The 66,256-nt window shown below is 43.6% G+C and overlaps 1 protein-coding gene across 1 annotated transcript; it reads left to right on the forward strand.

The window, feature by feature from the left end:
• Positions 1-17,076: 17,076 nt before the first annotated feature.
• On the forward strand, positions 17,077-57,146 carry SYDE1 (synapse defective Rho GTPase homolog 1; the record flags this gene model as incomplete). The annotated part of the gene is made up of 8 exons (XM_081318456.1): positions 17,077-17,173; positions 21,299-21,991; positions 22,792-23,496; positions 23,934-24,151; positions 24,959-25,085; positions 54,585-54,739; positions 54,996-55,224; positions 56,520-57,146. 8 exons carry the CDS (start codon positions 17,077-17,079, stop codon positions 56,963-56,965), a joined length of 2,670 nt encoding a protein of 889 aa, XP_081174582.1. The 3' UTR covers positions 56,966-57,146.
• Positions 57,147-66,256: the final 9,110 nt, after the last annotated feature.

The following is a 66,256-nucleotide window of genomic DNA, read 5'->3' on the forward strand; positions in this document are numbered from 1 at the left end:
AGTGCGTGGCTTTTCAACCTTTGCCCCCATTGTACTGCTTTTTGGATACAATATCAGTTACAATATTTGAGAATATACCCCCAAAGCTCTTATGCAAACACAATGCATCATGTCACTTGTAGGACAAATAACATGAGCAAGCATTTTATTTCCTCCCTGGATACAATTCCTGCAGCTGCAGAAAAAGAAGCAAATGTGGAAAAAAGAGGATGTGCATTTCCCTGCTGTAGACAGTGCTTATTTTGTAAAAAAACAACCCAAAAAGGTACCGGAACTCACATCACATAACCCGCCTTGCCTACCCTACAAGGTTCCATCCAAAAAAAAGTGCCAGGACTCCATTCTGGGCGTTCTATGACAAAAAAAGCCCTGCCTGTAGAACAAGGGGACAGTGAGTAACTTAGACTTAAGAGGAAAAAGTAAGCTAAAGATAAATAAGTTTGGAAGAAGTTTGTTCTTAATTTCCTAGCTTGGTTTTCCCTCCCCCACTTTCAGTAGGATTGATTACTCTTATCGCCCAGGGATGGGAATAAATTGTTGATGCAGTTTTTGTCTTGTCTTTGTCTCTGTTTTGTCATGGGTCCTGGTGTGTTTGGGTTTGATACTGTTGGTTTTTCTGTGTGTGTGGGGCAGACCTGTCAGCTTTCTGTTGATTTGTTCATGGGTAACGCTTATCTTTTCCTTCGTGTTTCTTGGCTGTCTGCCTGGGACTATTAACTATGTCGAGCGGGGTAGGACGAGAGAGGGGAGAGAGAAAAAAAACCCTCTTTCCTGGTGTTTTTATTTTTTGGCTTGCCTTTCCTGAGAGAAGAGGGGGCGGCAGCAGCCTTTCGTATTGTAATAGTTGGTTTCTGGGGCTAGGTTTTCTACTTTTTCATCCATGCTGGCTCAGGGATTCTGGGAACTGAAGTCCACAAGTCACAAGAGGGCCAAGGTTCCCTGCCCACCAAGCCCTGCCCTAGTGGAAGGGGGAGGAAGTGGGACTTGTGGAAAAGGATAGTGAGGAGTGGTAGGGACCCCTTCAAGAGATAAATGGGATGTTGTCACCCAGATTCCAGGTACCCCCAGAGCACCCACTGCGGTCTTTTGCCCTGGGACAGGACCAGTGTTGTATATGCATGACATTTGGCCACTGGAGCAGGGAATGTCTTTTATGTTCCTTCTTAATTGTCCTATAGGGTACTGTTCTTCACCAATGCTCCGGATAGAAAGGGGGTGGTGAGGGGCTGGGGCCTTTATCTTCCTGCCTTTATGGATGATTCTTCCTCTTCACCCCTGATACAAGTCAAAGTAAGAGAAGAACAATACCCTTTTTGGTTGGTACAGGAACATCACATTCAGTATTAAATAAGCCCCTTGGAGACCCTTCCTCGCAAACGTTTCCGGTCTTTGGGGCCAATGGCCCTTCTGTGTCAGCTGCAATACTCGGCCCTTTGGAATGCTTTATGGGTGGTATTGGCCTTACTCATCTTTCTTTTCCTTTCAGACTGCCCTGTGCTCTTTTAGGATGTATTTGCTTGCTATGTTACAAGCCACCATCTTTGCTCTAATGGCTAAGCTCCTATATCAGGCTACTACAGGCACGGATAAAGAACCCTTTGTGTGGTCCAAGAATTGTCAGGTGGCATTTAATAACATTCAAACTGCTTTAGTCAATGCTCCGGCCCTTGACATTCCTGATGTCACTAAACCATTCCCCTTGTATTTGGCTAAAAGTAAAGTGGTGACAGCTGGGTTCCTTACTCAAACCCTTGGTACTTGGTCTCACCCTGTAGCCTATTTTTCCAAACACTTGGATCCTGTTGCTCAAGGATGGCCAGCGTGCCTTCGGGTGGCTGCAGTGCCATTCTTCTTTTGGGGCTGCTGAACAATTAACCTTTGGGACTCCTATCACAGTGGAATCACCCCATTCCATCCAAGATTTGTTAGCATCCAAGGGGGGCCATTGGCTTACAGCCTCCTGACTGGAATGGTATCAGATAGCACTCCTTGACAACTCACAAATTCATATAGAATTTATTTTATTTATTTATTTTTAATTCCATTTATATCCCGCCCTTCTCCGAAGACTCAGGGCGGCTTACAAGCTTAGCAGTAGCCTTCATTCTATGTATATGCCTGCTTATTAGGGCTTTCACACACACACCCAAGTGGCATTATTACAAAGTCAGCTTAATTGCCCCCAACAATCTGGGTCCTCATTTTACCTACGACCTTTCTTCCCCAACTGGATAATGATCATAATTATGTATAAACTATTACAGAAGTATTTTCTGGCTGGCCGGATCTACCTGACCCGCCATTGGAGGAAGTGGACAAGGACCTGTATACACACGGCAGCAGTTTTATGGGACAGGGAGAAAGGCTAGCTGGCTATGCTGTGGTCACATTGGATCAGATAGTGGAAGCAGCAGCTCTCCCTGCAAGTACCTCAGCTCAGGAAGCTGAACTCTGCCTTGATGAGGGCCTTGAAAAGTCAGACGGTGCAGTTAATATATTTATAGACAGTAAATTTGTGGGAAAGTTTGTTATACATACACGTGGGGCATTATAGATGGAGTGTGGTTCAATCAACACTCCTATTAAATTTGGATGGGACATTTTAAGGCTATTGGATGCTGTTTTGCTCCCACATAAGGTAGCTGTCATGCATGTGAGGGCCCATGTTAGGGTTGGTACTGTACATGGAAGAGGGAGTGCCTTGGCCAACCACACCTTAAAGTCTGCCGCATCAGGTCCACTGTCCCCTTGGTATATGGGTGCACTTGTACCCTCACATTTGCCTGTGCTGGCTCCAACATATATGCACTGGATGGACACAGAGCTTCTGAACTAGGTGCTGTTTATCATGGATGTAGGTTGGAGAAGGATGGGAAGTGCTTTCTCCCAAAACATGCATTATGGGCCCTCTTACGAAACATGCATGCCAGCACTCATTGGGGTTACAAGGCCTTGGCTGAGTTTCTTATAATGGACTATAACAGGGATCTATAACAGGGCCCTCACAATGATCAGGCGATGTGTGATTTGTGGATGTAATGACCTGTGGGAATTATTAATTTCCCCTTGGGGAGGCTTGGGGATGGCCAGGATCCTGCTAGATTTTGGGAATTTGATTTTACTGAGTTGCCATGGATGTGGGATTTTAGCTACTTGCAAGTTTTTGTGGATGCTTTCTCTGGAGGGAATGAGGCCTTTCCCTGCCATTATCCAGCAGGAAATTCAGGCCCTGGGTATTGTTTGGTGGTTTCATCTGTCCTATAGGCTCCAGTCTTCAGTACACATGGGGAGGCCGGTTTCCCTTTGGGATGGTATATGGTAACCCTTTCTCATTTACCTTATCCACTTCCCTCCCTGTTGTTGGAGACCAGGCCCTCAGATGATGTATACACTCTCTTGCTAATGATGTTTCTTCTGTTTCTCAAGCTGTTCAAGCCCTCCATCATCCAGGGGTGGATCATCCACTCCATCCTTTCCTTCCTGGTGTTTGGGTGCTTGTCACATCCTGGACTGCTTCTGGCCCTTTAGCTGACTGCTGGACAGGGCCCTTCATTGTTCTTCTCACTACCCACATGGTGGTCAAGGTTGCTGGATTTCGTGCTTGGATTCATCATGCTCGTCTTCACTCTTCTTCACCACCTTCTGACACTGAGGACCGAGTTGCTTGGACTGTGGCCCCTGGTGCTGAGGAAGACCTTGGGCTGAAGCTTCTGTTTGAGGGCCAACGCTGATCTGTATGCTGGGACATTTTGGTCATTGTAATACCTGTGCCCGCCAGGCTTCTACACAGGCGATTTCCTCTCACCGGCTTCCTGCTTACTTACATCGTGGGCATCACTTCTCTCTCTCTTGGCTGACATCTGGTTTTTTGTTTGGGTTGTTCATCCTTTCTTTTTTTTAGTACTCTGTCTTGTTTTTCTTTCCCTACTCCATGCTCTTTTTTGTGGGGGGGGATTATGGACGGTGGTCAGGTTCAATTCTGGGAGGTGGTCCCCAATTTCCCAGTCCCTCTTTGGGGACTTGGGGCTCCAACACCCATGTACTGGATATGCAAGCATGGATTCAGCTTTTGAACATAACAGATTGCTGAATCTGCGCACTTATATCCCCCACTGGTATACATGGATTGGCCATGGAAACTACACCCTTGGAAGCCTTCATGTTCAGCATGGCCAATGTAACAAGGGGCCGGACTCTTCCTGTGTTTGGGGCAGGAAAGTTCTTCTTCCAGAGATAAGTTAGGGATCTATACACCTTGTACAATCACTGGAAGGTCAATACTGGCATGTGGGATGGTTGGCATAGATGTCATCAGACCTTTGGCCTTGACTAAAAGAAGGTCCCCTCTGCTCTTTGTAGTTTGTTTGCAGCAGTGGGACTCATGACTTATATGTCTGGTGTTAGAGCTTATATGCCAAAGGGATTGGAAGGCGAACCAGGCATTTAGTTTGCTAATCACTCGGTGGTTCCTTTGTGATCAGTTTGCCTGTAAGTCTTTGCCAGCTTACTGATCTGGTACATGTACCATAGGGATTATCTGTTCATATTATCTGTTCTGTACCAGCCTACTACCGGCCCTGCAGAAAAGGCAGGGACAACCACTTTACAAAAAGGCAAGAGGCTGGAACTAAGCCTGCCAAATTTATTGACACAAAACAGAGCAAACAGAGCAAAACCAAAACATGAACCATGAAACAGGAGCTATTCAAACGGTTGCCTTCAGCAAACCAGCCCTCCCACACATTCCCCTTTTAAACAGTTCAAGGCGTGGCTTCTCTCTGCCTCCTTCCGAGGTGCCCCATTGCCTTCCTCTGTTTACTCCTCATTGACTGCCTCCTGCATCAGGCATCCTTGAACAGGACCAGCTGTGGGTCATCTTCATCCATGCTGTCAGGCTCACACAGCTAGGTCTGTGTAGTGACCAGATGAGAGGGGCCTGGCTGAGGGCTCTGTGAAGCCTCAGGGCTGTCCTCTGCAGGCTCTCCAACACCCCCCTCCTCCTCCTCTGAATCGTCCGACCCAACTGCCGAACCCACAGGCTGACCCTGAATCACAACATTATCCAACACAAGGATACCATTCATCTCATGGAGGAAGGAATTAGGAATTACCCTAAAGATCTGAAGATTTCTACTGATGTTGTATGGGGATGGTTTAGGGAATTATTCTTGGTACTCTCTTTGTAGTATTCCTTTCTTGTATCCTGTTGTGTCATTCACTGCTTGCCCCTATTCACCTCAGCCTGTCCTCAACAATGTGGCCCGCATACTACAGAAGCCTATCCCGTGTTCATACTTTTGCGCACTGCTCTAAGTATGAAAGGGGGGATTATGTTGACCCAGAATTAGGGGACAGTATAGGAAATATCAATTGTGAATGTGCAGATGGCCCTACTTTCTTTGGGCTCTGGCAAAGTCCTGGATGCAAGGTCATGAAAGGCCAGCAAGGAAAATACTCAATGTCCTAACCCACCCAAGAACATACGATATCTTTAGGGAAACACCCAAAAGGGAACATGTTTGTTACTTCTGCTCTCTTATCTACAGTATGCCAGACTTACAGGGTGAAATCTTTATCATATGCATGTCAGCTTTGCTGGATGGCTTGCTTATGTAACCAGAAAGAATAAATACAAGGATTTCTTGTCTTTCGGGGCTGCTCTCATTTAGAGGAGCCCGTCTTTTATTCAGTTGAATAAAAACGTAAAGCTTGAAAGCAACTTCTGTTTTCCTGTATTTTTTTACCAGCAAACCCTCAGAACCTGCATATCAGAACCACTCCAGTGGAGACTACAGATGCCTTGAAACTACACTCCCAGAGTCCCCAAAAGCAGACTGGTGGAGAGCTGCCAGACCATCTGCCACTGAGAATTTGGGTGAGGGGTTGGGAAAAGGTTTGGAGAAACACGAAAATGGCATTAAAAAGACTTCTGAGACTTATAAAAACAGGCTGATAAAAAGAGGGCTCCCTAAAGAACATTCCAAGCTGGGGAAAAGGTTTATCTGTCAACTAAATATTTACGCCTCAAATTACCCAGCAAGAAATTAGGACTGAAATTCTTGGGGCCTTTCCCCATTGTGAGAATCATCAACCTGTTCACAGTAAAATTGAAACTCCCCAGACTTTTGGGAAAGATTCACCTGGTTTTCCATTGTAGCTTACTGGAACCTTTTTGGGCCTCCACTTTAAGACCTCCCCCTAAGAAGGCACCCGGACCCCTAGTAGTAGCGGGTCAGACCCATTATGAAATGAAATGTATTCTTGACTCTAGAATCTTTAAGGGAAAATTGCAGTACCTAATACAATGGAAGGGATACCCATTGTCTGAAGCCATTTGGGTGAAGTTTAGCGATATGAAAGCTGACAGACTTATCAAAAAGCTTTATGGCACACACAGCGCTTCTGGACGTGCAGGAACAGTCTGCTTCCTGCTGTCCGTTTCTTTCTTTTTTGGAGGACCCTGAAAAGGGTAAAAAATCACCCCTCCAGGGCGATTACCTGCGATTGCGGAAGGGCGGCAGCCCTCCACTGGAATCCGGGACCATCTCCTTTGGCCCGAAGAAGAAGAGACCGGCCATAAAGATGGCTGATCACTAAGCTGCTCCCTGCCGAAAGCCAAAAGCACTACCTAGCACTAAGAAGCAATCTGGAGGACCTAGGTGAGCTTTTATCTTCCCTATTCCCTTAACCATCTTCCTGTGGGACTTTCCTGAAAATCTCCTTCCCCATTTTTTGAGAAAATGGTGAATATCTACTTTGGGAACAAATCTTAAAACCTCAAAGCTACAAAAGAAATTCAATTAATTCAGCAAAGAATTTAAGCAATTTCATCTGTATTTACTAAAAAGTTTCTATTTGTTGCTGGGGATCCACAATCCTATTCTCTCTCTAAGCTGTAAATTAAAGAAAAACTTTGGACTAATCCTATAAAAGTTCTATATTAATTTGGAAAAAAAGAAAAAGAAAAAAATTCTTACGTTGCATGTTATATGTTATTGATGACATCTTGTAGCGAAACCTGGTACAGCAAGTAAATTTCCTTTTTCTGTTGTGAGAGCTGACTGAATAACAGAGCTGTCCTTGAAACAATGTTTAAAGATAAGTGTGGGAACACCTGGCACTGAATACAACTCTTCAGGAAGTGGAAGCTTTGACTATTATTAAAATAGCCTCCATGGAAGATTTAACTGCAAACAACAATGAAATGGATGAATACATCCCACCACTTGATTATAAACTGATACTGAACACAATCTTGGCAATGACAGAGCAAATTAAAGCCAAACTGCAAGAAAAATCTGAACCTAAAGCCACCAAATCAAATTCTGACTGTAAATGAGAAAAAGATAACCCAAAACCAAATAGAAGACGTGGAAACTAACACTAAAATAGGAGACTTCAAAGAACAACAAAAGCAACCTACAGAAAATCTTAAAGTGCAAACTTTAATGGCAACTACAAAACTTACAAGCCAAAAAGCAACAGCACCTAAAGAAAGCAATACCAAGAGTGAAGACACTAAAGGCCTTCAAATACACTATATTGAGAATTCAATTAATCAAATGACAACCATAATACCAGCTACTACTTTCTACCTAACCCAGATAGAATTGGAAGAACAAAAAGATATTCCGGCACCTTTTTCTTTTACAAAAAAAGCACTTATTATATTATGTTGTTGTTGTTGTTAGTTGTGAAGTCGTGTCCGACCCATCGCGACCCTATGGACAATGTTCCTCCAGGCCTTCCTGTCCTCTACCATCTTCTGGAGTCCATCTAGGCTCACGCCTACTGCTTCAGTGACTCCATCCAGCCACCTCATTCTTTGTCGTCCCCTTCTTCTATTGCCCTCAATCTTTCCCAGCATTAGGCTCTTCTCCAGTGAGTCCTTCCTTCTCATTAGGTGGCCAAAGTATTTGAGTTTTAGCTTCAGGATCTGGCCTTCTAAAGAGCAGTCAGGGTTGATCTCCTCTAGGACTGACCTGTTTGATCGCCTTGCAGTCCAAGGAACTCGCAGGAGTCTTCTCCAGCACCATAGTTTAAAGGCTTCAATTCTTTGGCGCTCAGCCTTTCTTATGGTCCAGCTTTCACTGCCATACATTGCAACTGGGAAGACCATAGCCTTGACTATACGCACTTTTGTTGACAGGGTGATGTCTCTGCTTTTTAGTGTGCTGTCTAGATTTGCCATGGCTTTCCTCCCAAGGAGCAAGCGTCTTTTAATTTCTTGGCTACAGTCCCCGTCTGCAGTGATCTTGGAGCCCAGGAAAATAAAATCTGTCACTACCTCCATTTCTTCCCCATCTATTTGCCAGGAATTGAGAGGGCCAGATACCATGATCTTTGTTTTCTTAACGTTTAGTTTCAACCCAAGTTTTGCATTCTCCTTCTTCACCCGCAACAAGAGGCTCTTTAGTTTAGGCTCTTCTTCACTTTCTGCCATTAGAGTGGTATCATGATTATATCAACCACCAAAAACTCAGATCCGGGCCGGTTTGGACTCTGACTCTCCCTAATATAATATATACCATTTCTAAAAAGTGACCATCCAGTCTCTTCTTAAAAACCTCCAGTGATGGAGTGCCCATGATTTCTGAAGGCTCTGCTTATTTCATTCTTTGATAAGGTGACCAAATTAGTAGACCAGAGAAACGTGGACATAGTATACTTACATTTCAGTAAGGCATTCGACAAAATAGACCGCAATCTACTGCTTGGTAAACTAGAAAAAGGTGGAATAGACAACATCACCACCAGATGGATTGGAAGCTGGCTGACAAACCGTACTCAACATGTAGTCCTCAATGGTACTATATCCACATGGAGAGAAGTAAACAGTGGGATACCACAAGGCTCCGTTTTAGCCCAGTTCTCTTCAATATCTTCATCAATGACTTTGATGAGGGAATAGAAGGTGAATTCATCAAATTTGCAGATGACACTAAGCTGGCAGGAATAGCCAGCAACCCAGAAGAGAAGCTCAGGATTCAAAAAGATCTTGACAAAACTGGAACAATGGACCCTATCCAACAAAATGAATTTTAATTGGAGAAAAGCAAAGTTTTACATTTAGGCAGGAAAAATCATAGATATAAGTACAGATTAGGTGAGACCTGGCTCAAAAACAGTAACTGTGAGAGGGACCTTGGAATGCTAGTGTACAATCACTTGACTAAGAGCCAGCAAGGTGCAGCAGCAGCCAAAAAACTAATACAATCCTGGGTTGTATAAACAGAGGCATAGAATCAAGATCACACAAAGTATTAGTACCGCTTTATAAAACCCTAGTGAGACCACACCTGGAATACTGCAGCCAGTTTGGTCACTATACTACAAAAAAGATGTTGAGACCTTGGAAAAAGTTCAGAGAAGAGCAGCTAAGATGATCCAAGGCCTGGAGACTAAAACATATGAATTATTATTATTATTATTATTATTATTATTATTATTATTATTATTATTATTATTATTATTATTATTATTTAAATTTGTATACTGCCCTTCTCCCGAAGGACTCAGGGCGGTTAACAGAATGACTGCAGGACTTGGGTTTGGCTAGTGAGTCTAAAGAAAAGAAGAAATAGGGGTGACATGATAGCAGTATTCCAGTACCTGAGGGGCTGCTACAAAGAAGAGGGTGTCAAACTATGCTCCAAAGCACCAGAGGGCAGGACAAGATACAATGGTTAGAAACTGATCAAAGAGAGAAGCAACCTGGAATTAAGGAGAAACGCCCTAACAGTGAGGACAATTAACCAGTGGAGTAGCTTCCCTTCAGAAATCATGGACACTCCATCACTGGAGGTTTTTAAGAAGAGACTGGATGGTCACTTTTCAGAAATGGTATAAGATCTCCTGCTTGAATGCGGGGCTGGACTAGAAGACCTCCAAGGTCCCTTCCAGCTCTATTCTATTCTCTATTCTATTCTTATTCTTTCCAATACCATCTTGCGGGGCCTTGGGTTGAGTTTTCCCATCTTCTTCCCAGTATTGTCCCTGTCTTTTGGGGTTGCTTTGGTGAATTGGCAGTCAGCGGTGTGGTGCCCTTCCTTCCCACATTTGAAGCAGCCCGTGGGTCGGTGTTTGGGCTGAGGTTGTTCTCAGGGCATCCTGCTTCTTCAATGGGAAAGAACTGTGCCATCCAAAGGCATTGCAGCTATGAGATTTGGCCAGGTTGATTTCCACCTCCTCAGCTAGCATGTAGCACTGGCATAGGGGGCGTGGGCCTTCCCACAAGATACAGGTGTTGTATACATCATTGCTGAGCCCATCTTGGAAGCATTCTATCAGGATGTCCTCTGGCCAATCGGCTAGCCGACAGGACAGGTCACAGAACACTTGATTGTAAGCTGTGCCTCCCCTGTGACTCTGATTGATGGTTTTGATGTGGCTTCGTGCTTTGCAATGGGCGAGTGGGTCCTTGAATCACTTGCGCAGGGCCATCATGAATTGGTTGAAGCTACAGAGCTCTGGAGCATTGTCAGTGTGGAGGGAGACCATCCACTCTGCTGCAGTGCCTCTCTGCTGCAGTGCCTTCCAGAGCAATAGTGATGCACCTGACCCGGGCTGCTTTGGTAGCCAGGTCTGCTCCATATTCCTGATTATGAATATAGTTCTACACCTGGGCAAGGTGGGGTGCCCAAATGAGATGGGTGTGACGCTCGGCCTCCAGCCCTACTTTGAGCTTGGCGAAGCGCTGCTGGTCCCACTGCTGGCGCTGGTAGTAGAGGGTCCCGCTGCCCATCACATAACACGCAGCAGCCTTGTGGATCTTGTGCTTGATGTTGCCCTCAGTGCCCAGCACGTAAGGCTTGTGCTTGTTGGTCAAGTAGTGCAGGATGGCCAAGTAGCTCTCCTTGCTCAACATGGCAGGCTGGGAGGCGAGTGGTGGTTGATGGACACCCCCTTGTCAGCAGAGGAGGGGCCACTTCAGCTGCTGAAAGGAGAAGAGGGTCTGATGCAGGTCCAGCTCTGTTTTGGGGGGGTTGAGCCCTGGGTTCCCAGCGGAGGAGACGCGAGGGAACTCTCCAGAGAAGGAAAAACCCCAACTTAACAAAAGTGTGCCATAAAAGATGGATTAGGAATACAAATCAAAATAGAGAAGAAAATGGTAAGACAACACCTTTCCACTCTTAAAATCATCAAGACGGTATCATCACCAGATGGGTTTGTAACTGGCTGATCAACCACACTCAACCTGCGACCCTATCTGGACCGAGATGCCCTACGCACAGTCACTCATGCGCTCGTGACCTCCCGTTTAGACTACTGCAATGCTCTCTACATGGGGCTGCCCTTGAGGACCACTCGGAGGCTTCAGCTGGTGCAGAATGCGGCCGTGTGAGTTGTGATGGGGGTTTCCCAATACTCCCATGTAACACCTCTACTCCGCGAGCTGCATTGGCTTCCGGTTGCCCTCCGGGTGAGATTCAAGGTGCTGGTGATGACCTATAAAGCCCTAAATGGCTTGGGTCCAGGATATCTGAGGGAACACCTGCTGCCGGCATCAAGTTCCCTTTGTCCAGTGCGCTCCCACAGGGAGGGTCTTCTCAGGGTGCCACCGGTAAGAGATTGCCGGTGGAACCAGCTTTGGAACCAGCTGCCAGTGGAGCTGAGGACTGCCCCCGACCTCTGTTCATTCCGCCGGGACCTGAAGACCTGGCTCTTTGAGCTCTCTGGCTCAGGCTGAGGATTAATCGTATTTTAACTGGGGTTTTATTTATGCAGGGGCAAATATAATTTTTTTAAAATTTGTTTTTAACTTTTGTATCTTGGTTTTTTAATCACCCTGTAAACTGCCCTGAGTCCTTCGGGAAAGGGCGGTATATAAATGTAATAAAAATAAATAAAAATAAATAAATAAAATATAGTCCTTAATGGACCACATCTAACTGGAGGGAAGTAAGCAATAGGATACCTCAAGGTTCTGACTTGGGCCCACTATTCTTCAATACTGAAGCTGTTGCAATGACCAGGGTCTGAGTGACCTTTAGTCAAAAAGTCCATACAGACTTTCCAGCCACCAATAATGTAGATATTGGCAGGTACATTTTAAAGGGTTGTCCTGGCCATACCTGCTATGGCCCAGAAAGGTGCTCTGGATTGGCAACATTTCATGTCACTTCTTCGGGTGGCAGAGCATCTTCTGTCCAAGGAGGCTGACCCTTGAGCAGTGGAGTGCTTGTTCTTAGAAATCTAACAACTGCCTTGCTGAGTTTGAACTGGGGTTTAATACTTTGTTGCTCAGCTTCATGTCTGTCCTGCTGGACAGGTCAGCTTCTCTGCACTTGGCTATGATTTGGGAGAGCAGCGGCCAGAACCGTTTCTCCATTTATTCTGCCATCCTGTAGTGCCAGCAGCCGAGAACTGCTTGACAGTGGCTTTTCCTACAAAGGTCCTGGGCTTCTAGTTTGCCTACGCACCTGACATGGATGTCTAGAGGATGGCTCTTCCATGTCCAGTTTCACATTGCTGGGGGCCCCTAAAAGGGCCGAAGAGTCACCCTGGAGGGGGTGAACAGCAAGAAGGGGTCATTGCAGAAACGTGGTGGAACAAATCTATGTTATGTTGAAACTATTCTACCAAACCTATCAGTTTCTGTCTACAACTGGTGATGAAATAAGAGCTTTTGGGGAAAAACACCAGAAAGCGTCTTGGAGAAGCAAACTCAAATTTTGACTACAACTAATAATTTATTGGGACAGAACACAACAGAAAAAAATTGAACAATTAAATACATTGATGGAAGAATTAACTACTCAACAAACACAGACACTTGAAAATAAAATGAATGGAAGAGAAATTATATAGTCCAGGACAACTATATCAAGAGATGAAAATAATGAGAGGATTTGGTTTTTTCATCAGACCCCTCAACCCTTCAAAAAGGAAGACTGGAGGACCACTTCAATACGATATAACAATACAAGAATTCTTTGATGACCGGACTTCCAGGTGGCAAGGCTCCGTCGATGGTGGTCATTTCTGACCGTCAGCCCCATTCTTCCATTCGAATCGTGAAAACAGCAACAATCAGCTGTTTTGCAGTTTGGGAATCCTCCCCTCAGGAGAAGAGGGGAGGGTGAGCATTCAGGTAGAGGGAGAGCTCCCCTAGACCCCCAGAATTATCAATCTGGGGGTAGAAGTGTGAGAGCTCCCTCGGAGCCTGAATTAACTCCGGACTCGGGGACTCCTCTGTTTTAAGGCTTTAAAACAGAGCAGGACGCTGCAACCATCCCTGCACTCAATATTGTACTCTGGATTACTTGGACGCAGGCAGAACTGAGCAGGAGAATATTGAAATAGCAAGTATATGATCTTTAACTCCAGTTTAACGTAAAAGAAGGGGAGGAAGATGGTGCTGGAATAAATTTTTTGGAGGAAGCGGGAAGAACAAAACAATAAGGAAAATAATATAAAAGATCAAGGAGGAAGACAGAAAGTGGATTTTTAAAGCTGTAAAAGACTGTTAAAAACATTTGAAGTTGGCTTAAAAGAGATTTAAAAGATTTGGATATTTAACAGTAAAGCAACAAAGTTTCAATTTGGGCGGAAAAGTGAAAGTGAGAAACGAAAGTTAATTGGGTGTTAAAATGGCTTCCAAACCACCTAGATTTACCATTTCTAAAAGTGCGGGGGCATCACCAGTTCAACAATCTGGACTTCAGACATTGATGCCACCCCCTGCAGTACCTACACCCATATTAACACTAAAAGATTTAAAAGATGCTTTAAAACGTCAATCTGAGCAAATATCTGAGCAAATGGCAGAGCTCATTAATGAGAAAAATAAGGAATTATGAGAGGATATTTTGCTGGCATTTCAGGGAGTGACAGTTTGTATTGAGGGTCTGGATGAACGTGTGGAAGAAGTTAAGCAAAATAATTTGGTATTGGAGGCTAAAATGTGTGAAGCTGGGAATAAAATGGATAAAATTGATGATGAGGTGGTAATGATACAATATAGAGACATGGAGTTTGCCTTGAGGATAAGAGGTTTGAAAGAAAATCCACAAGAAAATTTGGAATTGATATTGGCAAAAGCTGTGGTGCCTATTTTGGGTTGGCAAGCTGAAGATTTTATATTGGAAATAGATAAAATATTTCGTGTCAACTCCTGGATTGCTAGGCAAAGAAAATTACCAAGAGATGTGGTTGTTTATTTTACAAAGAGAATGATCAGAAATGCGATTATTCAAGCCTTTTATAATAACAGATTTGAAGTGGCTGATCAAGAGGTCTTAATTTTGAAAGAAATTCCACCAAGAATTTTAAGAAAAAGGAAAGAGTTTGTTTTCCTGACAGATGAATTAAAAAAACGACAGATCCAGTTTAGATGGGAGATAGATGAAAGAAAGGTGGATAATGTTTTTAAGACACATATATTAAGGTACGCCCTGTTGCGAGTTTGGAAAAAAATATCAATACAAGTTAAATTATAAAATACCAATTTGGGCAATACCTAAGCATGCAATAGAAAATATAAGTTTGGGATTTAAACATGATGTGATTACATATAAAGATATTCTTAGACTGGAGAGGAATGGATGGCAATTAAAGCCATTTAATATTTTAAAAGAAAGAAAAATAGTACAAGCTTGGTTTCAGTATGGCCAGATACAAGCTAGATGGAAAGAAGATCAGAAAATTGGCATTTTGAGAACAGATGAAAATTTGGTAAAACAAATTAGAGATCAAAGTCAAGCGCATATAAGAAGGATATATAATGCATTGATAGAAATAGATTCAGAAACGGAACTTGTTAAAGATTGTATGATAAAATGGGCCCAGAATATTCAGGAGCCAATAACGATGGATGTTTGGGAAAAAATTTGGGTCAGGAATGTAAAATTTACTCAGGCACAAAATTTAAGAGAGAATTTTTATAAAATGTTTTATAGATGGCATTTAGATCCTAAAAAATTAGCATGTATGTATCCAAATTATCAGCCTAAATGTTGGAGGTGTGGTTGTGAGGATGCAACGTAATACCATATATGGTGGACTTGTAAAAAAGTTAAAGCTTTTTGGATTAAAATTTGGTGAAATATGCATAAGATATTTAAGAAAAAGATAAGGTTTTCTCCACAGTTATTTCTGTTGGGTATTATTACAGATTGTACCGTTATAGAAACTAAATTGATGTTGAATTTAATAACGGCAGCAAGACTTTTGGTTTCGCAATACTGGAATAAGGAGGAACTGCCTACTATAGAAGAATGGACTTTAAAAGTTTCAAACTTGGCAGAAATGGCAAAAATTTCAGCATATTTGAAAGAACAATCGCAACAGAGATATATTTTGGAATGGAGAAGATGGATCGATTATATTCAGAATAAATATGGGACTAAAAAATTTCATTTAGCATATGAATGAGTATTAGAATTATAAGATGTATTATTATTTAGTTATGTTTAAGGGGAGTTAAAGTGTGGTAGGATTTAAAGTGTAATTATAGATGGTTAGCATATTTTAGCTCAAGTTTGTTAGAGGCAATACCCTGTATTCAGCTCTGGGAAGTCGGGGGGGGAGGGGGAGGGAGGGGAAGCTGGGGGGAGGGGGAGGGAAGGAGTTTATGCTTAAAATGTATTGCAAAACTTTTTAATAAAAAAAAGAATTCTTTGATGACCCTGAAGCAAAGACATGAAAAATCATATGGCAAAGGAAAAAAGCAAGAATAAGACTGAAAAAGAATGGACATATCTAAGAGGCCTGAAATGGAATACCAGATTAGACAGGATTGTACTTGGATTATGAGAGTGTTTTGATGAGTAGATTAAAATACTAGCTAATTAAAAATAAAAAATAAAAACAAACTCAGATGTATGAATATTAACTGTTAAATTGAAATACTGAGCTGTTTAAATGAAATTGATTAAGATGTATATATGTTAAGAGTGATATAAATGTAATCAATATATGTGGATGTAGTGATATGAAAGATGAAAGGATGTATTAAATGTTGAAATGGGTGAAATTTTTGGTTAATTTTTAATATGTGGAAATTATAATGAAAACAAGAATATTATATTGTTTTATCAACTGGTTGGTATGGAAATGAAATAGATAAGAAGTGTATCTATATCACCAGGTATTAGAAATTGTGTAAAGGGAAGGGAGGTCACCTAGAAATATAAAATTGAGAAACTTTCAAACGTTTAATTTTAATATCAATGCAAAATTAAAGCTTGAAAAATATATAAGGTGTTTGATGTCTTAAAGATGGAATGTTAAAATATAAAATATATTAAAGTATTGATAAATGTAAGAAAACTACTTAATAACTGTTGGATAAAAATAAGAAGTATGTTTATTTAGATAAGAGATAATATGTATTAAATGAAAAAAGAGGACATTTTGGTTATAATAAATTGGAGATTTGTAATAATATGTATTTGTACAAAATGGAACTATTGTAACCCAGACACCACGTTGCTTTTTAAAGATATTATTGTAATATTGGAAAATCAGTAAAAAAAACTTATAAAAAAATAAAGGGTTGTCCTGGCCATACCTGCTATATCCCAGCAAGGTGCTCTGGATTGGCAACATTTCATGTCACTTCTTCGGGTGGCAGAGCACCTTCTGTCCAAGGTGGCTGACCCTTGAGCAGTGGAGTGCATGTTCTTAGAAATCTAATAACTGCCTTGCTGAGTTTGAACTGGGGTTTAATACTTTGTTGCTCAGCTTCACGTCTGTCCAGGTCAGCTTCTCTGCACTCGGCTATGATTTGGGACAGCGGCGGCCAGAACCGTTTCACCATTTATTCTGCATCCTGTAGTGCCAGCAGCCGAGAACTGCCTGACAGTGGCTTTTCCTACAAAGGTCGAGCTCCGCTCACACACAAACGGCAGAGGAGGGGGGCGTTGCCTCCCTGGCCAGCCTACCTCCGCTCCCCCCGCCCCGCCTCCCCCTCCGCTCCCGCGTCCTCCGACTACAAGCCCCAGCAGCAGTTTAAGCTTGGCACGCAAGCGGAGGAGGCATCCGAGGAATTTGCTTCCCGCGGTCCTTGGGCTGAACGTCTCTCCACTTCTCCTGCATGGGGCACGGCAGGACGGAGTCGCCCGCGGCTGAGTGATGGCTCAGCCTTTAATCAGGAAAACTTTCTCCCGACTGAGAAGCAAGGAGCGCCTGAGGAGCAAAAAGGCGGCGCCCGCGCCTCGGAACGAACCAGGTACCTGAGGGAGGCACAGGGTCAGGGCTTCCCTCTCCCGTCCCCCTGGTGGGAGCACATAGGCACTTCGCCCGACAGGAGGGGGCTGCTGTAGACTTCTTCGGCATTTCCACCCCAGCTGTTCCTGAAATAGGCAAAAGGAAACAAAGGGAGGAAGTTACAGAGCTGGGATATGTAGCACACTCCTTTTCGCGGTGGCCCTGGGGAGTCCAATCGAGGCCCACGTTCCCGAGCGAATTGCTGACCGTTCTCCAGGCCCCAGTCTCCGGATTGAAATAAAAAGCGCCTCTTCTGCTTATCGGCCCGTTGAGTACTAGGGAAGAGGGGTGAATTTGGAATTTACAGTTCTGCAACTTCTGCAGCCCTTGCCTCCTTTCTGAAAGCATTCCCACAGTTGGGTGAAGGCTGATGTTGGTGACCGCAGGAATAGTAGAAAGAGGTCGGGATCGGGATCCTTCTGGCTTTAAGGAGATGTGTTCAGCCAGCTTGAGAGGCCTGTTATTTCACCAAAGAGCCCTGTGTTTCTGAAATAACTAGCCCAAAGGGAATGGCAGTAGCATCCTATAGCCAGAGAGTGGGTGGTTCATATGGTCACAGGACATGTGACTGCCAGAAAGAATCACTTGAGTGGATCTTATGTGCTGGGTGCCATTCTGTGCCATCATGTGATTCCATTATCACAAAGAGCCAGTGTCAGATAATAGTTTAAGTGTTGGAAGTGGACTGAAAAAATCCATGTTCCAATCCCTGGTTGATTGTTGGCTTTGCTGGCTAAACTTGAGGCAACCACTCTCTTTCAGCCTACTCTGCCTTGGAGGATTGTGTTGAGGATAAAGTAAGAGAAGGGATTAATAAAAGAACATACCACTGGGAGCCTCTGGAGAAAGTGGCTTGCTCTAAACCTCCTTTCTTCTCTAAATAAAAAGTAATAATCATGTAGCTTGTAGAACTGAGAAGGTAAACATGACATGTACTGTAAATTAAATGTATTCTACCAGTTATGGTAACTGAGAAAAATGCTTTCTTTGAGAGTGTCCTACATTTCTGCAGTTTTTACTGCTTGTAAAAACAATGACAAAGCTATCTCAAGATCTAAGTGTGACTGTTTTTACCCCCAGCTTTTATCTGAGAACTTTCCAAATACAGATGGAAATGGTAATGAACAATTCCCCCAGTCAATGAAGATAAAACCTTTTTTAAAAATAGTGAAATGGTGTAATCAAATATGTTGATTGATGAAACAGGATGTTCTAAAATTTGAAAAAGTAACTCTGAAAAGGGAGGTAGTTCTACTGTTTGCTCTTTCCAATCTCTTCTGATTTGTGACCTGTGTCTTCATTCTTGAGTTATGCCTGAATCAATGGGCATAACTTCATGTGGAGTTAGTTGGAGACCTACAAAGGGAGCTCTGTATCTTGGCCAAGGAGAGGAATATGCAGTAAACAACAGGAAATCCAACTTGGCGCTAGGTCTCAGCAGCTGGAAGCTTGGGACTTTGCCCTATTGCAATCCTCAGCTGCACGTCTTCAGGCCAACCCCTCCCCAGAAGCCCTTTCTCCATATTGCTTAATACTTTCTCATTCTTCTTTTGGCATTATAATAAATTCTGAAAGGTTGTTTCACTCAAAGAAACTTCCATTTCTAAGATTGTTGAGGGCAAAAAATACATTTACTTCCAGTGTTCCCTTGTGATGTGAATTGAGTGTCTGGTCCATTATCTGGTAGCATAATTGAAGTAGAATAGAATAGAGCTGGAAGCTACCTTGGATGTCTTCTAGTCCAGTCCCCTGCTCAAGCAGAAGAAGCTATACCATCTCAGACAAGTTGACTGTTTAGCCTTTTTAAAAAAAATCTCCAGTGAGGAGCGCCCACGATTTCTGAAGGCAAGCTGTTCCACTAGTTAATTGTCCTCACTGTCAGGAAGTTTCTCCTTAATTCCAGGTTGCTTCTCTCTCTGATCAGTTTCCAACCATTGTTTCTTGTCCTGCCCTCTGGTGCTTTGGTGACTAATGTGACCCCCTCTTCTTGGTGGCAGCCCCCCAAATACTGGAATACTGCTATCATGTTGCCCCTATTTCTTCTTTTCTTTACACTAGCTAAACCCAAGTCCTACATTCTTCATATGTTTTAGTCTCCAGGCCTTTAATCATTTTAGTTGCTCTTCTCTGAATTTTTCCCAGACTCTCAACATCTTTTTTGTGATATGGTGACCAAAATTGACTGCAGTATTCCAGCTGTGGTCTTACTAGGGTTTTATAAAGAGGTACTAATACTTCACATGATCTTCATTCCATGCCTCTGTTTATACAGCCCAGGATTGTATTAGCTTTTTTGGCTGTTGCTGCACACTGCTGGCTCATAGTCAAGTGATTGTCCATGAGGACTCATCCACTATCTTAATACTATCAGTCAAGAGGAAACTGGAGTCTGGAACTGAAATTCAGCCTTTTGTAGAAAGGTTTAGAGTCCTTCTGAATAGTGAATGGAAGAGGGCATCTTCATCCTCATCACTAAATTTGCAGATGGTGATTTTGCACAATTACATATAGTGACCCAATGGCATTCTTTCCTGAACTAGCTGAATGTGTCAGTGGTTATATACATCCCTTGATTACATCCTGCCCTGACAGTTGCAATATGTTGTACATTGAACTGTCCTTGAAAGGTGGAAGCTACCATGTCTACTAGATAGCTAAGCAGTTCAAAATACAAGAATCATATGATAACATCTGCACGAGTTGTCAGTTGCTTACTTGCCACAGTGTAAAGTGCTGGTATTGATTTTTAAAGTCATGAACAGCTTAGGCTCCCCCTCTCCTTATGATCCTGTATGTTTATTGAATTCTGCAAGAGAGATTTTTAAAAGATGATTCCACTGTCAGAGGCCAATCTTTCAGGCACATGAGAGAAGGCCTGGTTCTATGTTGGTCTCAGACTATGAAGAGCACTCCCTTGGGAGATGCATTTGCCCAGCTCTCTCAGTGTCTAGAAAGTAAATGAAGATATTAGTTTTGTGTTGTCTGCAAATTGGTTAAGCATTCTTTCTGTCGTTCCCTTACAAACCTATATGAAGCTCCCTGTAATACAGTGGTGGGATTCAGCCAGTTCGCACCAGCTTGGCAGAACTGGTAGCTAATTTTTTATTGCCCAGGCTCAGAATGGACTTCTGGAAGTGGTATCCATACAGAGAACTGGTTGTTCACATATTTGAATCCCACCACTGCTGTAATACCTCTTTTCATGTTGCTGAAGAACCATTGATAAGTACTCTTTGGATACATTTTTACGTCTATCTCTTATTTTAATTGTCATGCAACCCAGCCCACATTTAACTATCTTGCTAATCAGAATATTTTGGAATGCTTTGGCATGGCTGAAATAAAGAAATTTTTACAATGATAGTATTTCCAGTTTACTAAGATAGTTAATGAATCAAAAAGAGATAATAAGAGTTGTTCGTGACAAATCCATGCTAATTACTGGAATTACTGTACTTTCCCAAGCATTGAAAACTGATCTCTTTATTCTGTTCTAAAATCTTTCCAGATGTCAATGTTACGTTGAGCAGTCATTGTGCACTCAATCTTCATTTTCCTTCTTACATAGGGACTTCTTCTCATCTGACACATGCCCAGTTTGCAGGATTTTTCAGAGATAATATATATAGGGATTTGTCTAGACTATGAACTGATTCCTTCAATATCCTAAGATGCAATTAATTTGGTATTGGAGATATAAACTAATTCAGAATAAAGAGATGGCCATATTTTCATCAGTCTCAAGCTTCAGTATTGCTCCTAGATCTTGCTTTTTTATTTTAGTTTGATCAGTTTTTGTTAGCTGTCTTGAATATTTTCCAGACTACAAAGTAAATCATATAAAATTTAAAAAAAATGTGATCAAAGGATGCAACACTTCAGATAGTTGCAAGAATGAATCCTAGTATGCAATAAGCAGCATCTGGGCTCCATTTTCTGTTTAGCAGAAGTCACGTTTAGGCTTTGGCCCTTTTCTGTCATTCTGTCTCCTTATTTGCTAGGATTAATTTATAATTATATATTTCTCTGTTAAAACAACTAAGGGGCCATATTGGACAGATTAATAAATCAAGTTCTGTTCCAGTAGATCCTCCATTGGAGCTACCAGATGATTTACATCTACCTTCTGAGCCTAAGCCAGTGGATACTGTTTTGTTGGATGATGGATGCCAGAAAAGTGCTGCCATCACTGTGTCACAGAAACAAAATTGGGCCAAATTCACCTGGGGCAGTCAAGAGGACTCTCGTAACAGGAGGCTATGCCAGAATTTTCCCCCTGTGCCACAGGCCCCTGCAGACACTGACTCAGTGGCAACTGGACCTAATAAAGATACTGACTTGCTAGTCAGCTACCCGGAGACATGTAACCCCAGCCTCAGTGCCAAATACAGCAACCAAGGTGCTTATCTACAGACCCTGGAAAAAAGTAGCCGCCAATGGGTGCTCTCCGCAGGGAAGACTCAGGGGGTAGAAGAGACAGCTTCCATCTCTGCCACTGAGATGGAAGATTTCCACAAGCATGGTAACTCCCAAGGAGAGATCTGGTACAACCCAATTCCAGAGGATGAGGACCTGCAGCTCCCGTCCCTTGAAAGGAAGTGTGGTAGTGGTTGTGAAAATAAGGACAAGAAGAAGAACCCAATACAAGTCAAAGTACCACATGAATGTATAGATATTGGCAGCTCACTGAAGGCAGTCACTAATGTGCAGATTTCACCAATCCCACTGAGGCGTGTTAAGCAAGTGGAGATGCTGGGCCATCACCAGTCTAAGACTTACGGTGAGTTGGTTCTTAGCAGAGACTCATTTTTCCAGTAGCATGAGAACTGCCTTGTGCCTTGGAGAATTTAAGTCTGAGAATGTGGGGAATGGTTGCATGTCATGGCTTTAGTCAAGAGCCAGATTGTTCTTCTTTTATACTGAAGCGTGATCTCCTGGAAGTATCTCTTCTTTAAAAGGGTTGGGAATAGAGAAGACAACCACAGTCCTTTAAGTAACTGCTTTGCTGAGTTAGGTTAGTGGACTGTGATCAACTAAAAGAGTGCTTAAAAGAGATCCATTCTGAAATGCACAGCAGTGGACCACTAAACCTTGTGAGTTGCTCATGGATGTCTTGAAACATCATTTATCTTAAACATGTATTGAATTTAAGATGATTACTAAGGGAAAAACATCTTCAGTGAAACCAGTACATGATTGGGTTGCTGGTTGTAGAAGTTTCCATTTGTTTAATCATTCATAATACCATCTACTTTTTTTGGCTGAAATTGTTGAGTTTAGCAGTATGTACATTCGTGTTCCTATTAACAATTAAAGTAGTGTTTCAATTTTGGGGGTATCTGCAGTTACATAATCGGGAATGTCTGCTGCTGCATGAACCATTTATACTGTCTCAGATTATTTTGCAGCTTTTCTCCTTTTTTTGGAAGAAGAGGATTGTCTTTAGTTATCCTTTTTTATGAAAAGCCGTGAGACCAGTTTTTTTCTCTCCCAGCCTGTTACCCTTGCAGCTTTGGTGCAATGCCTGTTACTTCCTGGATAAGTGGCATTTGGCCTGTCTTACACAGTCTCTCTCCTCAGGAAAGGTGCCTGTTGCAACTGTGGATCCTGAAGAAAGTTCAGCCAGTGCCACACTGATGGCCCAGAACACCAATGCCAATAAAAAGAGCCATTCTTTCAGCAAGATCAAGTCCCCAGGCCCAGTACGAAGTCTTTCCATGAAGATGAAGAAACTGCCAGAGCTGAGGCAGAAATTAAGTCTGCGTAGCTCCCGTCCTCGAGGGCCAGAAGGGAGCTCCTCTGCTAAGGAGTCAGGGAATGTCATCAGCCGCTACCATCTTGACAGTAGTGTGGTATCTCAGCAACCTGTGACCAGCAATGGGGGATATTTGAGTGACAATGAATCCCTAGAGCTTCAGTCTAGGGCAGAGGCATGCCTTGGCCTTGAAGGATCATCATTCTGGCTGTACAGTTTTGCTGAGCAGCCTAGCTGTCTACAGCATCTCTCTGGTCTTGTCAGCATCCACCTGCTGGGGATCCAGGGCTTCAAGCCTCCCAAAGCTGAAACCAAAGAGCTCTTCTGCATTCTTCAAGTAGACTCTGTTAACAAGGCTCGCGCAGCCCTCCTGCCTTGCCAGGCTGCTGTCCTCACTCTCAACCATTCTTTCCAGCTGGAGCTTGAGGATGCCCAACTTCTCAAAATGGTGGTCTTCTCATGTAATCCTACTGTGGGCAAGAACCGAGTTTGCTGCCATGGTACCATCATTCTGCCCCAGGTTTTTCAAGGTGAGGAAGACTGTTGAGGCACATGCCAATAGACAGTTTTCTAGGGAATTACAGATAGAAATAACGTCCTTTGCAGTCCACCTGCTCAGGAACATACAGTAGGAAGCTACCTTCTGCCGGATCAGATCATATTTTTACTAGTTCAGTGGAGACTAGATTGAAGGGTCTCAATCCACCATCATTCCCATTAAAGGTTACTTTTAAACTTGTGATCAAAGTTGTGACCCCATTCATGCAAGCACTGTGCTCTCTTATTGTCTCTCTCCTTCCTGCCAGCAGAGCACAGGACCTAAGTCCTGCTCAAGATACTAAAGTGTTGGGTAGATCTCAAAGCTTCTAATATGGATTGACCCCATGGCATTGCGTGGTCTGGGGAAGGGGATGGGGAAGTGGGGATCCATTGTGGTCCTCACATTCTCTAACATTTCTTGTTTTAGGTTGCAGGACCCAACAGTTGGCACTACAACTGGAGCCTCAGGGGCTTCTTTACATCAAACTCACTCTGGTGGATCAGTGGGATCCAGCTAACTCTGAACAGGAGCCACAAGTCTTTGGAGTGAAGCTGAATCAGCTGGTGAAAAGAGAAGGTGCTGCCATCAAGGTCCCACTCCTAATCCAGAAATGTGTAACCCAGATTGAGAAACGAGGATTGAAGGTGAATGTTCTCAATACCCAAAGCAACCAATTTCCTAAGTTTCATGTAGTGTCTTCTACAAAACAGAGTAGCTCAACCTGACCATCTCCTTTCTCCCAACCCAGATGTCTGTTTTTTGCAGTATGCCATCCATGTGGGATTTATTTATTTATAGAATTTACATGGCCACTTATCCTATACAAGGATTCTAGGCAGCTCACAACCAACCCTAAAACATAGTTAAAAATGAAGATACTTTCTGTCCAAGTTCCAGACCAAACATTCTCACAGTTCAGGCCCAATGCTTTGGGGAAGAGCCAGGTCTTCAAAACCTTTCAGAATACTAAAATGGTAGAGATCCCTCTGATCTCCAATGGGAAGATGTTCCTCACCAAGAAGGCACACCTCCAAATCCCATCTAATAGCAACATTTAAGGGAAGGGATCTTGAGTGCACCCACCCTATCTAATCTAGTAGGACAGGCAGATACCAGTGGGGAGAGGCATTCCTTTAAGTAACCTAGCCTTATGCCATTAGGGTTGTTAAGATGATAATCAGCACCTTGACTTGGAGCTGAATCGCAACTGCAAGCCAGTGCCACTTATACAGCAGTGGTATTACTTGAATGAACCACAGGACATTCAAAACTGCAAGTGCTGCTGCAGTCTATACAGTTACAGCTTCTAGATAATCTTCAAGGTCAGCTCCGTGAGAAGGCATTATACTAATTCAAATGGGAGGTGATTAAGGCATGGGTGACTTCTTCCCTATACTATTGCTTGCAGCACTGTCTGATTATCCAGGTGATCAGCTCTGTTCTGTTTGTAGGCGGTAGGCCTGTATCGCTTATGTGGCTCGGCAGCAGTGAAGAAGGAATTACGTGATGCCTTTGAGAGGGATAGTGCTGCTGTTGTTCTTTCTGAAGATCTTTATCCAGACATCAATGTGATTACAGGTTGGTGCCTACAACTGGACTCTTGTTAGACTTATTGACTGACAAAGTTCCCAGTGGGCTCTGGAAAGACTTCTGGATTTAATAACATGTAGGCAGGTCACATTGCCAATACCAATGTGGAGTGTGGAAAAAACCCAATTTAGAAATACACTGGAAGTCATTGACTTCTGGGTCAATTAAAACAAGTTTACTGCTCTTACTGAAACATTTGCTCACCACCCATCACTATTATGGGATCAAGGTTTTCTAGCTATAACCCTTCTTGTGTGAAGTCCAACAGAGATATAGGTTCTTGAGGTTCTTCCTCCACACCCAGCCTTTTGAAGCCACTCTGCATTTCTCCATTGCTATGCAGTTCTTTCCCTCCTCTTCACAGTTCAGATCACAGTTAAAAGAAGCTCAAGGAATTCTGTCTTATGTGAAAGGTGCTGACTCTTCTACAAATAGGTTGAAGATATTGGAGAAGGACTCATGTAGGCTGCTGGGAACTTGGTTTCCCTCTCCAAACATTTTTACCTGAATTTAGGCCTTCCCCAAGTTTACACAGACTTATCAGCCAGGCAGTGCATATCTTGGTCCTGTCATGGTTCCGACTAATGAGACAAATCAAAAGAACTTTCCAGCATTGTTTATTCTAAAAAGTCTATAATAATGAGAACGAAGCATCGGTACTCATGGATGGATGCCAGAATCTGAATTCTCCTCCCCTGAACACATCGTATCATACACAATTCCCTCCCTTAATTGCACATCATATATCATATTGTCCAATTAGTTTAACATGCCAAATTTCACTTTCTTTCCGTACCTTATCTTGTTTAAAACAACCGGGTTAGCATTCTGATCCCCCGCCCCCAGCTTCATTGATTCAAAGCCAAACAGTTTAAAGGAAAAGGATGCCTCTTATATTGTCAGAGCAAAAACATCCAATGTTTGCAGTGTTGACATCTGGCCCCCTTTACAAAAAGGATAGTTACTGTAATGTAAACAAAAGCATATGTCAGGGATTATCTCTTGGTTTGTTGGGGTTTCTTTCATGAAACTTTTTGATGAGTCGGTCAGCCTTCACATCGCTAGATTTCACCCAAGTAGCTTCAGACAGTGAGTACCCCTTCCATTGTACTAGGTAATGCAATTTCCCTTTAAAAATTCTAGAGTCAAGAATGCCTTTCACTTCATAGTGTGTCTGACCCACTACTACGAGGGGCCCGGGTGCCTTCCTAGGGGGAGGTCTTAAAGTGGAGTCCCAAAAAGGTTTCAGCAAGCTGCAGTGGAAGACAGGGTGAACTTTCCCTAAAAGCCTAGGGAGTTTTAATTCTACTGTGATGGGGTTAATGATCCTTACAATGGGGAAAAGTCCCAAGAATTTTGGTCCTAATTTCTTGCTGGGTAATTTGAGGTGTAAATATTTAGTCAACAGATAAACCTTTTCCCCAGCTTGGAATGTTCTTTGGGGAGCCCTCTTTTTATCAGCCTGTTTTTTTATAAGTCTCGGAAGTCTTTTTTAATGCCATTTTCATGTTTCTCCAAACTTCTTCCCACCTCTTCATGCATTGATCAAGTGTCTGGGAAGCAGAGGACACCTGAGGGTAGTCAGGCATTGGGCTGAACTCTTTTCCTGTGGCTACTCTGAAAGGCGTGTAGCCGGTGCTGCTGTGAACAGAATTATTGTAAGCCACCTCAGCGAAAGGGAGGAGGTCAGTCCAGTTTGTCTGTTGGTAGGAAACATAGCATCTGAGATATTGCTCCACCATTTTGTTAGCAGATTCTGCAGCCCCATTGGTAGCTGGATGAAAAGCAGATGATTAGCCTTGAGATGATCCAATTAATTTAAGAAAACTCCTCGAAAATTTTGCTGTAAACTGCACTCTATCCGAAATTATTCACTTAGGGCAGGGGTCGGCAACTGGAAAAAGGAAAAGAGCCACTCAGAACCGGTTCCATCACACAAACAAAAAAGTGGGAGCCGCAAAAAGTGCACGCGCGTGCGTCCACTCATGCGCATGCACAAAATGGGAGGCACATGCGCGGCGACGGGTCTCCCCTTTGGAGAGGTGCGTGCCGTCCTGTTCGGAGACCTGCTGCGTTCGTCAAACATGGACGAACGCGGCAGCTGTGCAAACGGGATGGCGGCGGTTTGGCGAGTGCGCGCGCACCTCTCCCAAGCTGCCGCCGTCCGTCGGCAGGTCTCCGGACGGCGGCGGCTTGGGAGAGGTGCGCGCGCACTCTCCAAACTGCCGCCATCCTGTTTGCACAGCTGCCGCGTTTGTCAAACATGGACGAATGCGGCAGCTGTGCAAACGGGATGGCGGCAGTTTGGCGAGTGCGCGCGCACCTCTCCCAAGCCGCCGCTGTCCGTCGGCAGGTCTCCGGACAGCGGCGGCTTGGGAGAGGTGCGTGCGCACTCTCCAAACTGCCGCCATCCTGTTTGCACAGCTGCCGTGTTCGTCAATGTTTGACGAATGCGGCAGGTCTCCGGACGGGACGGCGGTGGCTTGGAGAGGTGCGCGCGCAGTCTCCAAACCGCCGCCATCCCGTTTGCACAGCTGCCGTGTTCGTCAATGTTTGACGAACGCGGCAGGTCTCCGGACGGGATGGCGGCGGTTTGGCGAGTGCGCACGCACCTCTCCCAAGCCGCCGCCATCTGTCGGCAGGTCTGCAGACGGCAGCGGCTTGGGAGAGGTGCGTGTGCACTCCAAACCGCTGCCATCCCATTTGCACAGCTGCCGTGTTCGTCAATGTTTGACGAACGCGGCAGGTCTTGGGACGGCGGCGGCTTGGAGAGGTCCGCGCGCACTCTCCAAACCGCCGCCATCCTGTTTGCACAGCTGCCGCGTTCGTCCATGTTTGACGAATGCGGCAGGTCTCCAGACGGGACGGCGGCGGCTTGGAGAGGTGTGCGTGCACCTCCGCCCTTCGGAAAGGTGTGCGCGCACCTCTCGGAACGGGTGGTACCACTCTCCATTTGGAGAGGTGCGCGTGCACCACTGCCCATTTGAAGAGGTGCACGCGCACTGGGTGGCTGGGAGCCGCAGGAGACGGCTCAAAGAGCCGCATACGGCTCTGGAGCAGTGGGTTGCCAACCCGTGACTTAGGGGCACCATGCAGTCAGTAGATATGTTTCAGGAACAATTTAGTCAGTCGTTGGGCAGATGGGAGTCCTTTGCAGGCAATAAAATGAGCCTGCTTCAAAAACAGGTCTGTGAAGTTGAAATGATTAAAGTACTGTGCCCACCGCACTTGTTTTGGGGACAGTTTGCAGGGGTCTTCAGTGCCTCTAGGTTTTTTTGATCTGTCCATACTTCAAATGGTACCTTGCTCCCCTCTTAATAGTGTTGCCAGTTTAACAGGCTCCACCTAATGGTGAAGGCCTCATTCTCCCAGATTGCCCATCTCCTCTCGCTTTCAGTTATTTTTTTGGAGGTGTAGGCGCATGGTTGTAGGACTCCACTTCTGTTCTTTTGCAGTAATACAGCTCCGACTGCAATGTCGCTGGTGTCAGCTTGGATTACGAAGGGTTCTCCTGGGCATGGATGCTTTAGGACTGGTTCAGCAGCAAATAGTCTTTTTAAATTCTAAAAAGCTGTTTGACAGCTCATCGTCCAAGCAAGTGGTTGGCCCTGTCACGGCTTACCTCCTCCTTTGCCTGTCTTGAGTAGGAGTAGGGCAATATCAGCAAAGAAGAGAATGAATTGGTGATAAAAGTTAGCAAAACCTAAAAAGCTTTGAAGCTGTTTGCGAGTCTTTGGGAGCTGCCATTCAATTATAGTTCTCACTTTGGCTGGGTCCATTTTTACACCCTTGTTGGAAATTCTGTAGCCAAGATAATCTAATCGGGTCTGGTGAAATTCACATTTTGACAATTTGGCATATTGCTTGGCCTTCAAGAATTTCTTTAACACTTCTCTCACTAGCTTTATATGATCAGTCATATTTGTGCTGTAGATCAAGATGTCATCAAGATACACCAGAACACCTTTGTATAAGTGATCATGGAGGACCTCATTAATCAGCTGCATGAATATGAATGGGGCATCCAATTAGTTTAACATGCCAAGTTTCACTTCCTTTCTGTAGCGCGCCATACCTTATCTTGTTTAAAACAAACGGGTTAGCATTCTGATCCCCTGCCCCCCCCATTGATTCAAAGCAAAACAGTTTAAAGGAAAAGACTGCCTCTTATATTGACAGAGCAAAAACATCCAATGTTTGCAGCATTGACATCCGGCCCCCCTTACAAAAAGGATAGATCCTTTAATGTTTGTAGCATTGACAGGTCCACCTCTTGGAAACACAGCATTCAAAAGCTCCACACAGGATTTCTGGAACTATGAGACAACTTAGTCTTCCTTTCCTGAACTAACTATTAGTGGAACTGAAGTCTGATAGGACTTCAACTTTGCATTTCTGAAAGGTTAGGGGATAAGAAATTCATTAAATGCTAAATAGATAGTTGGCACACTCAGGAACACTAAGAAAGGTCTCCTTAGCTTTATTTGGGTGTGTTATTGTCAACTGTCCCATTTGGCACTTTCAACAAAAGAAACTTAACAGTTTCCAGCATTTAAGGATTCTCAATCTTCTCACCCAGGCAATCCTCCAAACTTACTTTCAAGATCTTCCAAATGGCTGCCCTGGCTTGTGACGGCTCGCAATGGCCATCTGACAGCTGCTGGTCTGGGAAGCTTCTGTCGGCTCTCCAGGAGGTTGCAATCTCTCCTGTGCTGCCAAAACTGTGCCTCCCTTCTTCACCGTCCCTACAGGACAGCTCTGATCTGTCTGAAACTCAGACAGATCCCCCAAACAGCTGAAAAGCGACAATCCTTCGGGAGCTTCCAAAGGATGTCGCCCCGCCATGGCACTGGCGCTGGCCCCACCCCCCCATCTTGCTTGTTTTCGATTGCCACAGGAATGGGGGGAGGAACGGGGATTTTTATGCTAGTCTAAACATGACCTGTGGGAATCAAAGTCATTTCTGTTCATTAGACTGGGGGTTGAGCTTAATGTTAGAAAGCCCGCCAAACTGTTCTATTGGGAAATGTAGTTGATTGCATAGTTTCTGAGGTGGGAAGTTTAACTTTGTAATACTATAACTTTTGGAGGGAACTTTAGTCTTGCTTTCACTTCTGACCCTGCCGATACTTTGTAGTCAATAAACATGTTCTTGGAGGAAAACCCAACCCTTGGAGTTCTGCTTTAATTGGTTTCTTTTTTTAAAAAAAGTTTTACTGATTTTTCTAATTTTACATTTAAATATTTAAAAAGCGATGTGGTGGCTGAGTTGATTGATAATTCAATTACATACAAATATCTCTAGTGCAAGTCTCAAACTACTACATTAAGTATTTCCTCTCTTTTCCCTTTAGTATTTACTGTCTTATGTTTAAACTAGTACAATTCTTATTATATCAATTTAATTAAAAATAAGTTTCTTACCTTTATCAATAATTTTTAGTTTATACATATCCTGGTTATTTTAACATTCAATTTTTATACACAATCAATGTCCTAATTAGTTTTTCCCAATTTTTAGTTTCCCATTAATATTTATGCTTAACATTTAGTATTTATAATTTCCAAGTTTTAAAAGAACACAATTCCCTTTATCACAATTCATCACAAAATCTAATATTCAGAATACACATCTTATCTATTTAAATGTATTCTATTTCTCACCATCTTACATCAACGAGTTAATATAACATTCTTGTTTTCTATTAATTTCTGAATGTCTTAAGTTTAATAAACAAAATTTCACTTTTTTTAACATTAAATACTTCCTCTTTTTCTCTTGATGTCTACTTATCACATATTTAAGCTAGAAATTCTTATTATAACAGCTAAATAAAAACATATTTATTACATTTATCAATAGATTTTTAGTTTATATATATCTTAATTACTTGTACATTCAACCTTTATAAGCAAATCAATATTCGAATTTAACTTTTAATTTTCTTCAGCCTTATTCTAGCTTTCTTCCTTTGCCAACTCACCTTCCATGTCCGTGCTTGTAAATCACCCAATAGATCTTCCTGTGTTATTGTATATATTTTTTGAAGTAGAAAAGGCCATCTGGTCACCAATTTTTTGGAAGACTAACAAATAGTTTCTCTATTTTTTCCATCTCAACGTAGTTGTCCTGAAATGTTTAACTTTCTTTTCAGTCTGTTCTTCTTCTTGATCTTCAGGTTTCTTCTGGTTTATATAGAAAGTCTTTTCCTTTTCCATGTTGTCAGTCTCTTTTCTGGGTTTTTCATTAACTGTGTTTGTTGATCAATTGAATCTTCTATCATAGTATTTAATTTTTCCACTTCTATTATATTCTGTGTAGTTGATTTTTAAATTGTAATCAAAGTTTGAGTTTTTATATCTGGGCTGACATCTTGTTCTTTTCTGTAGCTTCTTATTTCATCAGTAGCTGTAAGAATAGTTTTATAAATTGCTTTCAACGTAGAGAGAATCTGTTCCTGATCTTCATCCATGTTCTCTTAATAGAGTGTTAAGTTTAAAACTTTACAATCAGACAGTGGAAATAATTTTGTCGCTGAGTATAGAACACAGCTGTGCTTCTCTCAGCTGATATCTGACAAGGTTGTGAAAGTCTTATCTATTGTCTGGGCATCGAGCCAAGTCTCTTTTAAACAATAACATATTGTAGTATTAGGTTTTGCCCATACCATTTAGGGTTTTCTTTTTGTTTGTTTTAAGTCAGAAATTTTTATGATCCTTTTTCCAATTTTACTTCTTTTTTGTATATAGAAACCCAAATCTTCAATAAGAGTAAAAAATCTTTTAGTCCACAATTTTTAGAAGGATAAAGCTCCAGTTAGAATCAGGTTATTCTTGCAACATTTTAAACTCCCCTGGATAGTCAGTCACTGCTGTTTTTGGAGGGTGGGATAGAATCTCCCTTCTCTCACAGGGGGGGAAAAATACTTTGGGCAGCTTATACAGGTGGAAAAAATAAGTAGGGTTGAAGAGAGGTAGATCTCACCCAGTCTCTTCCATGCTGCTTTGTAGGTGCCTGATGGTAAATTTGACCAGCTGTCAGCAGCCTAGTGATGAGCCATATTGCTATGGCTGGTCTTCCATCCGCCAGTTTGGAGGACTGCCCCGGATTGAGCAGAAGGGCTATCACCCTCCCACGATCAAGTGGGGATCCCCTCCATGCTGGTCACCTCTAAAGGTCCCCCAGTGATGTGGAATCGGATGTGGAAGACGGACCTCACCTTCCAAATGGCCGCGGTGGCTGTGACAGCAAACTGGAAGTCTTTAATTGGTTTCATCTATTGGAACCATGACACAGCTCCTCTGGGTTGAAGCTGACTGGGTTTTCTACTCATCCCCTTCCTTAATCCTCACTTGATAATACACCTCCCTCAAGTCCAGCTTCATGAAGATTCTTCCCTTTGCCAAATAGCCTAGCTTGTCCCTCATAAGGGGGAGAGGGTACATGTTTTCCACACATATGCAATATAGTCAATACATTGTCTAAGGGACCAGTCCTCCTTTTCTTTGAAAAGCACCGGGGCTCCCATTCTCAATTTTGCTAGCTGGATGAAGTGCCTCCCTAGATTCTGCATGTATGCATCTAGGTTGTCCAGCTCCGATGCCCCAGAATTGTGCTGCCCTCCAGGTTTGACACCACTGCATAAACCCAGGCTGCATCATCTGGGTACATTCCCCTATAGCCTCCATATGATGCTACATGTGGCCTAAGAAGTGAGCCAGTTTGCCTGGGTCCCCATCAAATTGAACCATGAGGGGGGCCAGTGTTTGTTTGACTCTTACCATGATTTACCAGGCAATAGGCCTGCTGATACTTCCAGGAGGGGAGGCAAAGGGCCCTTGACCTCTGCTTGAGCCACTGGGGCCACTTGCTGCCACATGGGGGGAAGGACAGTGAAATCCATTGCTGCTGTTCCCTGCAAGGGGGATCTATTTGTCATGGCAGGTGCTGGCACCACCGGCTGAAGGAGGGGAGGGGATGGGATAGTTAGTGACTTCACTGCTCCTGCCTCGGCCACAGTTATCTTGGCTCCCGGTGACACTGCTTCCTTGATCTCCAGGCCTCCAAACCTCTCTCCCAGCTCCTTCTTTGATGTCGGTGGTAGTGGGGAGCTTCCACTCAACCAGCTTGTCCCATTCCACCAACTGCCTCTCCTTCCATTAGGGCACGGGTTGGCAACCTGTGGCTCTGGAGCTGCATGTGGCTCTTTCAGCCTTCCATTGCGGTTCCAGTGCTCCTCCACCATTTGCAGAGAGAGAGAGAGAGAGAGAGAGAGAGAGAGAGAGAGAGAGAGAGGCACTTGCACTTCACTTCTCTCTCTCATGTGGACTTGCCCCCTTGCAGGGCTCCTGATTGGCCCTGTGCCCAGGCGCTCCACCCCCTGGGAAAAGTGCGGCCAGGAAGTCCCTTTCCCAGGCTGCCCCCATCCAAGTCCAAGGTGCACATGACCGGGGAGCTGTGTGGGGCAGCCTCTGGATCCCTTCTGGGAGCAGCCTGCCAGAGCCTCTGCTGAATGGGCCAGCCCTCCCACAAGCTGCGGCCCCAAGGGAGCACAGCCCCTGCGATCCCCAGCCGGCGTTACTGTTGGCCCCGCTGCCCGAGAAGGCATGCTGGAGTCCCCGCTGCAGGTAGGTGATCAGCCTGCTCCTCTCCCATCACCCAGAAGAGGTAAACAATTAGTCCCCAGTGCTTGGTTTCCCCTGCATGTAGGGCTTATGTTGGTGGCGGAGATGCAGCAAGGGAGGGAGAGAGAGAGGGAGAGGGTGAGGAAAGAGAGAGAGAGAGGAGAGAGAGGGAAAAGAGAGAGAGAAAGAGAGGAAGGGAGAGGAAAGAGAGAGGGGAAAGAGGGAGAGAGGGAGAGGAGAGAGAGAAAGAGAGGGAGAGGAAAGAGAAAGAGAGGGAGAGGAAAGAGAGAGAGAGAGGAAGAGGAAAGAGAGAGGGAGAGGGAGAGGAAAGAGAGAGAGAATATGAATATATGAATATATTTTGTCCTTACTGGACTTTTAGTAATATTTTGATTTTTTTTTAAATTCAGAGATGAGGTATGGAGATAATTACGCTGTATTTAAAGATGGTAGATAAGCTACTAAAATTGTTTTCACCTGTTGGGATGAAGGAGAAAGGTTTTTCCCCCCTCTTTCTCCTGCATAAAAAATTGTTTTCTTTGTAGCATTTCATTGATTTCATAAATGCAACACACTGTAGGTTTTTTTATTGAAAAGTTTTACAATACATTTTTAAAAACATAAACTCCCTCCCTCCCCCTCCCCTCCCCCTTACCCTCCCTTACCCTCCCCCCCGATTTCCCACAGCTGAATACAGGGTATAAACGTTACAAACTTAAAACTAAAATATGCTAACAAACTAAAAAAACACATTAAATTCTATCGCACTTTAACTCCCCTTAAACATAACTAAATTACTAACAAATAATCAATAACTAATAATACATCATATAAAACTAATACTTATTCAAATGCTAAATGAAACTTTTTAGTCCCATATTTATTCTGAATATATTCGATCCATCTTCTCCATTCCACAATGTATCTCTGTTGCGATTGTTCTTTCAAATATGCTGAAATCTTTGCCATTTCCGCCAAGTTTGAAACTTTCAAAGTCCACTCTTCTATAGTAGGCAGTTCCTCCTTCTTCCAATATTGCGCTACTAAAAGTCTTGCTGCCGTAATTAAATTCAACATCAATTTAGTATCTATGACAGTACAATCTGTAATAATACCCAACAGAAATAGCTGTGGAGAAAACCTTATCTTTTTCTTAAATATCTATTCCACCAAATTTTAATCCAAAAAGCTTTAACCTTTTTACAAGTCCACCATATATGATAATATGTTGCATCCTCACAACCACATCTCCAACATTTGGGCTGGCAGTTCGGATACATACTTGCTAATTTTTTAGGGTCTAAATGCCATCTATAAAACATTTTATAAAAATTCTCTCTTAAATTTTGAGCCTGTGTAAATTTTACATTTCTGACCCAAATCTTTTCCCATGTATCCATTGTTATAACCTCCTGAAAGTTCTGGGCCCACTTTATCATACAGTCTTTAACAAGTTCCGTTTCTGAGTCAATTTCTATCAGTGCATTATATATCCTTCTTATATGTGTTTGACCTTGATCTCTAATTTGTTTTACCAAATTTCCATCAGTAATCGAGTTATCAACTTTCTGATTTTCTTTCCATCTTGCTTGTGACTGCCCATACTGGAACTGAGTTTGTACTATCTTTTCTTCTTTTAAAATATTATATGGCTTTAATTGCCATACATTCCTTTCTATCCTTAAAATTTCTTTGTATGTAATCACATCATGTTTAAATCCCACATTTATATTTTCTATTGCATGTTTAGGTATTGCCCAAATTGGTATTTTATAGTTTAACTTATATCGATATTTTTTCCAAACTCGAAACAGAGCAAACCTTAATATATGTATCTTAAAAACATTATCCACCTCCTTATCATACAATAAATATTTTTTTATTTCTTTTATTTTAATTCTATTTATATCCCGCCCTTCTCCGAAGACTCAGGGCAGCTTACAAGCTTAACAGTAGCCTTCATTCTATCTATATGCCTGCTTATTAGGGCTTTCACACACACCCCAAGCGGCATTATTACAAAGTCAGCTTAATTGCCCCCAACAATCTGGGTCCTCATTTTACCTACCTCGGAAGGATGGAAGGCTGAGTCAACCTTGAGCCTGGTGGGATGCGAACCTGCACTAATTGCAGGCAGCTGGTGTTACTTAAGGAGGCTTAGCCCACTGCTCCACCAAGGCTCTTGATGCATGCCAACCAAATAACAAATCATGACCCTCAATATTCAATAATCTCCCTTGTGTTAAATTAAACCAATCAGTAATTGATGATAAAGCAGCAGCCTCATAATATAATTTAAAATTGGGCATTTTAAGACCACCTCTTTCACGTACGTCTTGCATTATCTTAAATTTAATTCTTGGTCTTTTCCCTGCCCAAACAAATTTATTAATACCTTTCTGCCATTCCTCCAAATTTAATCTTTTTTAAGTATAGGTATCATTTGAAACAAAAATAAAATTTTTGGCAAAACATTCATTTTTACTGCTGCAATTCTTCCCAATAAGGATAATTGTAATTTTTTCCAACTATCTAACTCTTTTTGTATTTTTAACCCTAACAATTCATAATTATTTTTGTATAATTTTACATTTGAAGCCGAGAGATATACCCCCAAATATTTAATCTTTTTAACTAATTCAAATCCCGTTAGCTCTTCTAAAACAACCTTTTGTTCTATGGTCATATTTTTAGACAATATTTTAGTTTTTTGCGTGTTTATCTTAAATCCAGAAACTTTTCCATATGATGTTATTATCTCCATCAATTCTACAACTGAGTAAGTCGGTTGACTTAATGTAATAACCAAGTCATCCGCAAACACTCTCAATCTATAATCTTGATCTCTTATTTTAATTCCCTTAATTTTATTTGAATCTCGTATCTTAATCAATAATATTTCCAATGTTAAAACAAACAACAAAGGTGACAGTGGACACCCCTGTCTTGTACCCTTTTCAATATTACATGTTTCTGTCAAACTACCATTGACTATTATTTGAGCTGTTTGCTTCTGATATATTGCCCTAATAGGTTGTAAAAAATTATCCCCAAACTCCATTTCCTCCAATACCTTAAATAAAAATTTCCAGTCCAATTGATCAAAAGCTTTTTCAGCATCCAAAAAGATCAGCGCTGCAGAGACCTGGTTATTTCTTTTCCAAAAATTCCAGTAAATCTACAATATGTCTCACATTATTCTTCATTTGTCTACCACTTATAAATCCTGTTTGATCACTATGAATCATTTGCTGCATTACCTTTATTAATCTATTTGCTAAAAGTTTTGCAAATATCATATAATCAGTATTTAAAAGCGATATTGGCCTATAATTTTTGGTTTGGGTAATATCTTGATCTTCCTTTGGAATCAGCGATATAAAGGCTGTTTTCCCTGATGGAGGCACTTCTCCTCCCAATTGAATTGTTCTAAATAATTCTCTTAAAGGTTCCACCATTTCTAACTGTAAATCTTTATAATAGACGGCAGTCAAACCATCTGTTCCTGGTGCTTTCCCCACCTTTAATTGTTTAATTGCCAAAATAATTTCTTCATCATTTATCAATTGATTCATCCCTTCCCTTTGCTCTTGTGTAAGAACAGGGATATTAACTTCTCGTAAATATCTATCTATATCTACATCTCGAATCTTATCCCTAACGTATAACTTAGAATAAAACTCAACAAAAGCTTTTTAATAAGATTCTGCTGAAACACCTCTTTACCCTTGTAGTCTATTCTATCTATATTACGTGACCTTTGTTTCTTCCTTAACAAGTAAGCTAACCACCTACTCGGCTTATTAGCATTAAAAAAAGTATTGTGTTTAACATACTGTAAATTGGTTGCCACTTGATCTTCCATCAACATATTAAACTGACCTCTTAGTAAAGTAATTACCTCTTTAATCTTCCTATCACACGGGTCGGCAACCTGCGGCTCCCAGTCGCCTGGTGTGCGTGCACCTCTCCGAACGGGTGGAGGTGCGCGCGCACTCTCCAAACCTTCAAGGCAGCGCTCGGCCCAGAGAAGCGGGAACTGGAGGGGCCATGATTTCCCCTCCAGAGGAAGAAGGCGCCGGATGCGGCTGGCCCTGCGGGGAAGGTGGAGCGGCGGCGGGGGGGACGGAAAAGTCGCAGAAACGGCAGGAGAGATGCTGACTGGCAGCGGCCTCAGAGGAGGCGGAGGGGGGGAGGGAGGGAAGGGTGACCGGGCGGGGGAGGGGGGTGAGCCAGAAGGAAACTCATCCCGCAGAGCGGTTGCGAAAAGAGGGAGGAGATAAGCCAGCCCGGTACCTGGATCCGCTTCCTGTGTCTCTTCCGCTCTGCCATGATGTCCCCGTTTGGTCTCCTGGTGACGTGGGGCTGAGCTGGAAAAGGGGGAGGGGGAGACCGAGGGAGGGAGGGACGGAGGGAGGGAGGGAGGAAGGAAAAGATAAAGAGACGGAGCCAGCGTCAGCCAGCAGGCTCACAAGGGGCAGCAACCTCGCGAGAGGCCGCGTGCAAGCCATTAGGTAATGCGCGCGAGCCCTTGGGGAGGCGGGGTGGGAGCATGGTCCGGCCGTTGGGCTTCCTTTCCCTCTTGTCCGCATCGCTGCAAGGAATTGCGTTGTTTGGGGACGGCGACGCTCGCCCATTCACACGCTGTCCAAACACTGGTCATTTGCTGCGGGGCTCCCGCTTGGAAGGGAAGGGAAGGGAAGATTTGTGAGGGGAAGATGCCCTATCGGGGTGGACATAAGGATCCTCCTCCTGAAAAATGTTACCCCAAGTATTTGAGCCAGTCTGTCCCAATAACCTGGGAAGCCTTTCCAAATCCCAGGCTGGTTGTAGTCAGGGTGATCTTCGCGCATCTGGAAGGCACCGAGAGAGCGTTTTTTGTTGAATTGGAGCCATGGGCTAGTCGTGGTTAAGGCACTTGTAGGCGAAGCAAATCACAAAAGCCCCCAAATCCTTCTAAATGCAGCCCATGGGCGAGCTTCCCAAGTTGTTTTAATTTAGTTTGCACGTGGCAATAGAAATAAGCTTTTCATTTTCAAGAAAAGTAAATGCCATCACCACCACCACCCCGCGCGCGCGCCCCCCCCACAGGTATAGAGAAGGTATGCGAGAGGTGCACGCGCAGCTCTCCAAACCTTTGGAGAGCTGCGCGTGCACCTCTCCGAATGGAAAGTTGCTGCAGCCCATTACTAAACTCTACATATTGCAGAGCACACATAACTTGCCAGTTTCTAAGGAAACTGACCGGGGCCTGCGCACGCATTGGCGCATCCCTCGCATACCTTCTCTATACCTGCGGGGGTGCGTGCGCACGCGGGGTGGTAATGGTGAGCGCCCTACGCTTTGATGGTGGAAATGGTGAGCGCCCTACGCAACTATTTCCTGGAAAGCCTTGAATGTGGTGTCTTTGGCACCATCCACGCGCCCGGTGACAAGTCCAAACGGCGCGGATTTGCAAGGGAAATGCTAAAAGCCATGATTAAGGCATTGATTGCGGCCCTCCGCCGGGGGCTTAAAAGAAGCCAGTCAGGCTTGTCGCGGTCTGATGTTGATGACAAACATTTCCTTACATTTCCTTTAAAGTAAAATAAAATGGATTCCCCTTCCCCTCCTTCCACCCCCCCACCTCGCCCCCCGAAAGGAACACAGTATAACACTAGACTAGGCGTTTTATGTGAGGGGAAACGTCTCTCATCTTCGCCCATCTTTGCCGCCGATGCTGTTTCCCGAGGCGCTTGGCTAAGGAGGAACTTTTTTTTTTGAGCGTGGCTGGGACGGAGGACTTGTCCTGCACGTCCACAGGCAACGAGGGCAAAACCCCTTGTGACCTGGTTGTGAGAAATGGGGAGAATGAACACCCCCCCCTCCACACACACACACACTCGGCCTCCCCGTCGCCTGGATTCTTACTTCCCCTTCAGGCGTGCTCTGAGACTCAGGCGCGCGGCGCTTTTCGTTTGCGGAGCCGGGGGAAAAAGTTGCCTTTCCCCGAAGCGACTCCCTTGAAGCGACTCGTAGTGGGCCCCGCGCAACTTCTGGCTATCCCCCGTTTGCCAGGTCTGCAACTAGAGGCGAGCACCTCGCCTTCAGCCGAAGGGCAAAAGCCCGATCTCATCCCGCTTTGACCGTTTGACTGGGTGCCAGATTAATGTCGGCTCTGTAAATGGGCCGTCGATGCCGCGCAACCGGTTCCATCACACATAAAGTGGCAACCGCGCGCGCGCATCTGCGCACGCGCAAGAAACAAAACATTTTGCGCATGCGCAAAATGTTTTTTTGCGCATGCGCGTGTGTGGATGCACGCATGCGGCTCCCACTTTTTTATGTGTGATGTAACCAGTTCCCAGTGGCTCTTTTGCTTTTTCAGGTTGCCGACCCCTGTCCTATCAGATGGATTCACAATTAGAGCCTTCTCTTTCCTCTTAATTTCTTCCTCTAATTCTTTTCGCTTATATTCCAGTTTACGTCTATGCTTATTATTCAAATATATTAACACTTCTCTCATATAAACTTTGCTTGCATCCCAAACCATTTCAATAGAAGTATCCTTACACATATTCATATTAAAAAATTCTTTCATCTGTTTTTTACACTCTTCCACATTTTCTTGATATCTAAACAAATTTTCATTCAGTCTCCAAGACCGCCTGTCTCCACTCTCTTTTTCTAGTTCCAACCATACTGGACTATGATCTGATAGAGTTCTTGGACATATCTTAATCTTCTTAATCCTAGAAAAAAAATCATTAGTATTTAATACAAAATCAATCCTAGAAAAGGATTGGTGTCTATCGGGAAAAAAAGGTAAAATCTTTTTCTTGCAAGTTTCTTTCTCTCCAAACATCTCTCAATTCCAGGTCATCTTTCATGTCAAAAAAAGATTTAGGCAATCTAGCATGATTTGGTATACTTCTAAAAAGACCTTTTTTATCCTTTTGTGCATCCAGGACACCATTCCATCAAAATACACGATTTATAATCCCACTGAGTTATCTTGCTATGTAATAGTTTATAAAATTCTCCTTGCTGTTGATTAGGAGCGTATAATCCAACCAAAAGTATTTTCTTGCCTTCTATTAATAGTTCAATTATAACATATCTTCCTTGTTTATCTGTTTCAATTAAGTTAGCTGTTAAATTCTTCTTAACGTAAATAACTACTCCATTTTTCTTGTCCGGAGCAGACGCAATAAACTGTGTACCCAGTCTAAAGTTTATCACATATTTTTGATCAGCTGCTCGAATATGCGTTTCCTGTAGACAAATAACATCATTTCTAAATTGTTTTAAATACTAAAATACTTTCTTTCTCTTGTGCGGGGAATTTAATACATTAACATTCCAAGTTAGAAACTTTGTCACCATCTTTTGCGACCTGAAGCTTTCGGAGCGCCTCTTGCAAAACCACCTGCACTCTCTTCGGTTTCGCTCCTCCCACTGCTTCACTGTAAGTAGGTTTTTGAGATATGGTTGTAGCTTTCTGTTGTTCTTGTTCTTGTCTCATTCGTCTAATTGCAGCCCGTGTCATTCTTTGTTCTCTAAACTCTTCCGATGGCACCTGGGACTCCTCCACTTCTGAAATTTGCTGGAATTCTTTATCCTTCTGCAAAGTAACTCCTTCAGCTCCTTGTATACTCTCTACTCAAGACTGACGCTCTCCTTCGTCATTCCTTCCTTTAAATTCTGAAGATGGCTTCACTGTAAGTAGGTTTTTAAGATTTGCTGGAATTTTTTATCCTTCTGCAAAGTAACTCCTTCAGCTCCTTGTATACTCTCCACTTGAGACTGACGCTCTGCCTTCAAAATATTAGAATAAAATATTAGAATAAAAGTCTCGTGCCTGCAAAACTCTATTAAGACGATATCTCGTGCCTGCATACGTCACCGCCATGCCTACTGGAATCTCCCATCTAAACTGAAGTTGCCATTTCTTTAATTCATCTGCCAAAAAAGCAAATTCTTTTCTTCTCCTTAAAATTCTTGAAGGAATCTCTTTCAAAATTAAAACTTCTTGCTCAGCAACTTTAAATCTATTGTTATAAAAAGCTTGGATGACCACATTTCTAATTGATCTCTTTGAAAAGTAAACCACCACATCTCTAGGTAGCTTTCTTTGTCTAGCAATCCAAGAATTAACACAGAATATTTTGTCTATATCCCCCATAATATCTTCTGCTTGACGCTCCAAAACCGGTTCAAGGGCTTGTGCCAATAATTCTTTAAAATCTTCCTTAGGATCTTCTTTCATTCCTCTAATCCTCACAGCAAACTCCATATCTCTATATTGTAACATAACTACATCATCATCAATCTTCTCCATCACATTTTCAGCATCCAACATTTTAGCATCTAATCTCATATTGTTTTGACTGAGCTCTTCCACGCGATCATCCAGACGCTCAATACAGACTGCAAGCCCTTGAAATACAGCTAAAATGTCTGCTCTTATTTCAGTATTCTTCTCCTCAATAAGTTCAGCTATTTGCTGAGATTGTACTTTTAAGGCATCTTGTAAATCTTTTATAGTTAATGCGGGTGCGGAAGCAGGTGCCGCACTGAGTGTCAAATTGTTGTGGGGAAAAAACAATTCACTCTCAAGGGTGTCAGGTCTCTCGCAGCTTATTTCCTCTGTTTGGAGATAAGGCAGATGGCCGGAGGCACATTCCATTCTTACTCCAAGAAAGATACTTCAATGAGGAAGGAACAAAGCAAAGTAAATACTCTGCAGAATACCCATAGGTCTTCCCCCCCCCAAATCAGAATGGCAGAATCTGAAAATGAGAAAAATGAAAGAGCCAGTTGAAGAAAGACAAAATAATAACAGGAAGATAAAACAAAACACAACAGTTAGTCAGGTTTGTCAGGGTAGCAAGTGTGGAACCTTTTAAGTAACTTAGGGTCTCTTGCATATTTTTTAGGTACCCACTCATTTTGGGAGGCTGGGAGGTCTTTCCATGCCACCAGATATTGAGTTGACACATGGTGTTTCCTGGAGTCTAAAATCTCTTTAACTTCAAAGTGTTGTTCTCTTTCCACCATAATAGGTTGTGGTGGGAGAGGTGCAGTTAGCATTATGGGTGAACTCAGCTCCAGCTTTAGTAAACTACAGTGAAATACCAGATGAACCTGTCTTAATGTTTTGGGGACTTCCAGTTCTACTGTGACAGGGTTAATGATGCGTTTGATGGGGAAGAGTCCCACAAACTTCGGCCCTAGCTTCTTTGAAGATTGTAAAGACATCAAAAACTTGGTGGAAAGATATACCCTGTCCCCCACCCTGAAAGGCTTTGGATCCACCCATTTCTTGTCTGTCTGCACTTTATAAGCTTCTCTAGCCTCGTGTAACGCTTTTCTGACCATTGGCCATGTATTTTGTAATTGTATAATCCACTCCTTCAGGGAAGGAATGGTGGGTTCGTTGGCTGGCAATTCAGGCATTGGGTTGAAGCTCTGTCCTGAAGTGATCTGGAATGGGGTGTAGCCAGTACTAGAGTGCACTGCATTGTTGTAAGCCACCTCAGTGAAAAGTAGTAGGTCAGTCCAGTTATCTTGTTGGTAGTTTATAAAGCATCTCAGGTATTGTTCTAGTACCTGTCCCCCCATTCATTTTTTTTTAATCCCATTTAATCCCATTTATATCCCGCCCTTCTCTGAAGACTCAGGGCGGCTTACAATTTAAGCACAAACCACTGTGCTTAGCAATAGCCTTCATTCTATGTATATGCCTGCTTATTAGGGCTTTCGCCCCCCCCCAAGCAGCATTATTACAAAGTCAGCTTATTGCCCCCAACAATCTGGGTCCTCATTTTACCTACCTCGAAAGGATGGAAGGCTGAGTCAACCTTGAGCCTGGTGGGATGCGAACCTGCACTAATTGCAGGCAGCTGGTGTTACTTTGCGGATGATGACTAAATGACAGGCCCTGTTCGGTACCTACCAGACCCAAAAAAGCTTTCCAGAACTGAGGTGAATTGGACCCCCTATCTGATACTTTGTGTTGTGGGACTCTATGCAGCTGATAGACGTGCTTGCACAAGCAGCTTGGTCAAGGCTTTAGCAGTTGGAATTTTTTGGCATGGCATAAAGTGGGCCTGCTTGTAGAACAAATCTGTCACCACCCAAATGACAGTATTTCCAGGCTCTCTGGTAGCTCCATGATAAAGTCCATCAAAATCTCTCTCCAGGGAGCTGAAGGGCTTGCAACCACCTGTAAAAGGCCAGGCATTTTCCCTTGCTTCTGCTTTGCTGCTGCACAGATGGGACAACTAGCCACATAGCTTTCAATGTCTTTCTTTAGGGATGGCCACCAGAATTGTCCCTTTACCAATCTAAAGTGTCCAACTAACTTCAAGTCGTGGCAGAGCTGCATGACTTTTAACCTCTGGGTTGTAGGAATATATAATTTTCCCCCTACCCATGGCAGCCTATTGTTCACCAAACAGAGATTTCTGTGATAAGAAACCACTAATCCTTCTCCAGTGCTTGTCTGAATTCCATGATTGCTGTGCTGTCCAGGGAGGGCAGGCTCTTTGCTTATGCTCTCATGGTGCTGGGAGCAACTAGTTGTTACATGGGTAATAGTGGTTTGACAACTTCAGCTTTTGTGCTGTTGTATTGTGGCAGACTTCAGGGCTTCTACTAGGAAGTTTTTCTCCCCAGGCAAATACCAGATGGTAAAATTGAATCAATGGATTCAGGGGCAGGTGTCAGAGAGTGGATACAATTGCCCCCTGATGGCATTCAAGTGCCGTATTGAGGGGTTGAGCATTGAGCTAGGGCAGGGGTCGGCAACCTGAAACAGTGAAAGAGCCGCTCAGAACTGGTTCCCTCACAAAAAAAACCTGGCAGCTGCAAAATGCACATGCACATGCATGCATGCATGTACAGAACAGGGGGCTTGATTGAAGAGTGGAGCCTAAGGTGAGACATGCACCTGCCCTGCCTCCATTCAGCTCTGGTATGGACGGCTCTGCCATCTTGGCTTTTCCTCCCCTCGGAAGAGACTGCTCTGAGGGAACAGAAGAGGAGGCCGATGGGTAGAAGGAGCTGCTGCAGCAGATCTGCCGAGGCTGCTGCTTGGTCGAGCCTATCTCAGCCTGCTGCGGGATTTAGTATTAGTATTAGTATTTATTAAATTTGTATACCGCCCTTCTCCCGAAGGACTCAGGGCGGTTAACAGGGCATATATAAATAACAATACAAAAATTAAAAGGAATTAAACAAATGCCCAATTAAAAATTACAATAACAATAAAAGCAATAAAAAACCCATTAAAACCCCTAACATTCCCCATCAGGCCAGACCAGCTAGTTCAAATAAGTGGGTCTTCAGCCCGCGTCAGAAGGAGCGAAGGTCCGATGCCATTCGGAGCTCAACCGGCAGTTGGTTCCATAACGCCGGAGCGCCCACAGAGAAGGCCCTCCCCCTGGGGGCCACCAGTCGGCATTCCCTGACCGGAGGCACCCTGAGGAGGCCCTCTCTGTGGGCACGCACAGGGCGGAGGGGAGTTGACGGTGGCAGCAGGTGGTCCTCGAGGTACCCCGGACCCATGCCATGTAAGGACTTGAAGATCATAACCAAGACCTTGAACCTCACCTGGAAGACAACTGGTAACCAATGTAGCTCGCGGAGCAAAGGTGTAACATAGGAGTACCGGGAAACTCCCAAGACAACTCTCGCGGCCGCATTCTGTACCAGTTGGAGCCTCCGAGTGGTCTTCAAGGGAAGCCCCATGTAAAGAGCATTGCAGTAGTCCAGGCGAGAGGTCACGAGCGCATGAGTGACCGTACACAGAGCATCCCGGTCCAGAAAGGGCCGCAACTGGTGCACCAGGTGAACCTGGGCGAAAGCCCCCCTAGTCACGGCCACTATATGGTCTTCCAGAGTAAGTCGTGAATCTAGGAGGACTCCCAAGTTGCAAACCCTATCCACGGGGGGTAGAGACTCACCCCCCATAAGAAGAGATGGAATATTTTGAATGTCCCGGGATGCCGGAATGCACAGCCACTCAGTCTTGTCAGCGTTGAGTTGAAGTCTGTTCCTCCCCATCCAGGCCCGAACCACCTCCAGGCAATGGGACATCACATCGAGGGCATCACTGGGGTGGTTTGGGGTCGAAATGAAAAGTTGGGTATCATTGGCATATTGGTGATACCCAACTCCAAAACCACAAATGATCTCACCCAGCGGTTTCATGTAGATGTTGAATAGGAGAGGCGAGAGGACCGACCCCTGAGGAACTCCACAAGCGAGAGTCCTAGGGGTCGACCTCTGCCCCCCTGCCAACACCGACTGCAAGCATCCCAGGAGATAGGAGGAGAACCACTGAAGAACTGTGCCTCCCACTCCCAATCCCCTGAGACGCCGCAGCAGGATACCATGGTCGATGGTATCGAAAGCCGCCGAGAGGTCTAATAGGACAAGGACAGAGGAATATCCTCTGTCCCGAGCCCTCCAGAGATCATTCACCAGAGCGACCAATGCCGTCTCCGTGCTGTACCCGGGCCTGAAACCCGATTGGAATGGGTCTGGATAATCCGCTTCATCCAGGACCAGGGGAAGCTGATGCGCCACCACACTCTCAACAACCTTCGCAAGAAAGCGAAGGTTGGAGACTGGATGAAAGTTGTTCAAAACAGCTGGGTCCAGAGCAGGCTTCTTGAGGAGAGGTCTCACCACCGCCTCCTTCAAGATGGCGGGGAAATTACCCTCACTCAAGGAAGCAGATATAACTGCCTGGAACCAGCCTCGTGTCCTCTCCCGAGCTGCATAAACCAGCCAAGAAGAGCACGGGTCCAATAAACATGTGGTGGAGCTCAGCCTCCCCATAATCCTGTCCACTTCCTCAGGGGTTACAGAATCAAACTCCTCCCAGATAACATCGACAAGACCGCCCGTGTCCTGATCATCAGACTCTGCCCAGTTGGAGTCCAGACCAGTCCGAATCCGAGCGATTTTATCCAGCAGATGTTGACCAAACTCCTCGGCACGACCCTGCAAGGGTTCCTCCCTCACCTCCTGATTAAGGAGGGAGCGGGTCACCCTAAACAGGGCGGCCGGGCGATTATCTGCGGACGCGATGAGGGCAGAGAAGTAATTACACCTCGCCGTCCTCATCGCTGTGAGATAAGACCTAATAAAGGTTCTTAGTCGCAACCGGTCGGATTCGGATCGGCTGGACCTCCAACAGCTCTCTAGGCCCCATTTCCGATGCTTCATTTCCCGGAGCTCGGTGGAGAACCATGGAGCTCGTTGGGATCTGCACCGGGTCAGGGGCTGCAAGGGTACAACTCGGTCAAGTGCCCCAGTGGCTGCCCTTTCCCAGGCTTCCACTAGGGCATCCGCCGAGTTGTGAGCGGCGGAGGCAGGTGGGGACCTCAGCGCCTCCTGGAATCTGTCAGGATCCATTAAGCGTCTGGGGCGGTACCATCTAATTGGCTCCGTACCCCCACGGCGGGGGGTAGCAAAACGGAAGACCAGCCGCAGGAGGTAATGATCGGTCCATGACAGGGGCATAATAAATGGAGAGCCCCCACCAAGATCATTAAACCACCGTCCAGATAAAAAAACCAGGTCAAGGGTGTGGCCTCCCTCATGAGTTGGTTCAGAAATTTGGGGTTTTTTGTGAGATTTTTGCATGCAGTTTACTTGGGGGGGAGGAGGGGGAGGAGGAAGCGCGGAGCAGAGAGTCAGAGCCCAGATTGTGGCCGGGCGTGTCATGTGGCTGGCAGCTTTGTGCAGGCAGGCAAGGGGGGCTTCTCCCTCTGGGGGTAGGGGAGAAAGATGCATTCTCCAACTGGCTCTTCCTTCCCCTTCTCTGGGCTGGACTGCAATCTTGCCTGCTGCTTCTGCACCTCCTCCTCCTCCCCCCCTGTGCAGAAGAAGGCAGGTGGTGGGGCGGGGGGTTTCCCCATCCCAGATGCTCCGAGAAGGAGTTTCCCTTCCTTGCCCAATCCCAGTGTTTGCAAGAGAGGCAGAAGTGATTGCCCTTTTGCAAGCAAGAAATTTTGCACAGGAATTGCAGCCGGGGATTTCCCCCCCCACACACACACACACTCTTTCCCTGGTTTTCCCCGTATCTGGGGTTTCCTTCCTCGCGAGGAGACCCACAAGATTTCCTGCTTGCAAAAGGGCAATCACTTCTGCCTTTCTTGCAAAGACAGGGATTTAGACGGTGGAACAAAGCAGAGAGGCGATGAATGTGGAGGGCGCCTGGAAGCCACCTGCGCAAAGCGCTTGGAAGCCACTTAAGAAAGAGAAAGAAAGAAAACAGGAAGGGAAGGAAGGAAGGAAGGAAGGAAGGAAGGAAGGAAGGAAAGAAGAGGAAGGAAGATATAACCTTCAGCAAAGCAGCCTCCATGCAAAAGAAACACATTCACACTGATGTGAGCAGACATGTACCCCCACAAGCAGCTCCCCCCCAGCCTCCCCTAAACCAAAAACCTCACCCTGCCTTAATTGTAGGTGAAACCTGCCGAAAGGCCAACCAGCCCGTGCAGAAGCGCTGCCTGCTCGCCTCTTCAGGGCACTCCAGCCCAGCTTCTTTCCTCCCTTTTAGCTAGACAACCTTTAAAATCGGCCTTTTGCATTTATTTATTTTTTTGGGGGGGGGGGGAATTTGCAAGCATGCCAACTGGGGCAGTGGGTTGGGCCGGAGAAGAGTGGGAGCAAGGAGAGTGGCCAGGCCAGGAGGACGCGCAACCTGCCCACAAGCTGATCCAGGCTGAGTTCCTCACGAGCAGGCGTGCTGGCCGGGTGATGCCGAGGCTGCTTTGGAAAGCAAAAGTAAGCATCGGGCAAAGCGGAGCTCTGTTTCCTGGCTTGCCTCCGTCCCTTGGAGCCGGGAGGTGCCCCTTTAGAGGAGGAGGAGGAGGAGGCGCTGTCACCACGTCCGGCACTCTCTCCGGGGCTGGGCATCTTTGCGCGGTGGAGTGGCCGGGTGCTCACTCCCTTTTCCTGGCCTACTGCAAGTCCCTGGGCTCCGGTGAGCCTCTTTCCCGGCCAACGATAAAGTGGGTATGCCTTGTCATGCTGGGCATGCTGGGGCCAGCTTTCCTGATCACCAGCATCGCCCTCCTGGTGGCCCACATCATGGAGAACCTGGTGGACAGCTAGATCAAGCAGGTGAGAAATGGGGCACGCATCTTCTGGGCTGCGATCTCCAGCGGGGGCACTTAAGGAACGATCGCCGTGTCTCCTTTGGGGACTGAGACTTCCCTTCCAGCCCCCCCGACACTCATCCTGTGCCCGCACATGATAAATCTCCCCGCCCATTCCACGGATCATGGCTGGAGCGCACTTGATCCAAGCTCTGAGCTCTGCTTCCCACAATCCCTGCAAATGCGTGTCCAGTCCCTGGTTGTAGCCACTGCCGGCAGGGCCCTAACCTGAGGGGGCGGTTGTGATGTTGGTGCTCAGGGCCATGACGCAAGCGGTCTCAAACCCCTTCCTGCTGAGGGAATGGACGGCACTGTTTCCCATCAGGCTTGTGCTTGCTTGTGAAGTAAGAAGAGGGGGAGAAGGGTGATATGGATCCCGCTGGCCTGCATGCATGAGAAGAAGTCAATCTGGTTGCTGCATCTCTTCCCTCATGAATGGGGGGCCATGGGGGAAGGCTCCTGAGCCCCACAGCTCTTCCGAGGGGAGGAAGAGGAGAGTGGGGAGGGGCTGTGCTGGGATTGGGGCTGCTTGTGCTGCCAAAGAGCACCGCAGCTCAGTTTGCCTGGCAGGGCAGGGGCAATCTGCCTGGCCTTGCCTCCAGCCCCAGGCAGCACCTCTCCCTCGCGCTCGCATTCAATCAGCCTCTGCTTGCCTGGCAGGGCACGGGCAATGTGCCCAGCCTTGCCTCTAGTCCATGGGAGTGCCTCTGCCTCTCGCGCACGTTCAATCAGCCTCCACTTGCCTGGCAGGGCAGGGGCAATCTGCCCGGCCTCGCCTCCAGCCCTGGGCAGTGCCTCTGCCTTGTGCGTGTTCAGTCAGCCTCCTCTTGCCTGGCAGGGTGGGGGCAATCTGCCTGGCCTTGCCTCCAGCCCCAGGCAGCACCTCTGCCTCTCATACACATTCAGTCAGCCTCCGTGCCCCCCTCTGCACACCCCATCTGACCGATCCACACACCTTCTCTCCAGCAGTTCTCTGTCTCTTCCTCTGTTGCCACCACGTGCAGTCCGAAGAAGAAAAGAGGTTTGTGGTTAGTCTCACAAATCAAAAAAGTTCAACCAATCAATTGAAACTTCGTGAGATTTTTTTTCCATGAGAAGTTTGAATTGATTGGCTGAACTTTTTTAGTCCCACTTTTTTGGGGGGGGGACTGCACATGGTGGAGGACTGGGAATCGCAGGAGATGGCTGAAAGAGCCGCATGCGGCTCTGGAGCCACAGGTTGCAACCGCTGAGCTAGGGGAGCAATTGGGGCTGAATCAGTGGGGGTTACTACTGCAGATGTCCCCAAATTATACTGTAATCCCATTCATGTCAGAGGGGAGGGTAGCTTTCCTCTGACTAAGGCAGATCTGAGGAGGGACCAGGCGGAAGATCCCCTCTGTGACCTGGTCAAAAAAGCTTTGAGAAGTGGTGAGTGGGAGGGTTATGCTCAGGCCTTCCCAACAAGAGATCAGTGCGCTGTTACGGTAGCCAAAGTATTGGTGGAGAAGTTTTTTGTACATTATGGGCTGCCTCAGTGCATACATTCTGACCAAGGGAGGGGCTTTGAAAACAGGCTTGTTAAGCAATTACTGGGCTTACTGGGCATTTGGAAATCCTGTACCACCCCATATCATCCAGAAGGAGATCCAGCCTGAGAGTTTTAATTGTACTCTTTTGGACATGTTGGGGACACTCACTGAAGAACAGAAGCAACACTGGACACAACATATTTCTACCATCATGCATGCATATAATAGCACAAGGAATGTTGCCACCAGGTATTCCCCATGTCGGTTGATGTTTGGTAGGGAAACCCGCCTGCTGGTAGACATAGTCTTTGACACCTCAATGGATGAAACCTCAGGTCACATAATTATGTAGCTAGATTGAGGAAGAATTTGAAGGGGACTTATGAAAAGGCCGCAGAGACCTCAGGGGTTCAGAAATGGCAAAATAAGAGGAACTATGATTTGAAAGTTCAGGATTGCAGTCTGGTGATTGGGTGCTATTAAGGAATTTGGGTCCCTCTGGGAAGCACAAACTAGCAGATCGGTGGGGTCCCCAGTTGTATGCTGTTAATGAGAAGCTGCCGGGACTACCAGTGTATCAGATACGACCGGAGGGAAGTTCAGGGCCTTTGAAAGTGTGGCATCGGAACCATTTATTGCCCTTGAATGAGGCAGTATGAGTCACCCAGCTAGTCATTGCAATTGAGAAGGTTAGGAACTAGAGCGAAACCCGATTTGTCTGTAGGAAGGGAAACGGAAGACTCTGAAGAAGAAGAGAGTTGTATAGGTTGGTTGTGGTCATTGGGGGACATTGGGATCACATCCCCCACTGTGGGTAGTGAGGTGGAATTAGAACAGTCTGAGCCTGACATTTCGGAACCCATGCCTAGAGCTTGCGAAAGGGAGAGGACTCCTCAAAGATTTGAGGTAGGGGATCAGCCTGGGGAATTATTGGGACAGGAGGGGTCATTGACCCCGGAGATCACAGAGTTAGGGGAGCCATTAGAGATGGATCAGGTCACTTTACATGGTCTGCGATCACCAGCATTAGAGGAGGAGTTGCCAGTCCCTCCAGGGGTGGGGAGTTATGAGGGAACAGCGCCCATGATATTGCCAAGCCTAAAGTGCAGAGACCAAGGTGGGTGATACATCCAGTGAAGAGATTAACATACAATGCCCCTGGCCATAGCATAGAGAGAGAGAGATGCTTACTGTGCAATGAAGGTTGATTCGCTCCCGGATAATATAGATGCTTAGCAGAAAGTTTCCTATTTTGGGGGGGACCAAAAAAAACTGGTGGGGGTAGTGTGTAGCAGAGGTAGCTGAAAGGCTTTGCAGGAGCCTGGCTAGGGAGAGGGAAGCTCAGACAGCTGCTGCCGGTTTTGGGCGCAGTGGGCGATGATTGGGTGGAAGGAAAGAAAAAGGAGGAAAGAAAGGGGGTGAGGGTGGTTGTTGTTGCTGTTGTCTGAGATAGACCAGGTGAAGTCAAAGAGAGATTTGAGGTTTTAAGCTGATCCCTTTCCGGGAAGGAGAGGGAAGAAGAGAGTGAGAAGGTGGAATTTTACTGCTTTCTTTCACAGGGGGCAAGAGAGAGAGTAAGGAGAGAGGAAGTTGCTGGGGTTGCTAAATTCAGATTTTAACAATAAAGGACAGAGGGGAGGGGTTTTGACACCGACGAGACCGGAAATTCCAAGCAACGACAGAACAGGAGGAGAGGTTGGTCGTTACTGCTTTGGAGACTAGCAGCCATCTGAACTTTGATTATTGCTATTTGTGTAAGTTATAGACATTGTGGGGAGTTGCCCTTGTGGGGTGAGCTGTTACTGCAGAATGCTGACTACCTTTGTTCGTGTTCCTATTGCTGCCTGGAGCCAGGGTTTTCCCCACCCCACTTTTTCCAAACGGCTACTGTGAAATCATTGACTATTGCTGCTATGACTGTCTGGGGCTGTTAAATACCATCATGCATTGACTATCGGGGCTGGCTATCTTTGTTCCTGTAACCCCCCCCCTTTTAACGACAAGAGTCTGCCACCTCCTCACTTTGCATGAGCTTCTGCTAGAAGAGACACTTTACTAACATCTTGAGAGCGTAGCTGCAGAGCACGAAGGAGGAGAGCAGGGCTGGGAGGGCATGGGCTTTGGCAGCCTCTGAGGGGGTAATGCTACATAGGTATAATTACAGAGAACTATGACAAAAATGTATATATTTAATATTACATATATTAACAGCAGTGAGAATTACATTTGCACAGTATTGGAAAAATGAAGAAATACCATTGGAAGAAGACATAATCAGGAAAATCTTGGATTGTATGGAAATGAACAGGCTTACATTGAAAATGAAAGGGAAAGAAGATACAGTATATTTTCAAACATGGGATAATTTTTATAAATGGCTAGAAAAACAGAGTAGAGAGTAGAAATGGAAGTTGTATTACTATTAATGTCAAATATGTGAACCCAGACAACACATTGTTCATTATGCACTAAAGATTTATAACTATAAAATCTTAATAAAATATCTATAAAAAAGAGGAAGGAACAAAGCAAAGGAAATACCCTGCAGAATACCCATAGGTCCCCCTCATCCCCATCAGAATGGCAGAACCGAAAATGAGGAGAAAGAATAGGAAAGAGGAAATAGGGTTTCTGACAATGTGCCTGATCCTGTACTGAAGAGAGCTCTGCCAATGACCAAGAAGTTTAGAGCCAGGGTAGCTCAAATTTCCTGTGACTACCAGAACCTCACATTTCCTCTGGGTTTTGGTCCACTTTCTTTCTTTAAATAAAAATTGCCAATTCAATTGATCAAAGGCCTTTTCAGCATCCAAAAAAATCAGCGCTGCGGGGACTTGATTATTTTTTTCCAAAAATTCTAATAAATTTACAATATGTCTCACATTATTTTTCATTTGTCTACCACTTATAAATCCTGTTTGATCACTGTGAATCTTTTGCTGCATAACCTTCATTAATCTATTTGCTAAGATTTTAGCAAATATCTTATAATCAGTATTTAAAAGCGATATTGGTCTGTAATTTTTAGTTTGAGTAAGATCTTGATCTTCCTTTGGAATTAACGTTATAAAAGCTGTTTTCCATGAAGGAGGAACTTCTCCTCCAGATTGAATTGTTCTAAATAACTCTTTCAAAGGTTCCACCATTTCTAACTGTAAATTTTTATAATAAATGGCAGTCAAACTATCTGTTCCTGGTGCTTTACCCACTTTTAATTGTTTAATTGCCAAAATAATTTCTTCAGCATTTATTAATTGATTCATCCCTTCCCTTTGCTCTTGTGTAAGTACAGGGATATTCACTTCTTGTAAATATCTATCTATATCTAGACCTTGAGTTACATCCCTAACATATAATTGAGAATAAAATTCAACAAAAGCCTTTTTAATAAAATTTTGCTGAAACACCTCTTTACCCTTATATTCTATCTTATCTATATTACGTAACTTTTGTTTTTTCCTTAACAGATAAGCTAACCACCTACCTGGCCTATTAGCATTACAAAAAGTATTATGTTTAGCATGCTGTAAATTAGTTGCCACTTGGTCTGCCATCAACATATTAAACTGCCCTCTTAACAGATTAATTGCTTCTTTCACCCTCTTATTAGATGGGTTCAAAATAAAAGCCTTCTCTTTCATCTTTATTTCCTCCTCTAGCTCTTTGCGCTTATATTCCAATTTACGTCTGGTCCACTTTCTTTCATGATAAAAAGCAGGTCAGCATTAGCATGTGATGGCTGACAGTGAGTTCTGCAACTCAGGACTTGGCCATTTGTCATTATTTTGGCAGTAAACCTGGGAATAGAGCTGACAGCTCCTCTTATACTGCCAGGCTGACTGTCAAGAGTGGCTCAGTGGATATGTCCCAGTTCTATTGTTCCTTTCTATGTATTGTTTGACAAATGATGTGAAAGTATGGTTTTGAGCAGCAAAAGATTCAAACATGTTGGATCACTTTGCATCACATCTGTCTGCTTCCTCCCTCTACTATCATTTTGCTCTCTTATCCAGTGAGGAAAAAAAACCCACTCACATACAAAGTTTGTATATCAGGATTTTCATGTCAAGGAAGCTTAATGAGGCACAGATCTTGAAGTACCACTATGATACAAGCCTTATCTAATAAAGATGAAGGTCGAACCTAGAATAAAGGTAATGTTGAATTTTGTTTTCTGTTTTCCTCCTTTCCAGGGATCTTGAAGGACTATTTGCGTGAGTTACCCACTCCTCTTATCACTGATCCCCTCTATCAGGTGGTACTGGAAGCTATGTCTAATCGGACAGTAGGGCTGGAAGTGAAGGAGACAACAACAGCTCTTCTGAATTGCCTACCAGAGGCTGAGAAGGTGAGGAAGTCCAGGGTTGAGAAAGGGAGAATAGGTCTAATAATCTCAGGCTTAACTGCCCTTTAAAAATCTTGATTTCTGTGCTAGACCCAAGGGTAACCTTTCAAAATGTATCATTAGTGGATTTCCCCATGGATGGATCTCCTGAATACTTTTCTACATTCTTCCTAGCAGTTCATTATTCCACTTGATTAAGATCTTTCTTTTTTTGTTATTGACAGAATAGACTGAAATAACCTGTCATTTCCATTTTTAGGCCACTTTGATAATGCTGCTTGATCACCTTAGTTTGGTTGCTGCTTTCCATACCTTCAATCGCATGAATGCCCAGAACCTTGCTGTGTGCTTTGGGCCTGTGCTTCTGAGCCAAGGGGCAAGTGGGACCATAGTCTCCAGATCTGGCCAGCAGCACTGTACCACTGCCAGCACCAGAGATTTTAAACATCATCTTGAAGTATTGCATTACCTGTTACAGTCCTGGCCAGGTGAGTGTGCCAGAGGTTCAAAGGCATCTCTTCCATTCCTGGGGACAAATTTCCTTTAGCTTTAGCTGCTGGGTTTTTGCCAATCACTTAATGAGTCCTAATACTTTTTGCTGAATTGTAATGTGGTATGGAGTATTCTTCTAAGCATTTTGAGCTTATGGTACTTTGTCTCCTTATTTGATCAGTCAAGAGTTACTTGGTGGATAGTCTAAACTCTATAGTGAAGGATATTTCTAGAGAATAAAATAAGAAGCATATGTAAGATGGGTAGTTAGTTTGACCAAACAACATATTAAACAAAAGTATTTCTAAATACTATAGTTTTAGACTTTGGGTCAAATTGTGGTTAACTTAAGGTGGTGTAACTGCAGTTATTTCTGTAAAATTCTTTGTATCATCTGGACCTGGAAAGGAGGCTACTTAAATAACCTTTCCTTCTGACCTGTGGTCATAAAGACGAGAAGCTGGAGCAATTATAAAATAGGGATGTTATGGTCACAGCATATATTTTCCCCATTTTGTTTTCACCTGATGAGTATGGAGTAATGTGTGAAATTGCAATGCAAAAGAGATAGGGACATTCCCATCTATGCCATTTAAAAAGTATAATTAAAAAACAAAGTAATAATTCACTTCCCCCAAAAGCTCAAACCAGAAAATGATCACTGGTTGAATCGGCCCCTGTAAAAGGATTAGAACAGTAGCCAAATAATAGTCCTCCAACAAATTGGGGTGCTCTCAGTTTTACTGGGAGTTGCCTTTGGTGATATGGGTGGCTATATAATGCAAATAAATAAATAAATAGTTTGATCAGTGCATATATTTCAATAGGTGAATTAGGTATTGCTCTATGAATAAATGTATCATGAGAAGCAAAAGCTTTATATGCCTGTTTCCAAATGTTGGGTACTTTGGCCTTAATATGTTTCATAAATACATCTAGAACAGGATGTGATCTTGAAGTTATCCCAGACCTCAACCATGGAATGTTCTTTCTTAGGCAGAACAAGAAGCCACTAAGCCATATGTAACACCAATGAATCCAGCATGTGGAAGAATGCACATGAAGCCTTTGCTTCAAGTAATAGATCTATTCATATTCAAATTGATTGATTCACAATAACTGGTGATTTGTATATCAGTATTTGTGAGTTAAGACTTTTAGAAATAATGCTATGCTCGGACCTCAGCAGGCAGATTTGAAGCTGGATTTCAAGTTAGCTGCGTATTCTTGTGCACTTTGGGTGACTGTCAACTTCCATTCGCTCTTGGTCTTATTTTGCCTTCCTTCTCAGTGCCACATAGGAAGATGGAAGATGGGGAATGTAGCTTTCCAAGCAAAGAGGCCTGTCACCAGTGCCACCCTCCTCTGGATCTGCCACTGTCAAACACTATTGTCACTACTCGAAGTCACCCAAGAGGATTGGAAAGTCCTCCAAGAAATCGTTATGCTGGAGACTGGAGTGTGTGTGGACAGCAGTTCCTGGGAGCCTCCAAGCCAGGCAGTGAAGCTGACTATGATGAGGTGGCAGAGAGTGAGAGTGACAGAGAAGAGGAGAATGAGGGGGGGGCTTTGAGGAAAGAATTGGCACTCCATAGCCAAGCAGTCTACGTGGGTGATTTTTCCCTGGTGGAAGATCCAGAGGCTCCCTTTAGCCCAAAGCTCAATTTGAAAGACTTTGATGCTCTCATCTTGGACCTTGAGCGAGAACTCTCCAAGCAAATCAATGTCTGCCTATGAAGCATTCTCTCAGGACTTTATAGCATTGCAAGCTGAAGATGCCTCAGCAAGTTCTTTTTTCTGACTTACAACCTATGTCAGTATTATTTACAGGTCACAGATTTTAACCCAAGGGGGCTCTCCCTTTTGGCTTTTGCCAGCATTGAAGAGCCAGCGTGAACTCTCAGTGATTGGCTAAAAGGGCACCATTGCTGGGACTCTCCCCTCAGTTTATATGTGAACTGGCAATAGAAGAGAGGCAGGAGCTCTCAACCAGCACCTTGTTCATATATTTCAGTGAAATCTTCCTCAACCTGGAAGCTTCCAGATGTATTGGAACTCAATTCCTATGTTTCCCAGCCATCATGGCGAACACATCTGGAGGGCACAGGCTGAGAAAGGCAGCTTTAAATGCTTCCAAGGAAGAGAGGATTTATTGATGGTTTTCTTTTCTTTTCTTGAAAAGGTAAAATTGAAAATGTAATATTTATGTGCATGCTTTCCTAATCATTCAGAGCACTTTACTTATCCTTGAAGGTAGGTCAATATAATTATTCTAAATCAGTATCTAGAGTCCAAACTGAAACAGAATAGCTTGCCAAAGACTGAACTGAGCTGTGGTTGGGATAAGGGACTCCTTTTTGCTCCTTTTTTAACCATTGTTCTCTGGGCTGGTTTTAAGTTGAGATTCTCTTGGAATCACCGAAGAAGCCCCTTTAGTGGATAATCTGATTGGCACTGGGTAGCTAGGAGTCATATCTTAAATTCCACACAATTTTCCCCATTCCAACTTTGCTTCAAGGTATTCTGGGAAATTAAAAGGGCAGTTTCAAATTAAGGGAAACCCTTTGTTTTCAAAGCAGTGGAAAGATTTGTAATAGGAATGGCAAAGACACTGCATTTTGTAGTTTTAGCTTCTTTGGCGATAGTAGCTTATCACAAAATCATATAATCATAAAAGTGGAAGGGGCCTTTTATGGCTACGCCAATCTTCTGCTGTAGTGCAGGAATTCAGGTTAAAGCATCTGTTTTAATCTCTACTTGAACATATCCAGTGAGAAGGATTTCATCACCACCCTGGGGAATTAGTTCCATTGCAGAACTATTCTTATTGTTAGGAGTTTCCCCCCCTTAGCATTCTACTGGACTCTGCCTTCCTTTAACTTAAATTCATTATTTCATAATGAATTATTCCTATTCTCTGGATTAATAGTTTTCTGTTTCTTCTGTGCAACAACCTTTCAAATATACAAAGAATGCTGTTATAACTCCTGCCCTCCCCCATTTTCTCACAATTAAATATTCATAAATCTTTCAATTTCTCTTGGTCTTCTTCCTTGAAAATTCTTGTTACTCTTTTCTGAACCTTGTTACACTTTTCTGAACCTTTCTCAATCTTTCTTAATAATGCTCAGAACTGGTCAGAATACTTGTGGCTGGATCAGCCAAGTATTTTTTCTATTACATATATATGTAATTTTCTGTTTTCTGTTTTCAACTTAAGAAATTTTACAATCATCTCAATTAAATTGAATTCTGTTACTTTCAGCCCATGTCTTTAATCTATCATGTTTATTACTGAATGTTATTTTTTTTCTAGGCAATTGATTATCCTAATGAATGTTATATCATTTACAAATTAGAGAAGTATTTATTCCACCTCTTCATCTAAATCATAAATAAGGCACATAAGAATACAGTGCCAAAGTACAGCATAAGGCCTCTGTCCCCATGTGATACCTTCAGTCCATCAAACTAGATTAGAGGTGTCAAACTCACAACATCACATGACGTGTCGCGACATATTGCAACTTTTTTGCCATTGCCGGCAATGGGGTGGGCATGGTTTCACTATGATGCATCCGGCTGGCAGTTTGAACAACCAGCAACCTGAACTAGATTGTTGAACAACCATAACGAGTGTGTTGGGAATATGATTTCAAGCTGACTGTATATTGCCATGCTATCCATATTACTAATTATAATATTTGGGAAAATTTTGGCAAAGTCTGAACAATTGTACCTATAGCATTTTTATAATTTTCTAAGGAAGTTAACCAATCAAAAATAGGTGGTTAGGTTTGTTCTTGACAGATCCAGGCTGACTTCTTGTAATTATGGGATTGTTATCACCTGCCTACAGATGAATCTCTTCAAGAACCACTATCAAATCTTTCCAGACATCAGTGTCAGACTCATTTGTATGTGGCTCCTCAAATCCTCCATTCCCCACCTTTTGAAGATAAGGATTCTTCTTCTCCAGTCATCTGGCACTGTATCAGTTCTTAAGGACTTCTCAGAAATAATGCCTAAAAGTTCAACTAGTTTGTCAGCAAATTCCTTCAGTATATATAAACTCATTCAGAGTAAATTTCTCTAGACTTGCTATGATCAGTCTTGAACTTTATGTATTTTCTTTTAATCTGACTTGTCAGTGTCTCCTGGAACACATATCATCTTTTGGAGAGGACTGAGTCAATAATAATAATAATAATAATAATAATAATAATAATAATAATAATAATAATAATAATAATAATAATAATAATAATAATAATAATAATAATAATAATAATAACAACAACAACAACAACAACAACAACAACAACAACAACAACAACAACAACAATAATAATGAGAAGGAGAAGGAGAAGGAGAAGGAGAAGGAGAAGGAGAAGAAGAAGAAGAAGAAGAAGAAGAAGAAGAAGAAGAAGAAGAAGTTGGAAGGGACCTTGGAGGTCATCTAGTCCAACCCCATGCTAAGGCAGGAAACCCTATACCATTTCAGAAAAATGGCTGTCCAGTCTCTTCTTAAAAACTTCCAGTGTTGGAGCATTCACCACTTCTGGAGGCAGGTTGTTCCACTGGTTAATTGTTCTAACTGTCAGGAAGTTTCTCCTTAGTTCTAGGTTGCTTCTCTCCTTGACTAGTTTCCATCCATTGCTTCTTGTCCTGCTTTCAGGTGCTTTGGAGAATAGCTTGGCTCCCTCTTCTTTGTGGCAGCCCCTGAGATATTGGAACACTGCTATCATGTCACCCCTCACCCTTCTCTTCATTAAACTACACATACCCAATTCCAGCAACCGTTCCCTATATGTTTTAGCCTCCAGTCCCCCAATCATCTTTGTTGCTCTTCTCTGTACTCTTTCTAGAGTCTCGACATCTTTTTTACATCGTGGTGACCAAAACTGGATGCAGTATTCCAGGTGTGGTCTTACCAAGGCATTGTAAAGTGGTATTAGTACTTCACGTGATCTTGATTCTATCCCTCTGTTAATGCAGCCTAGCACTGTGTTGGCTTTTTTGGCAGCTGCAGCACACTGCTGGCTCATATTTAAGTGATTGTCCACTAGGACTCCGAGATCTCTCTCACAGTTACTACTATCGACCAAGGTACCACCTATACTATACCTGTGCATTTGATTTTTCCTGCCTAAATGTAGAACCTTACTTTTTTCACAATTGAATTTCATTTTGTTAGATAGTGCCCAGTGTTCGAGTCTGTCCATATCCTCTTGTATCTTAAGCCTATCTTCTGGAGTATTGGCTATTCCTGCCAGCTTGGTGTCATCTGCAAATTTGAAGAGTTCCCCATCTATCCTCTCATCCAAATCGTTGATGAAGATGTTGAAGAGCACTGAGCCCAGAACAGAGCCCTGGGGCACCCCACTACATACTTCCTTCCATGTAGATGCAGTTCCATTGAGGACCACACGCTGAGTACGGCCTGTCAGCCAGCTACGAATCCATTTGGTGGTAATGCTATCTAACCCACATTTTTCTATCTTATCAAGTAGTAGGTTGTGATCTACTTTATCAAATGCCTTACTGAAGTCCAAGTAAATTATATCTACAGCATTCCTCTGGTCCACTAGTTTTGTCACTTGGTCAAAGAATGCAATGAGGTTTGTCTGGCATGATCTGTTTTTGACAAACCCATGTTGGCTTTTAGTGATAACTTTGTTCGCATCAAGGTGTTCGCTGATTTGTTGTTTGATTATCTTTTCCAGAATCTTCCCAGGTATTGAGGTCAGGCTGATAGGTCTGTAGTTTCCTGAATCTATTTTTTTCCCTTTTTTGAAGATGGGAACTACATCAGCTCTCTTCCAGTCCTCTGGTAGTTCCCCAGTGCTCCAGGATCTTTGAAAAATATAGTTCAGTGGTTCTGAGATCACGTCTGCCAGTTCCTTGAGAACCTTGGGGTGTAATCCATCTGGTCCTGGTGATTTGAACTCGTGTAGGCTGGAAAGGTGCTCACTTACCATTTTCTTGCCTATCTTAACTTGCGTTTCTATTCTGTTTTTTATGGTACTGGTTTTGGTAGGTTGGACTGTTTTTTCCCTTTGTGTAAAGACAGATGCAAAAAATGAGTTAAATAGTTCTGCTTTCTCCCTGTTGCTTGTCATCTTCTTGCCACTTTCCCCCACTAATGGACCAATCATTTCCTTAACCTTTTTCTTGTTTCTTCTATGTTGAAAGAAGCTTTTTTTGTTATTTTTGACTTTGGTCGCAAGCCTTAGTTCATTTTGAGCCTTAGCTTCCCTCACTTCATCTTTGCAGGCATGGGCTGTTTGCTGATATTGTGTCTTAGTTATGTGCCCCTCTTTCCACTTCTTATACTTGTCCTTTTTATCTTTCAGTTTATCAGAGAGTTCTTTATGCAACCATGCTGGTTTCTTTTGAGAGCTGTTATTTTTCTTCTTTGTTGGTATTGTGCTAGACTGGGCTTTTATTATCTCACTTTTCAAAATTTCCCAAGCTTCTTGAGTTGTTTTCCCCTTTAGGATTCTCATCCATGGAATTCTTCCCAAGGTCTCTCTAAGTTTTAGCTCTTTTAAAGTCCAAGACTCTAGTTTGGCTGTATTCTATTGCTTGTGCTTCCATAATGTTGAATTCCAATATTGCATGATCACTTCCCCCCAAGGTTCCTGAGGCTTTGACACTTTCTATCATTTCATCTCTGTTAGTGAGAATTAAATCCAATATGGCTAATCCCCTAGTTCCCTTCTCTACTTTTTGGGAGAGAAAATTGTCTGCTAGGTTTGTCAGGAATCTGTTAGATCTTCCACTTGGTGCAGAATTTGTCTCCCAGTTGATATCAGGGTAATTAAAGTCCCCCATTACTATTATGATGTGCTTCCTACATACCTTAGTTAGCTGACTAGCAAAAAGTTCATCTATTTCCTCTGTTTGGTTGGGCGGCCTATAGTATACACCTATGGCAATGTCATTTTTCCCCCTTTTATATTGACCCAAATACATTTAAGTTTACAGTTTTCATCATTGTTGTGCTCTATTTCTGTAGAGATAAAGTTATTTCTTATATATAGCGCAACTCCACCTCCTCTTTTGTTTAGTCTATTTCTTTTAAATAATTTAAATCCCTCTAGCTGTGTTCCATTTGTGGGTTTCGTCCCACAATGTTTCTGTAATGGCAACAATATCATATCCGCCCTCATTTACCTGAATTTCTAGTTCACCCTGCTTACTGTTCATACTCTATGCATTAGTGTATAGACATTTGAGTCCTTTATGACTGACCCTGTGTGTACTTGCTACATAACTTGTGTGGTGCCTAAGTTCTCCTATTTTCTTAGATTGCCGGGGACAGTGATGTTCTGTAGCAATTAACTCACTGTCCCCGTTGTTTAGTTTAAATATTCCTTCAGAAAAGCTGTGAATTTATTGTCAAGTAACTCAGTCCATCTCTTTTGCAGACCATCTCTTTTGTACATTTTTTCATTGGACCAGCTACAGACATCGTGACTAATATAACCAAAGCCTTCTCCTTTACACCACTCCTTTAGCCACATATTAAATTCTGCTATACGCTGGCCTTTTCCATTTTGGTCCTTATACACTGGTAAGACCTCTGAAAAAGTGAGCCTACAGTCTATTCTGCTGAGTTCCTGCCCCAAGCTCTGGAAATCATTCTGCACAGAGAGTACATCGTTTTGGGACAGATCGTTAGTGCCAAGATGTACAATGGCATCCACATCACAGTCTTTGCTGGCATTGTTGACTATTTTGAAAATACGCTTCTTGTCCCTACTGGCAGTAGCACCTGGAAGACACCTGACCTCTTTTGAAACCTCTGTATCCTTTCCTAAATTTACATCCCTTATAATTGAGTCACCAACCAGAAGGTGGCTTCTCTTTTTGGGTACCTTTCTTTTCTTGCATGACTGATGTGTAATACCTGATTCGCACTTCTCCCTGTCAGAAACAAGTTCATCTCAGACCATGGTCCCCTGCTTATTTGAGTTATCACAATTACCTTGACCTGTTTCCTTAATGTCCCTGTTAAGGTCAGCAAGGGCACTGTATCTGTTATGCAGGGACACAGCTAAAGCTTTGGGTTTATGGTTCACAGCTCTCACCCTGCCAGATCCCACAGTTGTCCACACTGCCCTTCTCCTGCAGGATCTTTGCAGTAGAGGGGGCTGATAGCGTGGAGGCTCAGTAGAGTAGGAGGGCTGAACTGAACACCTAATTTCTGCCTGAAGAGCGCAGATTACAGACCCTAGATGAATAATCTGTCCTTGTAGACTAGTAATTTGTGTACATATAGGACAGTTTCCCAGTTTGAAAAGAATAAGAGCATTGCCATCTATTAAGCAACTTGCTGACCAGATTATTTTATTTTGAGTGTATCTGTACCTGAAGATGCCCATTGAGCACATTCCTCAGCATGTAGATTAACACCATTTCTGAAAATTTGGATAATTTTTAAAAATATTCTTCCTTGGTTACTCTTCCCTTTGTTCTACTTGTATTTCTAAATGTTCTCATATTTTCACTAACATGATAGTGCAACCACATGGGCTTTTTAAACTAACCTCCATCTTTTCCCTTCATTTAAATTGCTTGCAGTTGTCCTTTTAGTATCTTGGGCTCCTTTTCCTAATGTCCCCAGCAGTCTCTTAAGACTTATCATTCCTACCCATCCTTCCTTTCTCAAAGTCCATTGCAATCCAGTTCATACTCAGTTCAATGTTTCAGATCTATCCTGCCATTCAAAGCAGGTTCATTGCACTCACTAGGATCAGAGACCCACACCCTGATTCTTTAATATGGCAGCTTCTGGAGAGTTTCTTATCTTGCCCGATTCTTGCTTATTTTTAGCAGAGTGAATGTTATGTTTTTTAAACAATTGGCACTCTGGTATTTGTTCCAGTAGGCTTATTCAGTTTTACTAAACAAGCTTCTCGGAATTCCAGCCCTATTCAGTGATATCAGTATCATATCTCCATACTGTTAAACAGGTAAGTAATATGGAAGAAGCATATTTTTTAAAAAATCCCCCCCCAAAAAAGGTGTTTCCCCGAAGTATAGGAAGAAAATCCTGACCTTATATTTTAAGGATTTGGTGATGGATTGTTGCACATTCAACCTTAGGGATGAATGCCTGCTATCAAAATATTACAGATACATCTCTGTTTATCCTAACATTCTGATTTTGACTACATTAAAAAAATGAGAAGGGGAGCAATGCTATATCCTTTCTGTTCTGAGGAAAGAACCCTGTTTTAGAGCTGGAGCTCTGAAGCAAGTCTATATGGAAATGAACACACAAAATAATCTAAGCTTTCTGTTACTCCAAATTTTGAGGTTGGGGATATTGGGGGTACCCATTAGTAAAATCCTTGGCAGAGATTTTTGTTTTAGGCAATGAACTACTGAGTTCCATTTTCATGTTCCTCTGGGCAGTGTTGTAGTATGATCTTACCTTATTCTAATCCAGCCACTGCTTTTCGGTAGTAGCTCATCTCTTGAAGAATTGAGATCTGAGGCACTGAATGATTAGTTAGATTTTAAAAAGGAGGAGTTCACCAGGAGAATGGCAGTTTCTGCTGCATTTTAATCCATTGTAATTGGAGCAGGCCAGCAGCTTCTCCATAAGTATTTATAAAGCCTTATTTATTCAAGAGGAATACGAGTATTGGAAAGTGAATGTGAATCCTCCCCCTACCTCCACCTTACCAGCCAGCCAAGCAATATCTGAAGCAGTGATTCTCAGTCTCATCAAACTTAAGTCCATACACATCTTCAACTTGCTGAAGTTGAGAAATACTGGTCTGAAACTTTGGGGCAAACATCTGTTGAATGTGATGCTGCTGCTGCCCATATGCCTTGTTCTAAATATTAACATGAGATAAGATTGTGGCAGCAACTGTACACTCCTACAAGTAGCAACTTGGAGTGAAACTTAGTCCATCATAAACTGAGTCTCTGCAGGAAAGGCATAAAGCCCCTTTTACGCAGTATTTCATTTCCCACTAAGGATGAATGGGTTTTAAATGAGAGAGGCATTGGGAATTCATCATCCTGGTGGAGAAATATGGTAGGGAGGTTGTAGGCCTTTTAAAGATATGTATGTCAGATAATTAAAATATCTGTGAATATATGCCTTCCTGCTTGTTTATGTTTGTATGCATTTCTTTACATGAGTGTGCATGTATATGCAAGTGATACAGTATATATAAAACCATGCCTGCATGTACATATTTGCTACTCTTTACAAATCCATGTCAGATTTCTGTGGTGCCATGAATTGCAGACTGAAGGGAACCAATAATCCCTTATTTCTACAGTGGGAGTATATTAATGACATGGGACCTATCACAGAAGACTGCTAGATGCAAGCAAAGAAACACTGCCATTTAGTTTTTTAAAGGTGTATGGTAGTCATAAATGTTAATTCCACAACTAGCCAAACATTCCAGGATTAATGTATTACAGCCATTTTCTGTCCAATCTCCTTGCTAGTTTTATCTTTAAATAGAGCTAGCTAGATAGATAAAGATATATATATATAAGGTAAAGGTAAAGGTTCCCCCGCACATGTGTGCTAGTCGTTTCCGACTCTAGGGGGCGGTGCTCATCTCCGTTTCAAAGCCGAAGAGCCAGCGCTTGTCCGAGGACGTCTCCGTGGTCATGTGGCCGGCATGACTAGACGCCAAAGGCGCACGGAACACTGTTACCTTCCCACCATAGTGGTCCCTATTTTTCTACTTGCATTTTTACGTGCTTTCGAACTGCTAGGTTGGCAGAAGCTGGGACGAGTAACAGGCGCTCACTCTGCTACGCGGCACTCGGGATTCGACCCGCCGAACTGCCGACCTTCTGATCGACAAGCTCAGCGTCCTAACCCACTGAGCCACCGCGTCCCTCATATATATATATATATAGATAGATAGATAGATAGATAGATAGATAGATAGATAGATAGATATAGATATATATAGATATAGATATATATAGATATATATAGATATATATAGAGATAGAGATAGAGATAGAGATAGAGAT

Source organism: Vipera berus, assembly GCF_964194415.1.
Source record: "Vipera berus genome assembly, chromosome: 2".
Lineage (NCBI taxonomy): Eukaryota > Metazoa > Chordata > Lepidosauria > Squamata > Viperidae > Vipera > Vipera berus.